This window comes from Grampus griseus (genome assembly GCF_964374135.1).
Source record: "Grampus griseus genome assembly, chromosome: 10".
Classification (NCBI taxonomy): Eukaryota; Metazoa; Chordata; class Mammalia; order Artiodactyla; family Delphinidae; genus Grampus; species Grampus griseus.
In genome coordinates this window covers 4,476,377-4,547,661 of record NC_139004.1, presented here as the reverse complement: position 1 = coordinate 4,547,661, position 71,285 = coordinate 4,476,377, and the positions used below count along the sequence as shown (strand labels likewise).

Here is a 71,285-nt window from a genome sequence, read left to right as displayed (position 1 = left end):
CCCCTGTGAGACATGCACCATAATTGTCCTTTTTTGCAGCTGAGTAACCTGGAACTCAGGGAGCATGGTCATGGGAGCGTCACTGGGCAAGTTAAAGGAGAAAACCACCATCCACTCCCCGCAGGGGCTGCCCCCAAGCCTGTGCTGTTCTGTCTGGTGAGTATCCCCCCGGCTTCCTAATGCACGAGGTCTAGCTTCCCGTATGTCTGAGTCACGCTGTGGACTAGCCTCGGATATTCTGGATGGTTGACAGCTGTGATCGTCTGAAACCATGAGTTTGTCGTGCATTTTTCAAATGTGGTCTTTCCTACTTTTTATCATGGATGCCAGGTTTTCCTCCTTCTCCCAAAGTTATCTTTAGGTATGCACATGTGCGCACACTCATGCACACACACACACACCCCTGTATCTGAGTGGGGGGAAGTGGAGATGGGAGACAGCAAAAGCGCATGTTAAATTCAAGTGATCGTGTGTCTTAGTTCCCGTTGCTATAACAATGTGCCACAGACTTCGTGACTTATAAACATCAGACATTTATTGCTCACGATTCTGGAGACTGAAACATGGCAGTCAAGGTGCCAGCAGGGTTGGGTGAGGGCCCTCTTCCAGGTCACAACTTCTCATTTTGTCCTTACAGGGCAGAAAGAGGAGGCAGCTCTCTGGGGTCCCTTTTACGAGGGCACTAATCCCATCCTGAGGGCTCCACCCTCATGACTCAATCACCCCCCCAAAGGCTCCACCTCTGAATACCGTCACATTGGAGATTAGCATTTCTACATATGAATTTTAGGGGGACATTCAGTCCATTGTACCCATTTCACTGATTTTAGGAGGAACACTTTCTCGTGCTCTAGCCATTCTGAGATCTCTTATTCTAGCTGTGAAGTAGGCAGCTGTGTGTCATAGTGTTGCTGGTACTGTATGGGCATCAAAGCTTAGAGAATGGGTGTCAGAGGTTTGGAGGAAAATCCTGAAGACAACTGTGGAGCACTTTTAGAAGAAATACGGCCTTACCAAAATTCTCCTGAAAGCCCTTGATGGCTCATAGGACAGTGGTGGATGGGAAACATGGATTCCAGAGGTCCTGCCTCAAATGTGATTCCAAAGAGGTAGATTCTGCATGGGGAAGAGTTTTAGGCATACCTTAACCAATGTATTTAGCCTCTATTTCCTTTTTGTGTATGCAGAAGAGTGATACGTGATATAATACATTCTGTGTTCGAACAGGTCTAAAAGAGTTCTTTTAACACGTTTAAAATAAAAATTCTAAGTGCTAAGAAAGCACTGTGACACATACAGTGAGATGGCAACAATTTCCCTTGCTTGGTGTTTCATTAAATAACACCGAAGGAGCCTCAGATTACATGAAATACAGTAGTATTTATGTTTTCTGTTTCAATAATCATCAATCTGTTTCTAATCTATTCATGGAGAAATATGTGAGCCATCTTGCCATGCAACTATTTTCGAAATCTCATGGAAGCCTACCAAGGTTTCACAAATTAGCTAAGAAACTTTCTTGCTTTCGAGAGGGGAGTTTCCGGTACTTTAAGCCTATGTTTCTGGGTGTATTTTTGGTTAACTTTTGTTAACCCTGGCTTTTGTCTAAAACAAACAAACAAACAAATGAAAAATATATAAATAGGTGAAATTTATAAGTAAAGGAAATACATATCAAGCAAAATTAAAATGCTTGTATTACAAAATGTGCAATTTGGAGAACGAGTGGTCATTTGTGCAACGTCGGTGTGGCTTTGATAAAAATGTTTCAGTTCAAAAGCCTGGCCAGTCTGCTCCTGCACTAACTGACCCGTGGTTAGGGATGTGTGTCCTTGAGTGCCCTTGGATTTATTTATTAATATATTTAAATAGAAAAAAATGTAACCTTGGGACTTCCCCGGTGGCACAGTGGTTAAAAATCCGCCTGCCAATACCGGGGACACGGGTTCAAGCCCTGGTCCAGGAAGATCCCTCATGCCGCAGAGCGACTAAGCCCGTGCGCCACAACTACTGAAGTCTGCGCGCCTAGAGCCTGTGCTCTGCAATAAAAGAAGCCACCGCAATGAAAAGCCCACGCACCACAATGAAGAGTAGCCCCCGCTCTCCTCAACTAGAGAAAGCCCGTGCACAGCAACGAAGACCCAACGCAGCGAAAAATAAATAAATTAATTAATTTAAAGAAAAAATGTAACCTTATCATTGGTGCTACAGGTTGTGTATTTATTTATACTATTTTTCCTTTTAGAAGAACACTATGATATCATAAAAATAGTTCAACTTTAAAGGACTTCCCACAAGCCTCAAGTTCCGTGCAGTCCCTGTGCACAGAGAGAAATCAGTCTATTCTATATTGAAGGGCAGTGGACTTTGGTTTTGTCCCACATTTAGAGATAACAAATGCCTCACAAACAATAGAAACTTCTTTCCGTTTTGCACCACTCTTTCAGTCCGGCACTGCCACGCAGTTGCTGTGTCTGGATTGATGGGAGCTTCCAGACTGGGAGGAGATGGCATTTCCAAGAAAGCAGAGTGCAGACATCCCCCAAGTTTATGCACACCTGCACCCCACCTAAAACTAGCCCTCTGATCTCCGATTTGGTGGCCTGTTGGCCATTTGAACAAACACCCCCTTGTCCCCCCTCTGTCTCCCAATACTAAAGCCGAGATCCTCAGGGTCCCCTTCCCTGCCCACGGTCGGGGGAGAGGCCAGGTCCTTCCTCACAAGCGCATGCTCTTCCCTGCTGAGCTCACACCCACCGTCCCAACCCCTGAGGGGAGAAGGGTTCCACACTTTGTGGTCCGGCGTCTCCCCTGTATAAAACCTTTAGATGGTGCCCCATTGCCCTCAAGGTAAATCCAAACTCCTAAGTGGCTTCCAAAATCCTTCATCATCTCCCTGGGTGTCTGTGTACCTTCCCCCGGGTCGCTTCTTGTCAATTCTCCTCCAACTCTGACCTTGGTCCAGTCCCCCAAAACTTGTCAGGCTTTCCCTGACTTCCCAGTCTCTGCATGAGGCCTGGAGTGGGTTTGACTGCCTTTAGGGAGTTCTACAAATGCACTCTCCAAGCCTCCTTGTTTGGATGGGAAAACATGCCAAACCAACCTTCAAAACCACGTTTGGGGCATAGGAAGCTGTAAGCTGGGCTGTAAGCTGGGCCTCACAGGTTTTGCTACACAACTTCAGTTACATTAGAAGAGTCTGGTCCCAGCAGCTGCCGCTGCCTCCTGGGGGACCCCTTTTCAGAGCTTTGGAAGCTTGGACATGGAAGGCTGACCCATTCGCTGCCCGCCCGTTTGGCATGGGAAGGCATTTGGAGTCGATCTGGGTGAAGGCTGAGCTGGTAAGCAGTGCAGGTTCTCACTGGATGCTGGGCGAGAGGAGCCGGCAGGCCCTGCGGCAGGGTAGGCAGCGCGCCGGGTTCGCTCCCCAGGCGCGGGCTCCGGCTCAGGGCCCGACAGGTGTGAACGTGGTGTTTCTAGGCGTGGCTTTTCCTCACGTGACTCCTGTGATTTCCCACCATCTTTCTAACCTCACAGGACACCTGCCCTTCCCTGCGGTTCAAACACGTGCAGAGCCTTGGTGTCGTCTCAAGGTGTCTGATGCTGTAGAGGCCGACATTTCTAGTTACTTATCAAAAGCAGCCGGTGACCTTTCTCTGGCTCCGGTAAGCCCTGGATGGTGGGCCAGAGTCAGGGCCATCCCAGGGGTACAGAATCCCAGAGGGCTGAACCCCAGGTGGGCCCTCTGGGTGCACTTTCATGCAGATGGAAAAGGGAACACCTCCAGGGCACCTTGGCAGAAGCAAAGAAGTGGGTGGCTCTAAGCAGACCCAGTGGGTGTGTGTAGGACGGGAGAAGCCCTTTATGCTTGTGTGTGTGTGTGTGTGTGTGTGTGTGTGTGCGCGCGCGCGCACGCGCGCAGGGTCTTTATAGAATCGTGGGTGTGATGAGCCCCAGGGCTCGCTCAGCATCTGCTGGTGGATTTGCCCGGCTTCATGAGCACTTCCCAGGTAGAGTTTCCGTCTATGGTAACCAGTTTTATCGAGCGTTTTCTCTAGTTCAAGCGCTGTCCTAAGGACTTCCCTTTCTGGCCTCACTCCACCCTCACCGCAGCCCCTGAGCTGCTGTACTTTCACCCCTACTTAACGCACAAGGAAATAAGGTTTGAGAGCTTATGTTACTGCTCCAAATTCTGAAGCTGGTTCCCTCCGACGCCACAGCCCACGAGCTGCTCTGCCATCATTTGTCTCACCCGGGACTCGCTGGAAATTGGGGGGGGGCTATTGCCCTGGCGAAGATGCAGTAGAGGAAGGGGCCTAAGGAACATTGTCACTCTTCACAACATGTTATGAGAAGTACGGTGAAAGTGGCTGGATGCTGAGACTCAGGGACAGGAAGAGAACGTCCTCTGTCTCCTTTCCTTTGCCACCTCTGCGTTCTGTTCCGTCCACCCTCTCACTGCCCTGCTTAAAATCTTTGACTGGCACCCACTGCCCTTGGGGTCAGGTCTGGACTCTTTAAGTGGCTTCCCCAACCCTCCAGAAGCCTTTACTCTCTGAGCAGCCATCCTAGTTCTGTAGCTTAAGAGGTGGCAATAATTCCATCTCAATGAACCGCCTCTCAGGAAAGCTCGCCAGACCCGTGTTGGCATGAGGAAGACACGTGGGCATTGCTGGTGGGAAAGCACTTGGTCTGAGTGACTCAGGGCTTGGGGACAGCACTGTGACCTCAACAGAACAGCTACCCCGCTTCTTTGTTATTTCCTGCAGAATCCTCCAGCTGTTCAGCCTTCCCGGAGCTGGACTCGGTCTAGCAGCCCAGCTGAGTCCTCCCCCTTCATACACCTTCCGCCCACCACGAAGGCCCATGTGATAAGATGTGGGGCTTCAGCGCGGGGCGTGTGCCCACTCTGCTTCCCGTGATGTGCAGCTGCCTCTTGTCTTGCTGCTGGGAAAATACCAAAGGTCTGGCTATAGCTAAGAGAGTCTGACAACATGTAAGGCACAAACATTCTTTATCTGCAGGATGAGGTTAGTTTCTGTTTGTGCCTGGTGTTTTTGTAAGAAGGAAATCGCGTTCATAAGAATGAGATTAGGTCCAGGAAGCATCCGCTGGGCAATGCAAAACTGCTAGAGGCAGAGGGTCAGGATTTTCTCATTGGTTATGACTGCCACCTCCTGGCTGAGCTTGTGAACTACACAATCTGGACTTCCTAGGCAAACAGTATTAAGAAAGATTACTAACCCCTTTCTCCAGCTTTTTATCAGCTCTGAGTGGTGCAAAAGGGGAATGAGAGGAATCTTCTGTAGATAGAGTATTTCTTTGCATATTTCATATTAGAAACGATGATAAAGCAGACACAGCAACGATGAATAAAAACATAGTGGACTGTTCTCATGTGAGGCAAAGAATGTGTCAGAGCAATTTATTATACCTTTTGACTCAGTGTTACCTTTTCCAAATTAAGTGTTCGGCCCTTATCTGAGTTTCTAAGACCTGCCCACTCTCTAAAGCTGAGTTCTTAGCAAATTTAGATGAATCTACTAACCACTTTTGGAAAATCGGTACAGAATTAAGGACTTAGGTGAAAATTGCAACTTAAAAATATTTGGGGGCCTAAGCTCTGTCTTTAAAATTATGCAATAAAAAATAAGATTTGGAATCATCATTTTTTCATATTGATTTTATTCTTAGACTCTTACTCTCTAGAAATTTAAATTCTAAGTCAGGTTAAGGATTACTGTAACACGTACAATACACATATATGGACCAAGGTAGAAATAGGTCTTTCCAGCTATTTAAATTTCTTGGGGGAAAAGTTGTATCTTACCTTTAATATCGAATGTGCTGAGACCCACAGGTGGGTGATTTCAGAATTATATTAGGGATATTGGCAAGACTTCTCAGAATCCTTTCTTCTCTTATTCCTCAGCAACAGAAACTGCACAATTTTAGCTGCCCATGGCCACTGTGTTAGTCCTGGTGTTCTGAGAAGCAGGTGCTAAGAAGGGATTAAACGTGCAAGGAGTTTGTTAGGGACAATGTCTGCTAGGAAAGATGGAAAGGCAGCTAGAGGAAGGCTGGAGGGGCCACCAGAACACAGAGCAGGTCTGACCTCAAGTGCAGGAGAAAAGGAGGGAAGGAAGGAAGGGAGGGAGGGAGGGAGGAAAGGAAGGAAAGAAGGAAGGGAGGGAGGGAGGGAAGGAAGAGAGGGAGGGAGGTTGGAAAGGAGGGAAGGAGGGAGGAAGGAAGGAGCTGGATGGGAACATCTTACACTACAGTGCAGTTCTAAAGAAAGTTTGGCAAGTTTTGGACCTTTGTGACAGGCAGATTTCAGAGATGAGCCCCAATGACCCCTACCTCCAGGTACCCGTGACTTTGTATAATCCCTTCACTTTGAGAATGAACTGGACCTAGTGACTAGCGCCTAATGAATAGAAGATGGCAAAGTGATGGGATGTCCATTCCCCGATGCTGTTACAAAAGCCTGTGACCCCCATCTTCCTGGACTCTCTCTCTCTCTCTCGTGCTGATTCTGATGGAGCAAGCTGCCAGGTTGGGACTGAAAGTGGCCTCCAGCCATGACCTAGGAAAGAGCTGAGGCTCCCGGTGCAGCAACCTGTGAGGAGACGCATCCTGACAACCACCACCGGGGTGCTTGGAAGCAGGTCCTTCCCCAGTCGGACCTCAGATGAGACCTCAGCTCTGGCTCACACTTTGACTTCAGCTCTGAGGGAGATCCTGAGGCAGGGGATCCAGCCAAACAGCACTGAATTCCTGACCCACAGAAACTGAGAGATAATAAATGTGTGTTGTTTTTAGCCACTAAAATGTGGTGTCATTTGTTACGCACCCGCAGATAATTCATACAGTCCTCTAGCCGATGTTGCCCATCACAGAAGTCATACGACTCTTAGCAAAGAGCTGCCTTAGAATTACTGATGCCCTCAGGCTGGGAGCAGCGTTTTGCAAGCTTGATCTCACTGCAAATGCAGTGATGGGTTTCAGAGCACAGCAGCTGGGCCCTCGCACGACTGCACTCCCTGCGGTCAGATGTCTGAGAGGCACGTTCACATGCTGCTGAAGACACCCAGGGAGAAGATTACATTTCTCATCCTCCCTTGAAGCTTAGATGGCCTTGTGTTACGTTCTGGTCAATATGGGATATACAGCTTTCAGGAAGAGTCCTTAAAAGAGGGGTTTTTCCTTCCCTGCCCTTTTGCCTCTCTTGCTGGCTGGAATATGATGAGATGACTGGATCTGGACAGCCATTTTGGACCATGAGGCAGAAGCCATTTGTGGAGGGTGATTAAAGCCACAAAATAAGACAAACTCAAGCCCCACTGATCATGGGCTGCCTAGGTTCATGGGAGAGAGAGCTCGTCTTCTAACTTGTATAAGTCACTGCTTGATTTTCTGTCCCTTGAAACAGAACTGAATCCTAATTGCAAAGAAGCTACATTTTATATGTAAAGTCTAAAGGTTAAAGGGGTAAATATTTCCCAGAGGATAAATCATGGCACAAAGAAAAGTTTAATTACCTAAGACTATTGCTGGGAGATGATCTTTATTCCATAGGTTGAGGATGGTGACAGGTCTCCCCTTCCTGTTGCTAGGAGGGCATCCCTCTCAGTTCACAAGGACAAGAGAAGGAAACCACTGATCCCCATCACAGAGAAGTCTTGGAAAACAGCACTTGAGAAAGCAGCTAACGCCCCTGCCACTGCATGTCGGGCTAAGAGCACTGGCCCCAGAGGCTGACAGAGTTTGCTGGATGAAGGGACCAAAGAAGGAAACCGGCTTGATTTTAATTGTCTGTCTAACCTGTTGAAAATGAACTTTCTCTAAACTAATTCTTTTCGAAGTTTTCAAAGCCTGAGAACCTAATAAATGTTACCCTTTGTCGGACTTTTCATCCACTTTTTGGCCATGGCACAGAGGGGTATTTTCTGGAAGGATATGGCTGTTCTCTCTGATGACTTTCAAAATGTGAATTTACTCATCAAAACTTTTTAGCTATGTTATCCAGAGCATTTTTTAGCCTTCACATGCACTTCCGATATGTGACTTCTAAGTGTTAGCAAATCCCATGTTTACTAAGTGTTCCATTGATCAGGAGGCAGTGTAGACCAGTGGTAAGTAAGTGTCTTAATCTCTGAGACTGTTTCCTCATTGGCACCATAAGTCCCTAGCTTATGGGATTGCTGTGAGAGGTAAGTTTGATAATGCATGAAAAGTCTTAGAGGCTCAGTAGAGCCCTGGGCAAGTGGTAAGGACACAGTATCCACTAGCTATTACCATTAATACTAACACGCCATCTCCTGTCCAGCATGGCAGTTGCTGGTCACCTGTAGCCGTTAGGCACCGAGATGAGGGTAGTCCAAATCGAGGTGTGCTGCAAGTAAAAAATACAGACTAGATTGTGAAGTCTTGGTATGAACACAAGAATGTCAAATATTTTTCTGATAATTTTTAAACTATTGATTACATATTGAAATGATAACAGTTTGGACATATTATGTTAAATAAAATATATTATTAAAATTAATTTCACCTGGGACTTCCCTGGTGGCCCAGTGGTTAAGACTCCATGCTTCCACTGCAGGGGGTGCAGGTTCGATCGCTGGTGGGGGAACTCAGATCACTTATACCAAGCCGTACAGAGAAAAAAAAAAAATCCATAAGCAATAAAGCTGCTGTTGGTGGAATGATTGCTTTAAAAATTAATTTCTCCTGTTTCTTTTTCCTTTTTTAAAATGTGGCTTCTAGAAAATTTTAAATGACATGGATGGCCTGCACATCAGATTTCTCCTGGATGGCTTGGGTGTAGGCAGATGGGTGTGGCAGGGTGGAAAAGTGAACCAGGAAACTGTGGTCCACTTGGTCAGTATTGGTGTTCAGTAGGGGCTCAGACAAAGGAGACAGAGGTTCAGAGAAGGAAATCTACTTCCCAGGGCACTGTGGATTCTGATACGGTTCAATTCCACAGAGGATGACTGGGGTCAAAGGGTGGTCCTCACTCAGCACTCAGCCACGTGAGTCTAAAGACAGGCTGAAAATCTGGGAGCTCAGACAAGGAGGTCTGGAGAGGGCACACCGGGATCCAGGGTGGAGTCTAGGGCCCAGGGTGGAGCATATTGTTGACAAGAGACCAAACAGTGGGTAGTAATCAGGGACGTTGACCAAGGGGGTGGCAGAGGAGCGGTAGGAAATCCACTTCTGGGGGCCCTGTTGGTTCTGACACAATTCAACTCCACAGGAATCGATCAGAGTTTACTAAGTGCCAGGCCCTCTATTAGAAACTGGAGAAAACGCAGTGCCTGCCTGCAAGGTGCTCCCAGTCCAGTGGGGAAGACAGAGAGATAAACAGGTGATCGTAGCCCAGTGAGTAGCCCTGTGATAGGATGCAACGGAGCTTGTTGGAAGCTAACCCATCGTGAATAAGGAACAGCTCCCCAGAGAGAGCAGAATCACAACAGAGACCTTGGGAGAGCAGCCAGGTAAGGGAGAAGCACGCTCTAGGCCCGGGAGCAGCCTGTGCAAAGCTGGAAGCTTAGGGGAACTTTGTGCTCCAGGAGACGCGAGCGGCCCCGTGTTGCTTCACTGTAAAGTGAACTGTGGGAATGCTGGCGAGAGGCGGAGGACCCAGGTTACAGAGGGCACGGTACCACAGACGGAGGGTGTTGCAGGCACGAGGCAGGGGGCTTTTAAGAACTTTATGCCGACGAGTGACATAACCAGATTCGTGCTTTAGAAAGGTCTCTCTGATGACCCTGTGGGGTTCCGGTGCCGGGGAAAATGGATTAAACAGAAACTTGTGTTGTTTTAAGGCACTCAGTCTGTGGTCTTTGCTACAGCAGCCCTAGCAAATTAGTGCAGTACACCACCAGCATGCTTTTTCTGTCCTAGACCATTTATTCAACAAATATTTTAAGCCCAGTGCTGGAATTTGTGCAGAGGTGAACAAGACCCGGCTTATCTCTCAGGTTGCTTATGTCCTAGTAGAAGAGACAAAAAGCAAAAAGCGATTATAGTCACACCATGGTCAAGGGGAGGTGCTGGGGAGCCCCAGGAGGGACCTTTCACCCAGCCTGGGCACCAGAGACAGACGGCTTCTTGGAGGGAGCGACGTTCCAAAGCTTTCAGGTCATGGAGCAAGGTTGTGAATGACTGTTGTTATAATGGAACAAAGTGAGTTCCGAGTCAACATGAGGAATGGCAGTGAACAAGCAAGATTAGAGAGAAGTCAATGTGTTTGTTCCACTTAGCAGTTTTGCCTCCAGAATAAATCTTAGCTAGGGTGTCACCTTATTAACTTTGGTTGGTTGGTAGAGGTGAGTGGGGACTGGGTAGGGTGGGTTGGAGGTGAGATCAGGGACCATCAATCAACAGGCAGAGACTGGTGCCTTCTTGAGGCAGAAGATTCCCTTTGTTTAGCGCTCTTTCCTCAACCTGTGCCATGTGGTGGGAGAAGATTCCAAAGCTTGGCCTGGGTCTCTGGGTAAGGTTGTGTAGGTTGTGGACTGCACAAGGGGAGACTGGGGACTGAAATCTGGAATGTGTCCACTTACCAAGCCATGTGTCTGAGCATGGGCCCCTGTCTGCCCAGAGGATGGGCACCCCTTTGCTTTGCACAAGGGTGTCATCTTCTTGTCAAGTCATACGCAACTGATTCTGGTTCCCCTGGGAGGGGGTACCCAAAGGTGCCGTCTATCCTAGTGGTAGTTTCCATCATGGCATTTGGTCTGGCTGCATGACAAGGCATTTGTTTCTTTGAAATAAAGTCTATTCTGCATGTTGGAAAGCTGCCCCAGGAGTCCTGGTCATACAGTTAGAGAGCGGATTGAGCTGAAACTCTAACTGTATACTCCTCTCATTGGTTAATTTACCTCCTCCTGGTTAGTTTGCTAGTCTGAACCTTTGCCGTATGGCGTTTGGCTCAGGACCCTGAGGATGAGATTATATCTGGTTTTTGTGGAGCCTAAAGAAGAAGGCACACGATAGAGCTCCAAGCAGTTGGCCATTAACTGTTACTTAAAAACATTGCCTGCGTAGCTAGGACGATGTTCCCTACGCACTGCATTCCGGTCATATACACGAAGGTCTAATTCTTTGTAAATTACCCTGAGTTTGGAGTTTCCTCTGTTATAAACCCTGCCACACATTTGCTTTGGGCATAAGGTAAAGGATAGGCTGTGGGGATTTGGGGTGTGCTCATCCAGGACACAGACAGACAGACATTCTAACGCTTGTCATCAGGAGGGTGGGGAGGAAGGGGCCCTTTTCCCAGCAGGAGCAGCACGTCCCGCCTGTCCTCAAGTGGACAGAAAAGCAGTAACACGGGGATGGCGCGGAGGTTACGAGGAGGTCCAAGTGGACCCCCAGATGTCAGTGAGGAACAGAAGGGGCTGGGGTGGAAGCACGTGGTAAGGAAATGGATTCCCCTCCTGGCGTGGCTCTGGAGGAGGGAAATCCTGCCCACCAGAAAAGCTGGAACGTTTTAGGTGTCAGTCTGTGGGTTCTTGTGAAGACATGCTAACGAGGAGAAAGGAATGAAATGTCACCGACTGGTCCCCCCACTTGTGTATCAGGGAATCTCTGCAGACTCTCGTCACATTCCACGCTGGTTATTTCTGGGGCCTCTGTCAGCAGAAGAGCAGTTCTTTCCTCTCTCATTCTTGTCTCCCCCGGGTTCTCATCCAAGCTCTCCAAGCTGCAGGAAGGCAGAGCCATTGTGTGTTCCGGGGGCAGCGTGGCACCTGCGCTCAGGCCTGGCTCTCCCCTCCCTGCTTTGGGCTGGCTCTCCCAGGTTCGTAGAACAAGCCGTGCTGTGTTCTCCCTTCCTGCCCCTGTACCCCAGTGCCATGGGGGTGCCACAAAGTACCACGGGTACCCTGGTGGCTCTGAACCCCTGATGAGTCAGCTGCTGGCCCAGATTCCTGCTGTCGATTCTCTCTCCTTGAGGCTCCGACGCATGTCTGCGGGGCTGGGACACCAGGCCCCCCTTCCTGTCCGCCTCTGCCCCCAGAAGCTCGCCCACAAGGCAGAGCCAACATCACCACTTCCAGCCCGAAACATCCAGAAGAGATGAAACCGTGTCTTTTGCTACAGGGAGGATTGGTTTCCTGCCATAGTTGTGCTCATTTTAAATTTCTAACTTTTAGGGATGTTTCTCCAGGGTCTGGGAATGAACCCTCTGAGTGGAACAGGCGCCACTCGGCTCTCAGGGGTGGACCTCAGTGGCTTGTTCCTGAGCCCAAGGTTCTGGAAGCCTGAATGTGGCCGTGAAATATTAAAGTGAGAACACATAAAATAGTGAACAATGAGATCCGATTAAAAAATTGAACAAAAACCAAACAACTGTAGACAGATAGGCCTCAGGGTGTGAAAGTGAAGGGAAAAAACTCAACTCAGACAAACGAATAGTCTGGTACCTTGGGAGGCAACAAAGGGAAAATCCGATACGATTAGGAAAAATGGTGGCCAGGGAGCGAGACAGGGGTGAAAAGCACCTTTCTCTTCTAAATGACTCCAGACATGACGTTTGTCTCCCAGGTTGGCAAGGGGGGTCATTACTAACAGCGGCAGACGTGGACAGGTAACCAATACAGGAGTTTATTCCTTCCGTTCTTTTTTTAAAAAAATCAAATATATTGACATATAACATCGTGTATGTTTAAGATGTACGAGGCATTACATTGATACGTTTATATATTGTAATCCGATCGCTTTCCAAGTGATATGTAGCACTTCTATCACATCACATAACTATTCTTTCTCTTTGGTGGTTGGGATCATTTTCATAGAGGAGTTTCTATGTTAAGCTTTCAATTTCTTCTGTTTCATTACCAAAAATGAAGTGGGGAAAGGAAAAACGTAAGGGAGCTGTGAGGTCTGAATGTTTGCGTCCCTCCAAAATTCTGATGTTGAAACTGACCCTCTGCGGTGATGGTGTTGCCTCCTGGGGGCTTTGGGAGGTGGTTAGGTCATGAGGGTGGATTCCCCACGGGTGGGGTTACGGTGCTTACCGAAGAGGCCCCAGAGAGCTCCCACCCCTTCGGCCACTGAGGGCACAGTGGGAAGACCGTCTGTCTGGCCATCTGTCTATGAACCAGGGACCAGGAAGGGACCCTCACCAGACTCGGAATCTGCCCACACCTAGGACTTGCAGCCTCCGGAACTGTGAGAGGTGAATTTCTGTGGTTCCTCAACTCCCTGCTCTGTGATGTCTTTGTCACAGCAGCAGAACGGACTAAGACAGGACGAGAGATCACAAACACGTGATCCTGCCATGGGGAAAGTCATGACTCGAGTGTTAGTGTGTCTGGCTGGGAGAAGTAAACCTGGGAAGAAGCCGATGGCCACTGAGTGCCCGGCGGCTCTCGGCTGCCCCGTCGCGAACTCCGGCTTCTGGTCCATAGAGAGGCTGCTGTGGCCCCGTGTGTGCCCCGATCTCCTTCCACCCTCAGAACGGCTGCTCCCTGCCCCTCCAGTTTCTGCTCCCGCCGTCAGCCTTTGGTTTCAATGCTGCCTCCTTGTCCGGATGCCCTTCTCAGGCTGGCATCCCCTCCCCTCCCCTCCCCTCCCCGTCCTTCCTTCATCCATCCCATCCCCATGGAACCCTGCACAGAGCCCTCATCCACCAGGTCAGCCCCACACCTGCTGCCACCGAAGGGAACTCAGGCAACATGAGTCACATGTGAAAAGGGGTGGAGAGGCCACGCTTGGTGAAGAGAATAACCTCTGTCCAGCGAGGGATGCTGACCAGCTGCTCAGGAGGGTGATGGGGGACTCCAGCAGGGGCACGGGCTAGGGTGAGATCTGGGTGCACAGTTGGCCCCAGTAAATACCTGCTGAGTGGTTGAGTTTCAGGGATCACAACTAAGTATTGAGAGAAAAGCCTGGGCTTGGGCGAACGCATCTTTCCTTATATACTTTATTTTGTCTGACACTGAGTTCCTTGCCCAATTATAGCAGAAATATAAAGTGTCCCAGTCCCCGGGAGTGAACCACCAGGGCTGACAGCTAGGCTGAACCTGCTCTTTCTTTTCTGTGCTCCCATCAGTGAATTAATCTAACACTTTTTTAGTCGCTACCTTTTGTTCTCAGCCTGTCTGCTGCTTGACTTGAAAGAAACTGCCAGGCTATAACACACAGTGCTGCTTCTTATATAGCCTCCAGCCAAACAGCTAAGGTAGCGTCAGCTGGTGAGAGCTAGGATGGGCTCGGACAGATTTGAGTCCCAGTCCCTGAGCTCACGAGCCTGAAGAAGCAGGGGTCTGTCTGTTTCCTCACTTTACTAACCACGGCTTCCTCCTCTATAAGGGGGGTCCTTGGATTATCCCCCATGGGCTGTTATTGAGATTAAGAACTGAAATACAGGTAAAATACCCAGCTCAATGCTGGAACATAGCAAATGCTCAACTAATTGTTCGCTTTTAAACAGTTGTTATTATTATTCTGCCTTCTCAGATGTTATTTTTCTATACTCACACACTTTAACCTTTTTAGTCTACCTCTGTGTGGAAACCTCGCTGTATCCCTTTGACCATTTCCATAACATTCTCTGGCCCCTTCTCCAGTTTTCTTCCACTATTTCTGAGTAGAAGAAAAGGAGGGAAAACCAAATAAAATGATACAGGCTTGCATGGCCTGGATGTTTTCTTTCTTTCCATCCTGGCTTGGGTTTCAGGGAGTCCATAAAAATATCAGCTGGAGGAAGAAATAACATCGATGCTTATACGCTTTTCCTCAGGAGTGAGGAGACCAAGATACTGCAGGAAGGAATTTGGTTTTGTCACGCATTTTAAAGGCAAGCTGGGTTAGAGGAGAAAGAAAATTCAGGCTCGTGCATTTGAAGGCAGCTGAAGGCTTCAGCTCCAATGGAACAACTGAAGTTATTTACACACTAGATGTGAAGTAGCTCTTTCCCAATTCCTCTGGAACCCCTGCCTGCCAGATAAAATGATCGGGAAACTAGACAGAAGAACGCGTCTGAGAAAGTTGACTGAGAAAATTGTAGCTGATTCCAATCTGAAATTGAACTGCTGGCGTGATAAACTTTCCCTCCCTAACAAGTCTGGGTCAAAATCAGGATGTGGCCTTTTCCGTTCTCTTCCTGGCTATTTTGGGTGATTTTTTTCAGAAGGCAGATGTAATTTGCTGTTGTTACATTTAGTTCTTCACATCCTGAATGTGTATCTTTTTTTTTTTTTTAACAGGAAACAAGTTTAATTAAAAATTACACACATTTTCTTTCCTAGGCCTTTTTTTTTTTTTTTGGCCTGGTTATAAAGTTTCTTTTTCAGGGGAAACTTGTACCTTAATGTTTCCCGTGAATTCTTTTCAGAGTTCATGTAGCTCAGTGAACATCCCAGGTCTACTTAAACCAGCTACGCTTTGAAGAAATCAAGGTGCCAAGGAACCATTTCAGGACTTAAAAAGGAATGTGGGCTTATGGGTGAGGTCAAGGCTCAAAGACAGTTTGGCCGCGATGATGTCGGAGGGATTGGAGAGGGAAATTAGGAAACAGGGCTTCAGCTCCAAGGTGAATACCCACCTGCTATAGACTGAATGTTTGTGTCCGCCGCCCCCCCCCCCCCCCGCCCCCGACCCAATTCATATGTTGAAATTCTTACCGCCAGTGTGATGGTATTGGTGGTAGGTCTTTGGGAGGTGATTAGGTGATTAGTGTCTTTATAAAAGGGACCGCGGAGAGCTTTTCCTCACCCCTCCCACCACGTGAAGACACAGCAGGAAGACAGCTGTCTGTGATCCAGGAAGCGGCCCCTCACCAGACACTGAACTTGCTGGCAACTTGGTCTTGGTCTTTCCAGCATCCAGAAATAACTGAGAAAAATGTGAGAAATAAATGTCCGTTGCTTGTAAGCCACCCAGCTTATGGTATTTTTATTATAGCATTCCGAACAGAGTAGTAACTCACATTTATGGAGTTACGTGCCTGGCACTGTTCTCTCATTTAATTCTCAGGGTATTTCTGTAAGGCAGGTGTTATTATTGTTGACACGTACGGATGAGGAAACAGAGGCTTAGAGAATCTGAGGCACTCGCCCAGTTAACAGCTGAAAAGCCGGCCTGTCTAATTCTAGACGCACCCTCCACTACCAGCGTCTCCCCCTTTCCTCCCTTTACCCTTTCCAACCTCCCTAGTGTCCACTTAAGGAATGGTGTGGTTCCAGTGGGACTAATGCCAATCCAGCTCTGGGGGTGGGTCATGTGATCTAGGCAAGCCAATCAGCACGGGGCCAAAGTGATTGGCCAGGAGTGGTCATGTGACCCAAGCCAGTTGAAATCAGGGTGAATGCAGGGCTCCGGGAGAAAGGTCTGTCTCCTTGGTACTTTGGACAAGGGTGAAACTATTTGACATTGCAGGAAAGACTGTCTGAGGGTGAAGCCAATATTCACGGAGGCCAGAGGTGAAGGAACTTCAGAAAAGTAGAGGTAAAGTGCTGATGACAGTGTGCACCTGTGTAGCAAACCACGGCTGACACTTGAACCAGCTGGGACTTAGCAGTCAGAGCTGAGCTGCGTGTGTAACCAGACAGAGCTGGTCTCCGTTCTTTACAGCCGAACGTTCCGAGTGGGGCGATCACAGTGGCCAAACGGATCTTCAGCTGTCTGCCTGGACCTTGCTTGGCAAAGCTTTCCTTGGGCATTGGCATTCCCTTAAAACACACACACACACACACATTCCCTTAAAATATAAGGAAGGGCCTACGGACACCAAAATGACTGGAGCTGGCTGATTTCCACGAGAGTTCTTCGGTTTGGAGGCATAGCATAATCTTGAATAAAACCGATTTTTTTTTTCAGGGAAGTTTATTCAGGAAAAGTTTTTAGAATACTTGATGTTGATTTTGAAACAGTGGCAAATCATTTATGAGAAGATGAGAAGTAATGAAGTTCTTTGGCAGGTCGCCCTCCCCCCTCCCCCGACCCAGGCACACGTGGGTGACCAGCTAAGAGGGCTTTTGCCCTGGGCTGCCCACTGCCCCTCAACACCTCCCTCTTCCTGGAATGACACTTCCAAACTTCATCTTCGTTATCCTGTTCTACTGGAGTTTTGATAATGATTCTGGCGTTTCTCCTACCAGGACTGTTTGTATTTTTTAATAGGAGAGTTATAAACAGTGAAAAGCTTTCTCAACTTGCAGGAGTGAAACTCAGTGAAATGTAAGGCCCACGCTAAGGACAGACAGATTTTGGAGGCAGAGAAACACTCTTTTCCCCCCTCAAATTACACCCTTAGTGCAGCGGCCGTGTGCTCCCGTGTGCTCCCGTGTGCTCAAGGCTAGGGTCAGCCTGTGCATGTGCAGAAATCTCTGTTTAACTAAACCTCTTTCTCCCTTCGTCTCTCCCTCTCTCCTCTCTTTCTCTCTCACTCTCTCTGTCTCCCTCTCTCTGTCTCTCTCTCTCTCTCTCTGTCTCTCTCTCTCTCTGTCTCTCACACACACACACACACTCTCAATGAATTTTAAGAAGAGAGTGAAGGACAGGAAAGGGAACGGCTCGGTCTGCTTGTTCCCTGTTCCCTGCCCCCGTCTATGCAAGGCTGTGACAGCCGTCCTGAGCCGTCGGAACATGTGAGCACTCGGGAGCCACCAGGGCCCTTAACTGGATGTAGGGATGTTTCTGGAAAGGGAGCAGGAAATGTCTCACCAGAGGGGATGGGGAAGGACCAGCAGTCCAGTTTGCCGTCTGGGTACACAACAGTGTCCGCTGTGTGTGCTCAGACGCTTGCCCCCAAGCCTGGCATGGCCACAGCAGGGCTCTTCTCTGGAGCATTTTGGGCGTAGGCGAGGACACTGCTATAATTTTCTCTCTCCACAACCCAGAAAACCTCAGATGCTGCTTTTAAGGTTTTGATTCACCAGGCATTTATGGCCTGCTATTCCGGGTAGTTCAACTGTGTACAGACAGTAATTAATAGCAACGAACATTTTTAAACTATGCATTTCTTTTCTCCTTTAATCTCTAACACAGTGGCACTTTTATCAACTGAGAAGGTCAACCCAGTCTCCCGACTTCGGCCCCTCTACAGGAGCAAGGGGGCCAGATGTAGAGCCCAGGGATGCTGGAAGGAGGGGGGGGGGAGCGCAGCATGTGGAAGGGGAGGTGGAGCCCCCCAGGGATGCTGGAAGGAGAGAGGTGGGGGGAGCACAGGGTGTCGAAGGGGAGGTGGAGCCCCCCAGGGATGCTGGAAGGAGAGAGGTGGGGGGAGCACAGGGTGTGGAAGGGGAGGTGGAGCCCCCCAGGGATGCTGGAAGGAGAGAGGTGGGGGGAGCACAGGGTGTTGAAGGGGAGGTGGAGCCCCCCAGGGATGCTGGAAGGAGAGAGGTGGGGGGAGCGCAGCATGTGGAAGGGGAGGTGGAGCCCCCCAGGGATGCTGCACATCTGGGGACAGGAGACACCAGGGACACCAAACGGCTCTGGTAACATACAGGCCACCTCGTCATTTACAGGGGGCGTCAAAGGAGGTGGCTCTGTACATGCGTGATGTGGCCCCTGGTGGACATGTGGCTTTTTAATATTCCAGGGGACTGCAGGCTCCATGAGGGCAGGGACAGTGTCTGTCTTACTCCCTGGAGTAGCCTAAGTGCTGAGCACAGGGCCCAGCATGTGAGTGACCGGCCGTGACTTGCTGAGTGAATTAACGAACACATTCACGAGGGCCATGGTGCGCCGGGGCCAGGACAGCCACGATTCAGGATAATGAGGTGTGTTCAGGGGAGACTGTGATGTATTGCTTGTGCGGTTTCGTCGGCTTCTGGGCTTCCCCAGGAGAAGGAACGGCTCACTCCCCAGTGCTGTCATTGCCACTGGGCCGCCACTGTCCTGAATCTCTCAGCATCACCGATGCCGTGGCAGCCCCGGCTCTGTGTGCAGAGGAACTTCCGTTAGAGCTACAGGACTGTACCAAGATTCTGTAACAGACCAGGAGGCACAATTGTGGTGCCGGTTTCTTTATTTTGCGCGACCAAGGAAGGGCCCCCAGGAGCTGAAAAAAGGGGAGTGATGTCAGGTGAGCACTTAGGGAAGAGGGACGGCCCCTCAAGACTGCTGGATGACCCCCAGGAGCTCCTGAGAAGCAGATGTTTCGGGGGGCCTCCTTACATCCGCGGAGCCTGGGGACCTGTGGTCCTGGGGCTGAAACCAGCACCTGCGCGTCCCCAGAGGCTTGCTCTGTCGTCACTGGTCCTTCCTCACGGCAGGGCGAGTGTGGGAAGCTGCGGTCCCCGCGGGACAGCTCGCCGCGCTCAGGAACAAAGGATGGTGGCGTTGGCGCAGGCCACGGTGGAGCGGTCCTGGGTGTACAGCTGCAGCAGAACTTGGTACTCTCCCTGAAGGGATACGGGGAAAGCAGGAGGCGTGTGAGCCCAGAACCATCAACTTTCAGCAAGCGTTGCGGAGCCCTTCTACGTGCAGCCTCTGCTCTGCGCACCGGGGATAAAGTCGAACCGCACAGACCGTCCCCACCCGCTGTGGCTCCCGGGCTGGCTGGGAGAGACAGGTGGTGCCCGTGATGAATGGCTAAGACGGAGGGCTCTCGTGTTCCCGACGGAGCTCCCCCGGGGGTGCTGGGCTGGCCAGGGGGTGCTGGGCTGGCGTGTGCTGGTGTGCAGCTTTAGAGAGGGTGGTGGTCGAGGCAGGTCCCCTGAGGAGGTGACGTTGGGGTGAGGACCTGAAGGTGGTACGGAAGCACGCCATGCCGGCTGCGGAAAGCGAGGGCCCGATGGGCTCGGGGGGAGAGGCCCACAGAAGGAGAGGGGAAGAGGCTGGCGATGGCTTCCACCTGAGGCGTGGCCTGTCCCGACGTGCCTGTCAGCGGGATCCCTCCGGCTGCCGTGGGGAGAAAAGCCGGGGAGGCGGGTAGGAAGCAGTAAGACCGGGTAGCAGGTGGCGAAGGTTTGGAGCAGGTGGTGGAGATGGGGAGAGGGGCGGGATTCTGGATGGATTCGGAAAGAAGAGCCGATAGGATTGGCTGAGGAAACCCACGTGGGTGGGAAAGAGAGGGGTCAGGGGTGACCCCGAGGACTCTGGCCGGAGCAACAGGAGGGATAAAGTGTTGTTTCCTGAGAAGGGGGAGGCAGCTGGGGGGCCAAATCCAACGGCATGAAACCCAAACGCTCTGCTAGAGAAAGTATTTCTGCCCTTTAGGGTTCCTTTCTGGCGACAGCGCACCGCAGAGGACCTCCTCTGTGGTCAGGGAATGCCAGCCAGGCAGTGTGGAGCTGCAGAAGGAACCCAGGCCTGAGCCACGTGTGCCGTGCTCGTGGCTGAAGCTCCACCGGCCCCGCAAGCCACGTGGTAGGGCCAACCTGCAGACTCCCTGTCACCCGAGGAAGGGAAGACATTTAATCTATATAAGCCGGAGGGAAGGAACAGATCAGAGCACTGGATAGTTGTTGCATGAAAGGTCTCGGGCTACGAGAGAGGCGCTTTCTAGCAATTAGCAGAGGCCCAGGAGTGAGTGAGTTCCCCAGCACTGATGGTGTCTCGGGCATGAGGGCTGCCGAGGGTGTCTTCCAGCACCCTTCACCTTGAAGCTTCTCTGACGGTCTGGGCTCCCTGAGTCTGCTCAGATATCAGCAGCTGTGATTTCAGAAGCAGTGTTGGGAGTTTACATCAGAGTGTGAAAGTTAGAGAATTCGTTCTGAGTAGAGACCAGCTCACGTTTGCGTCTGATGGTGTTTCATCATTGTATCACCACCAGCTACTTTTAACTGTCCCTGTGCCCTTGAGTACACACCACACAAAGTTATTGAAAACCAACTGGATTTCCCCCATCGCTTTCTAAGCCTAGTGAAAGCAGTAGAATGTGAATGAAGGCGTTCCAGATTACGAATTACAAGACACACGTACTCTGCTTTAAGGGGCGAGAGTATTTAGGAAACAGGGCCCACCTGTGGGCAGGAGGAGACGATGATGCCCAGAGAGCAGGGGTCTTTCTGCTGTTTGAAGAGCGCTGGATTGGTCAGGTAGGAGTCTGTAGTTGCACCCTTTGCACTTACACAGTCCAGGCCGTACCTGCCAGTTGGCGTCCAAGTTGGAAGCCCAAAGGGCCTCTAAATTCTAAGTCAGAAAGCGGCAGCCAGATGCCCGCTGCAGGCAGCGCTTCAGTCGGGGCCGAGGGGCTGGTTGCGTTAAAAAGAAAATAACACCAAGACACTGAAGACTGACTGCTGAGTGGAAAATTTTTCGGCCAAGCGGGAGTAGAATTAGCACAAAGCCCATCTCTGGGGGATTTGGCGGGAAGAGGCGGGATCTGGGGCAGGTCTTTTAAAACCAAACGTCTTCACACCATTTCTGTCCCATATTAGGAAGCAAAGTCTCTGAGCCTTGCAGGCTGGCTGTCAGCCAGGGGCGCCGGGCTGGTCTTGGGCCAGCGTGGGAGCTCAAGTTGGGGATTAAGGCCTCCAGCTGCCTCTGCCGCATACGTGACAGATCACATGTGTCCACTCTGCTTCTGTCCCCTGTCAGGCCTGGCTGGGGCGGGGTCAGGGCTGGCCGGGTTTCTGCTCCCCAGGCCCAGGCCCCAGAAGGGGAAGAGGTAGGAGGGCTGGGCAGAGGGCATCTGTAGATGCTTGAACAAGGAGGCCAGGGGCCAGGTGACCTGGCCTTGTCTCAGTCTCACGTCGGGCAGTGCCCCCGAGGAGTACCGTCTGTTGTTGAGGGACGCAGGTAATGCGCTCACTCACGCATCCCAGGTGGTTGCAATAAAGCTTTTTACATCTCTGCTACCTTTTCTTTCAAAGTGATCCTGTGACTTTAAGTTCTCTCGCCTCTATTTCATAGCAATTGCTAAGAGTAACTGGTTTTCTTTAAAAGTTAATAATGCAAGACTAAAGTTAATTGTTTGCAAATTTTAAGTCAATCTCCAGGGGAGGTGTGGGGAGGGTCCAAAGGAAAATGGAGGAAGAAAAAGAATTCAAATGGCAAAGATTTAAGGCAAAAAACTACGTGAGAGAAATTGTCTCACATCCTAGACGGGAAGAGAGTTTGCGCAACTCTCATATTATGCTGAAAGGCCTGAGGAGAAAACTCTGGAAGGCTGGACACTTCCCAACTGCCAGAGGAGTACTAGTGAAAGTCCAACATAGTCTGGAGGCTTGATGGCTTGAGACTGAGGAACCCAGAGGCTGGGACAGAAAGGAGACATACAGGGAAATGAAACAAGTTCAAGAGATTCTTTATGGAGAAGGAGATTCTTTTCTAGAGTCGTATCAGGTTTCGGAAGATGCAAAGGATGAAGTTGAAGACCAGAAAATGAAAATGATTACATTTTTGTGACTCTTTGGATGTATTTCTGAAGGATGCTCTCAGGAGTAGTGTGTGGCGAATGGATCGCTATGTCAGAGCTGCTGGAGTGCAGCTGTTTCATAAAGTCACAGTATATTGAATGAAAAGGAATTAGAGGAAAAATCTACTCGTAGCTGTGAACCTCAGTAGTGAATGTGCAGGACGTGGTCATTTTATTTGCTGGGTGGTAGCTCGTGAATCCTGTGCGAGAACAGTAACCGGGGAGCTTTACGCTTTCCGGGCTGTGTGTTTCTTACTTTCTCTGAACGAACAGCCCGTCTGTGGCTGCCGCCCTTGCCTCAACAGCTCTAGCAGTGTGGAGACTCCCCAGACAAGGCCAACCTGCGGGACAGGGCCCCAGGATCCCTCCCCACGGGAGCTGTCTACACAGGGGCTGCCCCACAGGACAAAAGTGTTAAATAACCAAAATGCCGAAACCTGTGCGTCAAGCATTAGTAAGTGCCCACGACGAGGTAGCCGCTTCACTGAGAAAGGGCTTTCTTCGTGACGGGCCAACAAAAGCTTTACGTTTTTAGTTTAATTCGCTCCTCCACCTCCTCTGCGTCTCCTTCTTTAAGAAACTGCTAGATACAGTCATTAAGGAACAAAACAAAACAGAAAACCAAAACCTTACCTCAGGAATTTCAAATGCAGGATTATAGACAGGGCCGGCATAGGATATCTGCTCTGGAGAAACAGAGAAAACACACGTAAGGTCATTCAATCATTGAAAACAAGAACGATTTGCTCTATTATTTGTGATTGCTGTGCTCTGGGGATCCATTGATGAAGACAAATGTCTCTGTGCAAACGTTGTTTATATGCTAATGAGGAGACTGACGGTACATAAATCCCTAAATGAGATAGCATCCAGACTGTAAAAAGCGCGAGAAGGAGACACGCAGGTCACGGGAGGGAGGCAGATGGAGGGACGGTTAGGAGGCCAGGCTGGCCCTGGGATGCTCCAGGTTACATCCTAAGACAACTTCTGACAACTGATTGACCTTAGACAGTTCTGATCTCTTTGGGCTCAGTTTCCTCATTTTTAACATGGGTATAATAATGACAATAACAGAGCTGAGAGGAATGAGGAGAGTTAATCAACATAAAGCCCTGATAACAATGTCTGGAAAGCCCTCAATAAATATTTACTAAAGTTACAAACTGGGAGATGCCATGTTTTGAGAAGGTGGCTGGTCCGGGAAGGCATCGCTAAGGAGACGACGTTGCATGATACGATCTCCCTGAGGGAGGAGAGTGAGGCAATTATTATTATTATTATTGAAAACTTTTATTTGATATTGGAGTACAGTTGAGTAACAACGTTGTGTGTCAGCTTCAGGTGTACAGCAAAGTGATTCAGTTACACATATACACGTGTCTCTTCTTTTTCAAATTCTTTTCCCGTTTAGGTTATTACAGAATATTGAGCTGAGTTCCCTGTTCTGTACAGTAGCTCCTTGTTGGTGGCTATCTATTTTAAATACAGCAGTTATTTAAAGAGCTGGATGAAGAGCACTGCAACGCCGCAGAATAGGGACAAAGGCCCTGATGTGGAAAAGAATTTGAGAATGTGGAAGGATGGAAGGCAGGTGGATTTACCAAAGCAGAGTGAACGCAGGGGTCCATGCTGGGAAGAGATTGGAAAGACTGAGGGGAGGCAGATGTTCCAGGACCTTGAGGGCGCAGTGAGGAGCCAGGTGGCAAAAAGTCAAGTGAAGATACCTGATCTATGCTTTGAAGAGATCGTTCCGCTGTGTGGAGAGGCCTAGAGTGGAGGCTGTTTAGGGGCCGAGGAGAGCGATGGGTTGGTGAAGCATGGTGGTAGGGGGGAGATGGAGAAAAACTAATGGAATCAGGATGGTATCGGGAGGGTTTGGGACTGAGCATCTGGGTAGATGGGGTACCATTCACTGAGATGGGGGAGGCTTGAGAAGAAGGAGTGTGTGTGTGTGTGTGTGTGTGTGTGTGTGTGTGTGTGAACTAAAGAGCCCTATTTCTGGGAGGTGGTTATTAAGGGTCCTTGAAAGCAGTTGGTCACATGACTTTGGAATATGGGGGAAGAGGTCAGGGATAGAGCCAGGACCTACTGGAGTCAGGATGAGGATGAGACCTCCCCTAAGAAGACAGACTTAACAGACAGAGAAGGGGGAAGGGCCAGGACCACTCCTGGGTCCCTCCAACATTCAGGAGTTAGGGAGAAGAGGGGAGGACAGCCAAGGAGACTAAGAAGGAATGGCCATGGAGTGGAGGGTAACCAGGGAATGGAGGGAGCAGAGAAGCCAGGAGGTGGATGGTTTTCAAAAAGGAGGGTACAGTCAACCATGTTGAATGCAGCTGAGAGTTTATGTAAGATAAGGACAGAAATGTGTGGTGGACTTGGCAACATGGAGGTCATTTGGTGACCTTGACAGAAATACTGGAGAACTGAGAACAAACGCCCAAATGGGGTGAGTTGAAGACCAATACGGAGGTGAGAGAAGCAGAAAAAATGAATGAAAACTGGAGGAGGGTGTGGGTTAAGAAGGTTGTTTCTCTAAGCTGGAGACACTGTACCATATTTGTCATTTGAAGTTAATGATCTTGAGAGAGATTGAAGACGCAGAAGAGAGGAAATAATGGAAAGGATGAGTGTTTCAGAAGGCGGGAGGGGAGGGATTTGACCCTGAGAGGAGCACAAGGGTTGTTCCCATGTTTATAGGAGAGAAAACAGAGCAGAACAGGTTCAGACGTAGGCAGATCTGTAGATTGGCCAGTGGATCGATGGCAGGCTCCTGTCTGATTACTTCTGTTTCTTAGTGAAGGTCATGGGCAAAGAGGTGGAGGAATGTGGACGGTGCGGAAGAAAGTTACTTGAAAAACGACAGGATTGCTAGGCAGTGTTGCATTTGTTTGTTTGTTTGTTGTTTTTTGGGTTTTGTTTTGAGATTTGTGGCATAAATTTCAAGAGACTGCAGTCAGCCCAGATGCGTATTTTCTCAGCAACATTCAGTAGCTCTGATCAAGGGTAGAGGGGGTAGATGGCTGAGTTGGGGTCTTGCTGGACAAATGTAAGGAGAGGAAGGCAAGGCTGTTGGGAAGAGATGCAGGGAAGTTGATGATAACAGACCACGGAATCTGAGGAGGGTACGGGAGACGATGAAGGCGGGAGCGGTTGATCGATAGTAAAATCTGCGGTGGAGTCGGCTGAATGGAGTTTCCGTCACTGCGATCCAGGACCTAGAGTACCTGAGCTGGAGGATGTGGTGAAGCCACAGGGAGGACGGCTTGACGGCGAGATTTCAGAAATGGCGCCCTTGCTGCAGTGACCACGTGCAGGGCTCACGTGGGAGACAGTGCTGAGGCGGAAAGGGGGGCTTGGGTGTTGGAGGTGAGGGGGTCCAGGGGCTGAGACATCGTGGTGCTGGGTGGGTTCGTGTCAGTGTTGAATACTGAAACCTCAGACGGTGGCCGTCTCCTCTGTGATCCCCCAGCACCGTGCACTTAGCATACGACGAGCAGGGTGGCACAGACTCTGGGGCCAGACTGTCCGGGCTGGGCTTGAATCTTGACTCTTTTTCTTGCCAAGTAAATGGATTACGTAACATCTCTGTGCCTCAGTTTCCTTATCAGGAAATGGGGTGATAATAACATCCACCCCATGTGTTGTGCACGTTGAGCACACGTAAGACTCTTGTAACAGAGTTCGAAGAGGGACGGGCGCATGGTAAACACTCAACTAGGACTTGCCTAGTTCGTCCGCCAACCCACACTGCTGGCGTCTATTTAAAAGAGGCCAGGCGCTATGCTAGGTGCTGATGCCACAGTAGACAAGAATGTTATGTGAACCACCTGAATCACTGAGCACCCAGAACTCTACCCAGTTGTTTACAGGGCTGTCTCCTTCTCCGGTCAGGACCTCTGTGTCTCCTGGTTTACACAGCTCCCTGTACACTGCACAGAGCCCAGCACACGGCTGGGGTGCAATATACGGTTAATGAATGAGGCCATCAAACGAGCAGACCCAGAGCCAGGGTGCGGTTTGCCAACCAACTTCATTCTTGCTCACGCTATTGTAATCCTCCTTCTGCTGGAAGGGTCCAGGCCTGGCACGTGCTGACAGAGAAGACAGGATTAGGGAAGGAGCCACTCAGAGCAGCCAATGCGGTGATGACGGTGGAGGGATGGTGGGGGAGGAGGCAGGAGAACAAACGCTTATCGGTTTATTGATGGCGTTGGGTGCCGGGCTCCTTAATGGCACGGTGTTTTCCTACTTCGCCCAGCACCTGCTGCTTAACAGCTGCTCAGTTAGTATTTGGAGACAGACCAAGCTCTCCCCAGTTAAGGGGCAGGGGCAGGGGCGGCGTGGCTGGTGCCAGAGCAGCTGCCCACATGGAACCATGTCAGGGGCATGAGGGCAACCCGAGACCTGAACTTCTACCACAAGACCTGTGCTTAGCATAGCCTTTGGCTTCTGTTCAATGCCCATGTCCTACCCTTCCTTCCCACGGTCACTTCCTGGTACCTTGCAGGGATGACACGCAAACCTGGTGGGGGGGAAGACATCCCTATTTCATTGCTCGAAATGTACTGCTCCATTCGTTGTTAAAAGGAAACATATTTGTTTGTGGATGTAAGCAAGAGGCTTATTGGAAACTGCTGCTCTGTACGATGTGGTATTAGAAATAGAAATGTTGAAGTCCTGAATCATATCCTCAGGAATCTTCCAGTGCGACTGGGGAAGAGACAATGACTAGCTATAGAGTTAACTGTGTGAGGGGTGAGCAGAGGGTGTGGGCGGTGAACCTAAGAGAGCAGAGAGCTCAGCGGGGCTGCCGGGTTTCATCTGTAGGGCTGGAGGTCTACGGCCCCAGGGCATACCGTTCCCGTTAGGATCCATGCTGCCCCTGGGGTTGTGCGGCACAGGGGCCCGGCTGCCAGTACGTGGTTTCTTTTTAGGACGTGATCTATTATCTCTTCCCTAGTGTACACTCTGACCCGAGTCAGGACGATCTGAGCAGAGGGTCGAAGAGACTGGGGACCCATCTACTCTGGCAAGAGATGCTTTGCTTCATTTCAGCCCAGAGCTGTCCACTTGCAGCCTTGTTGCTGATTCTGGGACTCCTAGGTAGCCTTCCAAGAAAATCCCTTTGCTTTTGTTGGCTGGACTAGGTTTTTGCTGCCTGCAGCTCAGGGACCGTGGTTGCTAGGGGCAGGAACCAGTTAAAATCCCTCATGCCGGCCCTTGGAGAATGGGACACAGCCGACGCAGGGGCAGGGTCCCAGGACGGGAGTGAGTGTGTCCATCCGTGTCAGGTCTGGTTGGATTCCCTCGGACACGTCTCGTACCCACTTCCTACTTCTTTCTATCTAGTGTTCTGAGGTGACACAGTGCAAACTGCTTGACCCTGGAGGCTGATAGACGGGCTCAGGGCCCAGCTTTCCTACTCACTAAGTGTCGATGGGTGATTTGCTTTCAACTATCCTGCGACTCAGCTTCTGCGCTTGCAAAATAGAAATAGGAATACCTCACCTGCAAGGCATTGAGAGGACTCGGAACTTGTGTGTCAGCTCACGGAGAAGATTGGGGTCCCCAGGAAGGGTAGAGACAGCAGTTGTTCGTTGTACAATTATTCACTGGATGTGAAGGAGAGTGAGGTGTGACGGCTCGCGTAGGGGATGCTGAGAAACGCACCAAGGCTGGGTTTGGGAACCTTCTTCCTGAGCCCATGTGCAGAACTGCTAAGTTCTGCTGGTATCTTTTTTGTTTTTCTTTTAACTTCTGTTTTAAAAAATGTATGAGTGCTGTTCTTGGAAGAACACCAGTCGAGTGATAGCTAGCATTTGTTTTGCTCATTGAATGCTCTAAGATTTGCTCATTTGTGCTTCACTATTAAGGTCCTTTACTGGGATGAAAGAGTGTCATGAACTAGATCCTCTTCACTTTACAGTTTCAGCTGGAGCTTTTCTGGGGACCCACGAAGTTCCTCAGAGTTGCTGCAAGTAACTCATGAAACTATCTTTTTTTTTTAACCGGATGAAACAACACCTTCCTTTTTCAGATCATCTCTGATTCGGAGATTCCTTTAATTAACATCCTCACACTCCAATACGATAAAAAAGAGCTCCAGTATGTCTGTACCCACTTCTTCCTTTCCTTCTTTAGGAATCTTGATCAGTTTTTTTTTTTTTTTTTTTTGTGTGGTACACGGGCCTCTCCCGTTGCGGAGCACAGGCTCCGGACGCGCAGGCTCAGCGGCCATGGCTCACGGGCCCAGCCGCTCCAGGGCATGTGGGATCCTCCCGGACCGGGGCACGAACCCGTGTCCCCCGCATCGGCAGGCGGACTCTCAACCACTGCGCCACCAGGGAAGCCCTTGATCAGTTTTTAATTGCAGTGAGTTAAAGAACTTCACCCTTCTGCCTCTGAATACTTGAAGTCATTTCTGCCGGTCAGCTTTTCCGGGGACCCAGGTCCTTGTGTGATTGGCACACAGTGTCTTTTTAGAGAGGAAATGGATTTTAAAATGTGGAAATTAAAGGTCCCAAAGAGTGTGGATCAGACTGATGTGAGGCCGGGAGCTGCTCAGCAACCGGGGCGGATCCTGGCCCGGAGGGAAGTGCTTGTTGATTGTGTGGATTTCGTTAGATGGAGTCTCACCATTTCCCAGCCCTTGCTAGTATCTTACGGGAATTCCCTGCGGTCTTTCAAACTTATTACAAAATGTCATCAATATTTAAGCATCATTAAGGTTCTTGACGGTGTAAAAATACTTCGAGTTACAATTTATCAAAAATAGGCCGATTGTATATTCAGAGCAAAGACTGTTTTACGTGGATCCTTTATTCATTTACTCCCGTTTGACCCCCAGGGACTGGGGGGCAGCGTTGAACTAGGAGGACACAGCCCACGTCCTGCCGTCCCGTGAGTGGGCGGCGTCATGGGGTCCAGGAAGCGTGAACAAGGGCTGCTGTGGGCAGTGGTCCCAGGGTGAAGAGGGAGGTTCCAGGCAGACCAAGAGCCTCGTCTCTGGAGTGAGAGGGAGTGAGCGCTTTACTCTGAGTAAACTCTACACTTGTCGTTCCTCTCTGCCTTCGGGCATTTCCTTAAAGGCACCAGATGCAGCCACTTGTGAACCACATCCTCAGCTCCCGAGCCCTGACCGGCCCTGCTTCCTTCGGTCTCCGACCCCAGAGGGTGTGTCAGCATCTCTGGTCCCACCGGGCAGTGCTGAGCTAGTTGCTGGGTAGGGCCCTCATTTAAATTAATAAAGAACCTGCCTGGGGTGGGGACACAGAGGAGTGTTCACTTCTTCTGGGGTGGATGTGGCTGTAGATTGAACCCCTGTGCGGCCCCAAAGCCTTGAGGTTCTATCAAGGTTTCAGTGGATTCCGGGCAGGGGTGGGCAGGTAGCCCCAGGCTAAGTCCAGGCCCAGATCTGATTTTTTTATTATATATTTTTGGTGTGTCCTGATTGGTCAGCTTCTCTGTCTCCTGGGCCATGCAGCCTGTTACCCTCTAGAGCCTCGGCAGGTCCCCCCTGAGGGGAGGTCAGAGGAGGACTTCCGTGCTGTGAGCATGCCTGCACCATCTCAAGAGCGATCCTGCAGCTACACCGGTGCAGTAGGGCAGACGGGGCCACAGGGGATGTGAGTGGGAGCGGAGACTCCCAGTGTCCCGGGCCACGTCCCTTAGCCCGCCGTGGAATCACGGCAGCCCGGGTGGCAGCCACCACGCTCTCCGACATCCTCCCAGGTCAAGGGCTTCCCACTTTCCTGCTGCTCAGCAGCCCGTGGAGGGCGACCGGGCGGTGCAGGACCATGTCCCCCGGAGGACGCCCTCAACCAGGGAGGATTGGAATCCAGGGATAAATGCCCGCAGCCTTCTGACCTTCAGAGGGATGATTCTGAGACACACATCGCGGTTCCCCAAGGGTCCAGTGGGCCGACCCTACTCCACGCTGGCAATCAGGTCCCTGACACATCGCTCCCTGGCTTTTCCTCCTGCCCCGAGTCCGTCTCATTCCTCTCTCACCCTGCTTCCTGACATCACTATCCAATAAACTACCCCACGAGTCCTTGTCTCTGGCTTTGCTGTGGGCGGGGAGGGACCCCAAACTGAGACGCTTCCTGGCAGAAGGTACACTTTTCCCAGTTTGTATGAAGGCCATGTAGGAGCTAGAGGTGGTCCTGGAAACCTGGCTGCCAGTATATTTGGACCTGTTTCTGGTGATGGAGCCACGCAGCCTAGAACGTAAATCGGAAGCCCCTGGAACCTGTTCTCTGACTTTAGCCCCAAAGAACAGGAAGGAGGATGGATGCCCTGGGTCGTCCCTGTGACGGCTCCAGCATCACCCTTCCAGAGAGGATACGGCGAAGAGAGGGGTGAGGACCGCACCTGTGCCCGGAAGAGGGTGAGCTGGATGTGGGTGCGGCTGGGAGGGCGCCGGCAAGTCTGAGGGAAGAGGGAGCAGAGAAAGGAGGGGAGAGGCGCATGGCCAGCCTCGCGGGCTTTTTCCCCTTCATTCAGCGGGATGGAGTTGTACTGTCACTGAGTAGTCCGCCCAGTGGTGTAGCCTGTAATATATAAAGTAAACTTGAAAAACCTGGAGTTGAGAGCTTTGGGATTCCTTGGCATGTCGGATGACCCTTTCATTGGGAGGATCATTTCTGCTGCTACTGGGGGCTCAGTGGTTAGAACATGATCAGTTTCATCCCCAGCATATCACGAGATGTCCAGCCCGTTGTTGGCCCCTTTGGCTGCATAGAGGGTCAGCCTGTTCCAGGAATCGTAGCTTGTCCTTGTCAGAATCACAGTGGTGCTTTGGAGCTCGTGACTATCTAATCAGAGTTTGGGCTCCTACACAAGCTACCTTAGTTTTGCCCATGCTGACTACTTTGATTTCTTTCCCTGTGCATTCAAACAGGCTTGTGAGATCTTCTGTATGACCCTTTTTTTTTTTTTTTTGCGGTACGCAGGCCTCTCACTGTTGTGGCCTCTCCCATTGCGGAGCACAGGCTCCAGACGCGCAGGCTCAGCGGCCATGGCTCACGGGCCCAGCCGCTCTGCGGCATGTGGGATCCTCCCGGCCCGGGGCACGAACCCGTGTCCCCTGCGTTGGCAGGTGGACTCTCAACCACTGCGCCACCAGGGAAGCCCTGTATGACCTTTTACTACTAGAGAAACCTACTGTTATTTATACTTGGAGACATTCACTGTGTACTTGCAATGGATCATGTATAAAACTATAAAATGAGCATCCTTCCAGGGCTTACTCATTCATGGTCCTGCCATTCCACCTCTCCAGCTTGTCACCCCACCCTTTTTACCCTAATATCACGCTCCCTCTTCTCAATGACAAACTCCTATCAGGGCTCATTGTCCATCTTACTCCCTTTAGAGAAATGTTCTCACACGTGGGTCTTGTCACTGACTTCTAGCCACATAGTTTTTTCTCTGGGCAGGTGACATGGCAGGTGGGAGCTTTATGGGGTCTGGGAAAGGGCGACAAGAACAGCCCAATAAGGCAAACCTTTTCTGAGCAGTGATAGGATCCCCTAACCAAGAAACCCGTATCTTGCCCCAGCTACACGAGCAGCTATATGATCTGTGAAGTTCTCAGAACTGTGACTTCTCGGAGGGCATGTTTCATTGAAAACATACAGAGTATGAGTTTTCCTTGGATTATGGACAATGATTTGGCCTCTTCACATGGTCACGGTATGCAGAGGTCGGACAAGCTGTACTGGTTTTCCATTTGGAGATTGTACAGGCTACTGATGCCCTCCCCCCGCCCCACCAAAGATGTCCATGTGCTAATTCCCAGCACCTGTAAATACTACCGTACAAGGCAAAAGGGACTTTGCAGATGCAATCATGTCAAGGATTTTGAGTTGGGACATTATCCTGGATGATCTGAGTGAGTCCAGTGCAACCATAAGGGGCCTCATAAGAGGGAGGAGCTCAGAGGGAGAAGGTGATGTGAGGATGAAGCAGAGAGGAGTGATGAGGCTACAAGCCAAGGAATGCCAGCTGCCACTAGAAACTAAAAACGTCGAGGAAATGGATTTGCCCCCGAAGCCGCCAGAAGGAACACAGTTCTGCTGACCCTGATTTCAGGCTTCTGATGTCCAGAACCGTAAAAGAATACGTTTGTGTTGCAAGTTACTGAGGTCGCGGTGATTTCACAGCAGCAGTAGGAAACTAACACACTGATCTTGGACTCAGAGAGGGGCCAAGGGTGGTGGCTTGTTTGGATTTGGGGTCCCAGCAAAGGGCCCTTTGGAACCAGGACACCAGCATAATCTAGGATTTCAGCAAAAGAGAAGGTACCCGGGCCTATGGCTGGACCAGAGAGTGAAATTTCTAGCATAAATTCATACAGCTGAACTCAGGACAGATGGTTAAAAAAATTTAGAGCCATATAGAAACTACCAGGTCAGTGATGTTCAATATAGCATTCTGCAAAGATGCGACTGTTCTATATCTGCAGCATTAAATGTGGCAGCCGCTATCCACATATGGCCATTAAGAGCTTGAAATGTGGCTAGCATGGCTAAATTTTTAACTTCATTTAAATGTAAATGATTTAAATAGCCATCTGTGACTAGTGGCTACCATATCGGACAGTGCAGTTTTAGGTCAGCACTGTCTAATAGAAATATAATGTGAGCCACATTTGTAATTCGTATTTGAACAAAGGAAACAGAAACAAGTGAAATTAATTTAATAATGCATGTATATTGACCTGAATATTAAAAATATTATAATTCAATATACAACCAATATAAAAGTATTGATGAGATATTTTAAATCCTTTTCTCATACTACTTTTTTGTACAAAGTCTTCAAAATGTGGTGTATACTCTACACTTAGAGCACATCTCTCTTTGGACGGGCCACATTTCTGATGCTCAGTAGCCACTCAGGGCTTCCCTGGTGGCGCAGTGGTTGAGAGTCCGCCTTTCGATGCAGGGGACGCGGGTTCGTGCCCCGGTCTGGGAAGATCCCACATGCCGCGGAGCGGCTGGGCCCGTGAGCCATGGCCGCTGAACCTGCGCGTCCGGAGCCTGTGCTCCGCAATGGGAGAGGCCACAACAGTGAGAGGCCCGCGTACCGCAAAAAAAAAAAAAGCCACATGAGACTAGTGGCTACTGTACTGGACAGGGCTAATGATTACATCACGGTGGCCCAGGAGGTGAAATGATTTTCCCCAACTTCATTTCTCCTACAAGGATTTTTTGTCTTTGCTGCCCAGGTTTCCTCTGTGAGACCTGTAACATCTGGCAGTAAGAAGGGAAGGAGGATTTGAACTTTTTTCCCTACCAAGCTAGTTTTGGATTTCTGTGGATAAGCATTTACTGTGACTCTCAAAGTACAAATTGTGCATCGGTGGGCTGATTAGATTCCCAGAAATGGAAATGAAGAAGATGGTGGTGGGAGGAAAGAGAAGAGAAGAAGTTGAGTTGATCTTCAGGCACCTGTGGCGGCCACAGGAAACGGCAGTGTGACTGGAAAGGATGAAATAGGCATCACGGAGTGTGGCCTTCCTCAGACTGGGGTTCTCAGAGCTCCCAGGCTCTTTGTTACCAGCAACCCATGGGGTCCAAGCTTTGGAGTGATACAGGGGAGCTGGAAGTTGGCTTCTCAACTAGCTTCTTAAATGATTATTACACGGAAGTGTAAGTCACTGAATCAGATTTATGAAATTCCACAGCAGGCCGAGAATTTGTAAAGGATCCCATGTTGTCTTGGAGAATTAAAAATTCTTTGGTCCTAAGTCATCATTAGCCTCAATATTCTGGGCTCAACAAAAACAAAGAATTGATGGATTTCAAAGGACAAGTTCGACACGTTCTTGGCTCATTTACAAAAAGGCATGAATTGGAAGAAGGAGGGAAAGCTCCCAGGGCTACAGGATTCCTTAACAGGCCATATGCTTAACAGGCAATATGTTTTCTTTCTTTTTTCTCACTTTCTTTCTTTGTTTCTTTCTTTTTCTTTCTTTCTTTCTTTCTTTCTTTCTTTCTTTCTTTCTTTCTTTCTTTCTTTCTTTCTTTCTTTCTTTCTTTCTTTCTTTCTCTTTCTTTCTTTCTTTCTTTCTTTCTTTCTTTCTTTCTTTCTTTCTTTCTTTCTTTCTTTCTTTCTTCTCTCAGTAAAAAAAGTCATTTTTTTTTTTTTTTGCTTGGTCATTGCGGGCACCCTCTCTAGGGTGACCATTGTTTCTATTGTTTGTTTTGTTTTGGGCAGTTCAAGGGTGGGCATTTTCTGCCAATGCAATAATAAACCACCGTTTTTGCTGATTCTCCATGAACTTGCAGCAGCAGCTGCTGCCTGGTTATCACAAGCAGGAAATCCACAGCTACCTGAAGTATGCAGACAAAGAATAAAACATGAAGAGAAGAAAGGCTGAAGGCTAAACTGCTGGTGAGTCAAATTTCCAATTCCATGAGAAATGCAGACAGGACTCTCTCCTCAGGCGAAAGGGGGCTGCGTAGGCTCTGCTTCGTCAGCCACCAGAGAATACACAGCTTGGACCAAAGTCAGGCTCCTGCTACCTCTGAGGAAGAAGGTCCTACACTTCTAAGCCTCCAAGGCTCTGCTGCCTCTCCAGGCCTTGTTCAAATGCAGACTTCCACGCTGAGAATGACGACTTCAGGGGCTCAGAGCCCTTGCTTGAGAAATCCCGCATCAGCTGCAGCACGTCGCTGCCATTCATCACTCGCTGAGGGCGTCCTGTACGCCAGACTCTGTTCTAAGGGCTTTGTATATATTGTCCGATTTTATCCTTACAACAATCCCGTGAAGCCACTTGTACCTCCTTGTTGTCAGATGCAGAAACCAAGGCTCAGGGTAATTTTGCCTGAAGTCATGTAACCATAAGGGACAGTAACGGTTCGTCACTGTGTAAGTGTGGCTTCCAACCCTGTGCTTATTCGTAACCAGGCTAGTGGTTCCCAAGGTGTGGTCCCTAGACCAGCATCATCAACCTCATCTGGGGACTTGGAAAATTCTCAGGCTCCTCCCCGGAGGTGCTGAAGGGGACACTGGGGGTGGGTCCAGCAAGTTGGGGTTGAAGAAATCCTCCAAGTGATGCTGAGGCAGGTTCGAGTTTGAGAACCACTGGACCGGGCTAAGCTGCCCGCTCTCCAGGGGTGAGGCAGGCAGCAGAAAATCCTTACAAAGTAATACTGGCTTTGGCGGCATGCTGCCTGCAGCTCTAACATGACAGTGAGGATGATGACGGCAGAGAACCTGTGTGATTCCCAGGTGGCAGAGAAGCGTCACCCCCTCGGGGGGTCTGTTGACTCATGCAGAGGAAACGCAACCAAGACACACGAGTTCCCACGTAGGCCACACTGTCATCTGGGCTCTGACCAGTGGTGGGTGAAGGACAGGCCCAGAAGCTGGGATGGGGAGAGACTGAGGAAAAATCCCAAGGACCAGCAGAGCAGAAAGCCTGAAGCAAAGCAACTTGGAGAAGCAAGAGGTCTACAACGGCCCAGAAATCGAAGACGAGCAAACAGGCAGGCGATGCTACCCCAGAGAAGATGTATTCTTAAACTGAGGCCTCAGGTGAAGCCACTTATTCCCCTTCTTGTAGAGCAGAAATCAGTGACTGAGTTCCTGGGGCCTGCATTTATTAGTAATGTGTGCCGGGAATGCAGAACATTTGAAAATTGAGGCCCGAGGTCAGGCTGCGGTGTGCTTGATAGAGGCTTTTGGGCCCCTGGCATGGATAAACGGTGGAGCTTCTTCAAGGTAGCACTTGCCTGGAAGGTGTTTTGTCCTGTTTTCTCCTATAGGTGCAAGGTATGAGGCATTTTGCAGAAGGCGTTTGTGGGAATTTTTCCAAATCGAGGCAATTTCCAAGTTTCTTCCATTTCTTAGACCCGAGAAAAAGAGCACTTAGAAACAGAGACAGCAAGGGCAATGGAACTCTAGCTGATGAAACGTGAATTGCTGATCTGGACAGAGCTGTTAGGACTGAACTCTACAGTTACTGTCAAATTGAGAAGCCTCTGCAACTGATGGTCTCGGGCGATGTCCAGGCTCACGTGCTCAGTGTGAACCAGGACAGACAAGAAATGCCCAGGTTTTTCAAGAGGGAGAGAAGACAGGTGGCTGGCATGAGCGCCCACTAAGATTTCACCTTCATCTATTCATAGGCGTGAAATCAGTGAGATGTGCAGGAGCCTCCCTTAGCTGCCGTCAGGAATAGTATCTGCCTTGCGGGCAATGTCAAGTCAGACCTGAAAAACTGTTCTCAGGGGATCTTCTCTGCCGTATATTGAAATTCATCTAATTATGATGTATTCCCCACTTTGGACAAACACTGAACGTAGGTAAGCTTGGATTTACACAAAAGATAAACTAGGGAGCAATTATTTCTCGACTCATCAGCTTGCAAAACGTGTCACTATCATACTTATTTTAATTCCAAGCTTTCCCGATGCATTTAACATTAAGTCCACAACTAATGTTTGCCTGTAGCCTATATATTGCACGAAGTGAGGTATGTCGATATCTGCTGTGTGTATCTCATAATAGATTTTTGCTCCTTCTGGAAAGCGGTTGTTGCACATGGTCAGGGATGGGTGCACCTGCGTCAGCAGTTCTCACGGGACTGCTGTCTTCTCTGCGATTCTGACACACGTATGACGTCAAGTCCTCTCATCATGTTTCCTCCATGTCAATCACAGCCGTCAAGTGTCAAAGGAGAGCCCTTACCCTGAAGGTCTCCTAGTTTATGATCTTATATATCCTGTGCGTACGTGTGCACACACATGCACATGTGCACACACGCAGGCACACGCTATCTAACCACATGGAGATTCTACCGGCGTTAGTCTTATAACTTGAGACACAGACCTACTAGAGAATGGACTTGAGGATACGGGGAGGGGGAAGGGGAAGCTGTGACAAAGCGAGAGAGTGGCGTGGACATATATGCACTACCAAATGTAAAATAGATAGCTAGTGGGAGGCAGCCGCATAGCACAGGGAGATCAGCTCGGTGCTTTGTGACCACCTAGAGGGGTGGGATAGGGAGAGTGGGAGGGAGGGAGACGCAAGAAGGAAGAGATATGGGGATATATGTATATGTATAGCTGATTCACTTTGTTATAAAGCAGAAACTAACACACCATCGTAAGGCAATTATACTCCAATAAAGATGTTAAAAAAAAAAAAAGTTTACTGCAGCTTCCCTCCTCAGGGTTAGTAATTAGGTGTGGTCTCTAGGGACATTCAGTTTAATCCCAATTCAGTCGTAAACATCAATGGAGCCAGTTTGAAAGCATCAAGACCAAGCAAAGCAAATGGATCTATATGACCTGATGCCAGGAGGAGAGAAAGGAGCAGGAAGTAGAGTAGGAAGTAAAACAGGGGCCGAGTTTGGTTCCTGCTAAATGAACCCACAGCCAGTAAAGGGGGCTGTGGGAACACAGGGAAAGAGTACAGAATGGATACGAGATGATCCAACACTTTGATTCAGATTCTGTGTAACTCCAAATATCATTGAGTGTTAAGTAGATTATGATTCTTTTTTGAAGACTCTTATTTACTATCCGGAGGGGAGAGAATTCATCCTCTCTAGTCTTTCCTACAAAGATCAACTAATATTTAAAAGAGCAACCTTGTAAATTTATTATATTAACGAAAGAGATTTCCAAAAAGATGAAAATAAGGTTCTGCAGTGCCACCGTTTAGAGGTAATCATGATTAACACCCAAGTGTATACTGTTGCAGAGTGTTTCGGTGTATACACTTACATACATTTTAATAAAAACAAAATCCAATAGTGGGTACTCTTTATGGCAGCTTCTTTGTCACTTAACAATATTTTTATGAGTATCCTTTTATGTACCTTCATAATCTCTTACAGCATCATTTAAAAGCACAGCAGATTGTACCTTTGTTTGGCTGAAAAATTGGCTGAATTCTGCCAATTCCCTATAATTGGACCTATAGGCTGTTTCCCCCAAATTATCCATCACACCCTAAATGGGAAGGTCAAAAGAGCATCATTGGCTCTTCGAATCCCATGTGCTTTTGCCTTAGAGCTAGCTGAGGAGGATGCAGAAGAAAAGGCAACATTTTATTCACACAGTCTTATTAAGCCTGACCCATTCTGCAGTGTTGTCTGGCTTGGGGAGCAGCCGGCTGGGTGCAGAGGAATGCCTCGTAATGCCGTGGAAACATAACTCAACTGTGGCTGATACCGTACGTACTGTGTGGCCTGTGGTGGGGACACAAGTCTTGTCACCGCTCTGCTGAGAAGGACCTGCAACCCCGGAGGCACTCAGCTTTCTCCTTAATACATCACCAGCCATCACTGGTGTTTGAGCTGGAATTGACCTCACTGCTCATTGGTGCCGTTTTGTCCCCTTTTCTAATCACTTCTTTTCAATAGAATCATTCCTGCAGTAGGCTTGTGGGTGGGTTAAAAAAATTTAATAACTCTGAATGTAAGATTTTACTCTTTCTTGGCTTATGTAATTTACATAAGCATTTGTTTATGCCGCATTTGTGTATCGCTTTTCTGATCAAATTTCCTGGCGATTCCGCAAGTTTGGCTTCTCAGCCCCCCGGTGCAATTATTAACCCCACAGCAAGAAAGCCAATAAATGGCTGCAGGGCTGCCCAGTGTTCAGATAAGATAAACACCAGCCTTTCAAGCTGCTGAACTGAATTGGACGACCTCAGTTTTGGGGAATAATATCTCTTCCGTTTTGTTAAACTTATTAAAACCATTCACGGAGGAAAAACTAGCTCAGTGTTTTTAAACTTGGAGGACCAAGATATTTACTAGGGTTTGATGTGCTTTTTGCCTGTGGCATGCATAAACATCATCAGATGGTCACTTCTGAAGTGGGCTGGTAAACTTGCATTTAGTCCATCATATGCAAATTCAATTATTTATTATTCGGTGCCACGCTCTCTTTGTCAGGTCTGCAGAGATAGAAAGGAGCAAGAAAGATTCCCCCTTCCTTCAGGGAGATCACAGTTTGAAGTGTCTTCCTTCAAGGAAGACTCACACGCACACACACTATATAGTATAACTTCAACTGAGATAAGTAAGAATGTGATACTCCAGGAGGATCCAGAGGGAGCATTTCACCAGGCTGGGGGCTGGAGGAAGGTTTCCCAGAGGAGGTGATCCTTGAGTTAGGTCTGGGCAGAAGACAAAGGGGGAACAGATATTCGAGGCCAAGGGGACCATCAGAGCAACGTCATGTGAGTGAAAACACAGGGTGTGGTCGGACAGTGGCAAATGACTTATGATAAAGCTGGCGCTAAGGGTGCATCCTCGTGGGGCAGCATGTGTCTAGAAACAGGCTAGAGTCAAATGTGTGATGAACTTTGGTCACTAAAGAACTTAGACTTTGTTCTGTAGAGATGGGGACTCTTGGAGTCTTTTGGGAAGAGGGGAGACGTGATCAGATCGGTATCTGAGAAAACCATGCTGGTGGCAGTAGGGAGGGAGGGAAACCAATTAGAAGCCATTTCTGTCATCCAGGAGGGAGATGGGGAGACTTTATCCAGGGAGTAGAAGGAAGGAGGAGTGAAGGACAGCCCAGTATGTGTCCTTTCTTACTAAGCTGGCGGTACTTCCAAGCATACCACTATGCCAGTATGCTTGGAAGAATGCATACCATACATTTGGGTTCAAGAATACTTATTTGGGAAGAACACTGGAAAGATAAGCCAAAGACAGGAGATAGGACAGTAGACGCTGGCTAGAGGTATCAGCTTATGAAGACGTCAATCTTTCTCAGGGGGGTTATTATTTAGTTATCAGTTCAAGATGCTTTGAGGTCCTCCAAAACATTCTGTAAAATCAGGAATGCTGGCAGACCATCAGCATTTTATGCTATATTAATATAGCCTCTAACTGGCTTTCAAAGAACCTAAGGCAATCAGGAAAGTAATTCTGTATTAAATTTCCCAGATTGCCCTGTTCCAACAGGTTGAATCCATTGGGAATGACCTCTACCCATCCAGTTTCCTTGGCATTTTATACCTCTTTAATGCAACTTGGAAGAGTTGTCTTGTGACTCTCCAATCCCTTCAGACCGTCATGAATGGCTTTGAAGGCAGAAACTATTTTTGGTTCATCTTCAGGCTCCCCAAAGTGCTTGGCATGGAGTAGGACTTAGTGTGGAAGGAAGGAAGGAAGGAAGGAAGGAAGGAAGGAAGGAAGGTAGGAAGGATGGATGACTGTAGGGTGAGGAGTTTGGTACAGGCATGGCCGAGGGCAGGTAGAAAAAGTTAAATAGGGGCCAACTCATGAAGAGTTCACTGTGCTGGGGAAATACATCAATGCACCCGATTAATCAGAAATATTTCCAGTAAGTTGAAAAAGGAAAACTGACTAATCATTCTTTGGTAGGTTAGTTAAGAATTTTAAAATGTCCTGATTCGAAACAAAGTCAGACCACTGGCCAGAAAGAGTTCTTAAATAATAAATTTTAAATAAACTCCTGGTCAAAAGCACATTCATACATTTCATTGTTTGTTCTTTTGCTCATTCATTCCTTAGAAGCCAAGATCATGGCTCTGGAGCCAGCCTGTCCAGGTTGAAGCCATGGGTCCCTCACCAGCTCTGTGACGGCACAAGGTCCTAAAACTCTGTGCCTTGTTTTCTGCATCTGTAGAGTATTAATAATACTAACTCTTGAGGGTGGGGTAGGAAGCAAATGACTCACTGGATGAAAAGCTCTCAGAACAGTGTGTGGTACCAGTGCTTAATATTGCATTAGCTGTTTCACTCTGTCTATGTGCTGTTCTTAGCACTCCCTATGTATCAGTGCATTCAATATCCTGGGAATAAGAAGGTGGAGATGGTAGCACCCCATCCACAGGAAGTCTATGGGGGATGACAAATGAGAGTGAGCGATTGGAGGCCAACATGGCAGGTGCTAGAACTGAGTTATGAGTCCCGCACTTCGGGGAGCAGAGAGGAGGGTCGCGAGGGAGGACTGAGCTGAGGCTTGTCGCCTGCACGTCACAGCCAAGTCCAGCCTGCTCCTTCCAGCCTGCACGCCCTAAATTCCCCCATTTTCCTGCACAAACCTCCCTTGTCTGCGTCCCTTAGGATGGGAAGGGGACCCCAATTCTTCTCGATTGTTTGTTCAGAAAGCATAACTGGCTGATTTCTCTCTAGTTTGCGTGAATGTGGAAATAGAGAAGCAGGTGTTTGTGGGCTGTGGGATTAAGGGTCTGCTCCCCCTTGGCCGACGGGGACGGGAAGGAGGCCCTGGGAAGGGGGACGAGAGCAGCTTCCGGGGAAGGTCAGTCACAGGTCAGACCCAAGTTTTAGTTAAATACACAGAGGCATCTCAGGGCCTCAGTGAAGACGGTGGTGAGGACAAAGGAGGACGTGGCGGGGGACAGGCCAGAGTGGGGTACGACTAGCAGAGGGTTGGGGGTTGGTGATTTGGAGAAAGAGGAGATAATACAGCGGGTTTCACGCTTCTATTCAATATATTTTGAATCAAGATACCTAATGTCCCTATTGGACATTGGCTCAAAGGGAATGACCACAGTTCAACAGTGACATTTGGAAAGCTTCATTTTATCCCGCCAGCGTATATCGAGGAGACCCTGCCACTAAAGGGATCGCTGACGAGAAGCCTGGAAACACTGAATCTCAGTGGATTTGGGGAAGCTACTGGTTCTTTCTGTCGCTAGTCATTTTTCATAAGGTGCCACCACTAACAGTAACAAGTTTCTCTTTGTAAACACCCGATAGGCACATTTCATTTGCTGTTCACACTCCCTGTAAGGCAGGCCCTGTGGGATGGGCCGTGTGGTCGTTTTTATACAACACGTGATGATACGTGAGGTTAAGCTCATCCACAGGTGAGGGGGGAGACCCAGACGCCGGCCTGGGTGTCCTGACCTCCAACGTGAGCTCCTGTCCACCTCCCTCTGGGCCTCAGCCAGCCATCAGCCAGCCAGACACCTACCTCCTTTCCTTCTTCCGCAGAAAGAAAACTTGGGTTGATCCACTTCACAGATGGGGTAGGAGAAGTTCAGAATGGACAGGCCTTTACTGAAGAGAGCAATGTCCAGAAACAGCTCCTTGATGTCCTCCCCTGAAGGGAAAGGGAAGACCAGCTTTCCTGTTAGTGTGGGGTTTGCTGTGCGTCACAGTGTTCCAACTTCATAAAAGCATGAGCCAAAGGACCTTTCTTTTCCAGAAATCTGCACTGTATGGGGAACAGTTTTCTTTTTTGGTAAAACAGCATTGGGGCAACGCTACTGGGACAGCCCTGGGGATGAAATGTGGCCCTTTCACGAACTTCATCTGCTTGGAGCAGGTAGCTGACCTGCTCCCCTGGCCTGATGCCATGGCCCCTGAATGTGGCGGCCGGGGGCCTGGCTTCCACAGCTTCTCAGCTACGTAGTCCCAGGTGCCTCCCCTGAGAGCAGTGGGCTGTGGTCCAGCCTGCCTACCCTCACCGCTGATGGCAGGCAGACATTGTCCCGTTGTCACATGGGAAGCTTCCGGCTGCTCTGCAGAGCTGGCTCCCGACTTTCTGCCTTTTCTCCATCCCTCCCTTTTATGTTTCACTCACTCCTCCTTCTATTCCTCTTTCCTCTCTGTCTCTCCCTAAAGCATCCATGGAGCTGCTGGTATAGAGCCCAGAGGCTGTGCAGGGTCTGGACATATGAAGATGCATGAGAGTTCTTGGCCTCCGGAATGTTCCCTCCGTTTCTCTGGAGCGATCCCACATGCTCAGTTTATTAACTCCTTCTGCCCTGGTTTTGATGAATCTGTGTTAGAAAGGAGATACACTAGCAGCTATAGCAATGTAATGACCAACCACATGTAATGACACGACCACGTAAAAATAAACAATCAGAAAGCATTCTGGCTCACGGATTGGGGTGCAGGGAGAAGATATTCCATGTCTTTGCCTGTGTCAAGGTTTAAGAACTTATAAGAGCTATTTGGGGAATGAAATAATGCAAAGATAAACCATGCTGCTGGTTGTGGCTTGTTTGGGGCTGAGATAACTAAGCAAAAAAGGTCTCTCAAGCAGACACCAATATTTAGGCTCAAAATATTTTCTTTATTTTGCTGCATATACTGATTCCAGGTGCTTGTAATACCCAAATGAGTGCCTGGGGTCTTTTTGGTACAAAAGCACAGCATTAAGTGAGAGTTCTGCTCTATCTGGATATTACCCAGAGAGAGAAATGAAGACGAAAATGGCACTAGAGTTAATTCCAGAGAGTGATGGGGGCAGTGGTGTCGCCACAGCCGCCACAGTAAACACGGGCAACTGGGCGTCTGGGCCGCGAAGAGGTTGTGTAATGTTTTATATTATGTCAATAATTTTTACTTACTCAGAATGATTCCAAATCTGATGTTGATATTTGGTTTTACTTGTTTGAGACACTGGTCAACAGAGAAGCCAAAATCTTGTAATGCGTCTGCCAAGAAGAAGACAGCAGATTAGGCGTGAGGACACTGCACATGCTGCAAGCTCGTATTCAAAATGCACAGCAATTCTTTTTTCTTTTTTTAATTATTATTATTTATTTTAACATCTTTATTGGAGTATAATTGCTTTACAATGGTGTGTTAGTTTCTGCTGTATAACAAAGTGAATCAGCTATACATATACATATATCCCCATATCCCTTCCCTCTTGCGTCTCCCTCCCCCCGCATCCCACCCCTCTAGGTGGTCACAGAGCACCGAGCTGATCTCCCTGTGCTATGCGGCTGCTTCCCACTAGCTATCTATTTTACGTTTGGTAGTATAGATACGTCCATGCCACTCTCTCACTTCGTCCCAGCTTTCCCTTCCCCCTCCCCATGTCCTCAATACCTGTTTTATTCCTCCCTTCCTCCCTTCCTTCCTTCCTGTATACGAAATACTTTTTTTTTTTTTTTTTTTTTTTTTTTGCGGTACGCGGGCCTCTCACGGTTGTGGCCTCTCCCGTTGCGGAGCACAGGCTCTGGACGCGCAGGCTCAGTGGCCATGGCTCACGGGCCCAGCCGCTCCGCGGCATGTGGGATCTTCCCAGACCGGGGCACGAACCCGTGTCCCCTGCATCGGCAGGCGGACTCTCAACCACTGCGCCACCAGGGAAGCCCCAATTTTTTTTTTTTTCGAAATACTTTTTAAAGTATACAAGCACGTATGACTTTGTACTTTGCTCTTTGACTTGTCCCACAACAATTAACCTAAACACAGAGCTCCTAGAGGCAAGAGCCAGTGTTTGTTTTGTTTGTATTGTTTTGCTTTCCATGTCCTTTTCCTTCATGTTTCCCACTGGGCCCCAGAGAGGACGACTGATTTTAACTGAGAGTCTGTGTTATGTGAGTCACTGAACTGTGCACTTTGTGAGCTATCGACTTAATTCTTCCGACTCCCCAGTGCCTAGCACAGAGCCCTGCAGTCGGACACTCCATAAATGCACACATGAGCGGATGAATGGGCTACGTATGAAGCTGCCTCAGCTTCAAATCCACCCTTCAGGGCTCTGCTGTGTGAAGCTGGGGGCGCTCTTCAACCACGTTTCTCCTTTGCCACCTGCCAGAGATGTGCCGGAGGTCAGACTGGGGCTGAGCGGGCGAAGGACTTGCTTCTTCTTCCCTGCTTGCTGATGCTTGAGCGTGTTGCCCGGCGATGGCCTGTCACCCTGGCAGTGGCTGTTGGTTCCAGTGTCCAGCTCTCCCTCTCTCTCTCTCTTTTTTTTTTTTACTTTATACTACACTTTATTTATTTTGCCTTATTTTTTTATTATTGGAGTTTTGCACCGTCTTGGCATCAGCTGAGGCTCAGCTCTACTGGCTCCAAGCTTCTGTGATGACGGTACCTCGGAGGCCATCACCCCTTCCCCAGCTGGCAGCGTCTCAGCACCTCAGGCCCTTCTTTCAAGCTTCCAGCTTCTAACAACCCTAACCTCTGTCCTCTGCTCATAGCCCTCTGGGAGCAGCTGCTTCCTCACTGCTTCCTTCTGCTTTTCTGGTTCTCTAACAACTGCTTAACCAACACTCTGTATTAAATTTTCTCCGTGGAGATGACTGACAGGGTCTCTGAATTCCTGACCGGACCTAGACTGATAGAATGAATGACAATCTTGAGAGATAGGCGTGACTGTCCTTATTTCACAGGTGGGAAAATAAAGACTCAGAGAGGTGGTGCTGACTTACCTAGGTTCAAGAACTAGAACGTGGCAGAGTCAAGGTTCAAACCCAGACTTAAAAACAAATAAATAAGAAGTTGCCACCCAGTACTGCACAGAGGCACTCACAAGTAGAGCCTTGAAGACGTATGCTAAGTTTCTGATTAGTAAGATCGCCTGGAACATTTGCATGCAGACATATGGCATTTGCATGCAGACATATGGCATCTGGCGGTTCTGTTTCATAACTGGCTTCAATTTCGGCTTAGCTATGAGCTCACATTGTCGATGGGAGTGTTCCAGACCGTTTAATCACCCACATCGCCGACCTGGAGGGCATATAACTGTCTGTGATATCTGCCGTGGAAATGAGCACTAGGCAATTCAGCCTTGCGAATCAATCTAGGTGCACTTTCGTTTGATGAACCCCCCTACGATCTGGTCACTAATTTTCTGGGGGGATAAAAGCCATTTTCTCTTATGCTTAGTTTACTTCTTCACTGGCATCTTCGTGTCATCCCAGGGTTTCTTTCGTCTTGGAAAATGGGACCAGGGGGTAAGGAGACAATTGTTTCTGCCACACATTTGGCCCTCGGGATCGAAAGAGACCAACGAACAGACGTTTGGGAACGAGCATCCTCAAAATTGTGAGCGAATTGAAGTTGCGATCTGCGGAAAGGTAAAAGAGGCTAACCGTGTGTCGCTTAGCTAATTAGCAGGTGCAAAATGACACTGTGCTTATCAATATTTTAAATGTATAGATGGAGAGAATAAACCAAGGGCAGGAGAAGGAAATAAACATCTCCCTGGCACTGGAAAAATATTCTTGTTAGGAAAATAATCTTAATAAGAAACAAAGTTAAAAAGGAAGCAGCAGATTGCTCCTCTCTGAGGATGTGAGTATAAAAACAGAAAGATTGCTTAAAAAGTGCTTAGGGCTTTGGTGCTCTTTTCTAGCAGTTATTTCAATTTTATATTTGAGAGCAAATTTTATATTTAAGAGTGAATTTTATATTTGGGAGTGAGTATGCACTTTGCAGTTGTCTTGGGGAAAATGACATCCGTTCCTCCCATCCCCCCAATCCCAGCCTCGCACACTTATAGCCTTTCCTCTTTTGACTTGTATTTTCACACTGGCGCTTGGCATGCTCTATACCAGGGGTCCCCAACCCATGCGCTCTGGACCGATAGCGTCCAAGGTCTGTTAAGAACCGGGGCCACGCGGCACGAGGTGAGCGGCGGGCAAGTAAGTGAAGCTTCATCTGGTGCTCCCCATGGCTCCCATTACCGCGTGCACCACCCCCACACCCCCAAACCCCCCACCCCCTGTCTGTGGAAAAACCGTCTTCCACGAAACCAGTCCCTGGTGCCAAAAACACTGGGGACCGCTGCTTTACACGACATTATATTTTCCTGTAAACCTCTACTAGATGCTTCAAGGCAGGCTCCCCTGCTTCAGGGCCCAGCATAATATCTTAAGATTATACTAGGTTCCAAGTAGTGGTTTGTTGAATGAATAATAGAGGTTATCTGTAATCAACTTGTGCAGAACTTTAAAGCCAGATTTCTCAACCTTGTCACTATTGACATTTTGGGTCAGAAATCTTTTTTGGGGGGTGGCTGTCCTGTGCAGCAACACCTCTACCCACCAGAAACCAGTAACATCCCAGCCCCAATTCCAGCCCAAATAGGTTACAGACATTGCCAAATATCCCCTGGGGGACAAACTCGCCTGGTGGAGAACCATTGCTTTAAAGAATTGCTTTCTCAATTGCCAGACAAATGCCTCAGAATCACCTACCAAAATTCAAGACAGTGGGTTGCATTTTTAAAGGAGTTCTCCTTATACAGTGTAAGAATTGACTGGGGGCAAGGGTGGGGGGATTTTTCCTTGGACACTTGCCTCAGGTAATTTTGAGCACATATACGCTGGATTATCCGAATGTGGATTCTCTGAAAGAATAAAATGGGAAAGTTACTGAGAGCTGGCGTTCCTGGGCTTCGAGCGCAGAGATAAATGTTTCTTCCAGACACTTCAATGTATAGCAGTGAATGGACTGAGGAAGGAGGCAAAGCTTCATAGGAAAATATATGACCTGTTCATGGAAAATATGTTTTCCTTTGCCTCTAAGCTATACCCCCTTTCTGTCTGTTCTGTCCTCATGTGTGACTTCTGCCTAAGAGAGGCCCGCAGTTACAGTGGGCGAGGCCGATGCGCCGCGACCTGCCCTGCTGTCCACACACACCAGGGACAGGTGTGCCTGGAAGGCAGACTCCTCCAAACGGCTGACAGGAAATCCCTCGGTGGGTGGGGAGAGAGGCTGGGGAAGCAGCCAGCGGCATCTGCATTCCTGCTAAGGGCAGTCAAATGCGTCCTGGAACTGTTTCATGCGCCTTCATGGAGTAGCATAGACTTGGATAAACGGGTAAGGTTTAGCATGTGCAGGTTCTTTACACATCTCAGCTTCAGAGCCATTCTTGGGCCTTGAGTTCTGTTCGTTGCCTGTGCTCTCCCTGGCAGGGCTGGCCCTGGGCAGTTGTCCAGGAGAGGATGAGCTGGCCTGGGGTATTTCTGGCCAGCGTTGGGCTCTCAGCTGGAATCAGGGAGAAGAAGACAAAACTCAGCCTCTGGAAGTGCAGTTCCTCCCCGAGGATGGCGGGGCCGAGGGCCTGGTGGGGCCAGGAGCCGGTGTGTCTCGGGCGAGCCACGCATCCCTAGGTCCTCGAGTCCGTGGTTGTTGCTCTGTGCCCTGTGTCCATCCTCTGTGCTGCTGGTTTCATGGTTTGAAGGACAGAGGACGGGGGGCTGTCTCTCATGCTGCGAGTCTCATTTTCCAATTTCATAGCTCTGCTTGAGGCTTTTACAAAATTTTTGTATTTCGAAATCATTATATTCTCACAGGAAGTTGCAAAAAGATAGAAGTTTCAGGTACCCTTCACCCAGCTTCCCCGCCACGGTGACATCTTACGCATAGTACAGTATCAAAACAAAGAGACCAATGCTGGTACAACCCACAGGGCTCTTTCAGATTTGACTAGTGTTACTCACACTTGTTCACGTGTGCGCACGTGTGCTTGGAGTTCTATTGCTTAGGTTTTAAATATTGTTGCAAAGTGGGTGAAGAATTGGCTTTCCTGCTCCCGTGGTGGGGAGGGTGGAATTCCGACAGCAGTGTCACCCTGAAAAAGAGCTGACACCCCTCCGGCCTCCCCTCCACTAGCCTTCCCCACATTCACGTCCAAGTCCATCCAAGGCTGTCCACGACCTTCCTGCTGTGTGAAGGTAGCCTCTCTCTCTTTCTCCTTCTTTCTCTCTTTCTCCCTCCCACTCCTTCCCTCTTTCTCTGTGCTCCCCTCCAGCACTTAGGTGGGCTACATCCTGAGATCCAGAGCACTGACTTTCTTCTAACATCCCTTAACCCACCCATCCCTTAACCCATGACTTTAGGAGCTGATATCGCTTCCTCCGTGTGCTGTTGGCAGAAAACAGGCTGCTCCAGGGGAGTTCGATATTCCACGGCATGTTTTATGGCACGTTTCCAATAGAGGCATGGCTTGGGGAGGGTAGAGAAGGACAACAGAGACAGCGGAGGGACTTACTGTCAGCACATCGCTCGGATGCACTGGTGAAATCGACTCTAATGGTTTATGGAGAGAAGAAAAACTTGGGCAAACAGAATGTGAGCAAAGCTGATCTGCTTCTGGTTGGTTAATAAAATAGCACTGGATAGCTTCTTGCTCTTTAATAAAACCCGATATATTACAGTTTTTCAGAGAAGCAGAAGCAATAGGATATATAGAGATGATATCTAGCTAGCTAGCTAGACATAGACACAGATACAACACATAGAGGGTATTTATCATGTACATATATAGAAATATAATATATATAATATCTATCGAGAGATTTATCTTAAGAAACTGGCTCATATAAAAGGGGCTGAGGGTGAGAAAAAGCCAACTTAGTTTTTAGAAGTATTATAGATAGGGCTGTCCTCGTCCCAGGGAAGCATAGAGAGTGAGCCAGAAACGGTGCCTGGGGAGCCATCGATGGTTCTAGAGGAAGGGCGTGACAGGATCTGACCTGTGCTTTCGTTGCCTGCGATCAGTTCTCTCCTTTCTGTCCAAATCCTGGCCTCTCTGGGAAATGTTGCCTTGTTCCCCCAGCTTCTTTCTCTCTGCCCCTACGAACTTAGATCTATGCCAGTTACTTAGCGTAGACTACCTAGTATTCATACTACATACACACTATCTTATATGATACTGTCCTTCCTCCTCAACCAAGGTCAGGCCCAAGAGGGTGGAACTTTTCCCTTATGTATCATTCTGTTTTATCCTCTTATATTTTTGATTACTCTCCCCTTCTCACTGCGTCTGACCTCATGTATCTCCAGCGCAGGTGCTAACTCAGAGTTGCAGGATAAATGGCTCTCGCTTTATTCTCTACCTTTTGAAACTGTTTACCTCTATCTGCAGCATGAAAATTTGGGCAATTTCCAGTAAATGAGAGACGGCTGGATCTCACATAGGAAAACCTTGTTCGTCTCTCTCCTGCCTTTTGTATCTTCACAATCCGGCTCAACCACTCTCCTCCCAGGATGCCCTGGAGTTTCCAGATCTGTCCTTCCTAAGGTCTCTCATGCACGGCTCGCTCTGTACGTCTTCATCATACCTTTATCATCATGAAGTGCGGGAACTCTTGCTGATTTGTATCTCGCATAGGTCGACGACACTAGGGTATAAGCTGTGGAGGTTAGGAATTCGGTCTTATTTATCCATCCTTACATAACCAGCATCTAGTACTGGACATGCCCACGAATCTCAGCTGGTTGGACAAATAAATGAAAAGGAGAGAAGGTTGGGCAGTTTGATGACACCAGGAGGGAAGCTGGGCTTTCACGTCCATCTGTGATGGGTGCCAGGGATCACTTGGGAAGCCTGAGTTTTGAAGCCAGTGATTGATTTTCCCCACACTTGGAAGGCTCTTTGGAAAGGTGTTAGTACATATTAATTCATCATCATCATAACCAGGGTATTTGCCTTGGCACTTAGGATGGAGTTTCTGAGTGTGGTTGAAAATCTAGTCCCAGGCCAAATATTAGCAGATGTACCTCTACTATCTTTCAGAATTCTTTTGCAAATAAAACAAAACAAACAGACCTTGCTTTTGACTTCTTCTTTTAGGTTGGGTGAGCTTGTACTGCAAGCTTGTACTGTTTACAGTACAGACCTGGTTGTGCACGGATCTGAAAGCTTCCTTTCTTACATGGCAGTATTTTCATGGGGGGGGGTTTAATTTTCTTGTGTGATTCCTAGGATAACATTCAAGGGTCATTATGGATCCCTAAAAAATATGGATGGGGGGGGAAGTCTTCGGTGAGAAGCCATTGCTGGAAATCCATTACCATGGCAACAGAAAATTAATATCCTCTTTTTTGTCCTGGATGCGTTGTGGTGTGTTTCTTCCCCGTTCCCTCATCCTCCTTCCCTGCCACTGAAGAGAAAGAAATGACTAACAAGGTGGTAAATGTATTCTAGCTAGTTGTTCTGTTATTTCCTGATCTCTCCTTTTTTCTCCACCTGTCAAATCTTATTACTATAGAATAGCACCGCAAAGCTCCCCGATGGGCTATTATATTTCAAATAATAGTAGCTCTGCCCCCATTCCAGTCTCTTTGGTCAGCATTTCATTGGGAACTGACTCACCTGGCCAAAGTTGGGTATACAATCTGGCTTTCTGTTTCTTCAACTTGAACGTGTAGAGTGGGTGTTTGAAAATGCTTAAACATGGTCCCTGATACCCAACACGACCAAAATGCATGAACACCATCACAGTGGAACAGCTCCTGTTTGTAGCTGTACAGAGGGCAAGAATTCCTACAGCCCGCAGGCTGCCTGGTAAGCCTGGTGCATGCGTTTTTGCGTGTGAAGGTAGGTTTGGGCGGCCAAGTTCAAAATTCTGGATCCCTCACCTTGTCTGCTTCTAACTGCAAAGGAAATCGGCTTCGTTGGAACTCAGTATTGATGGAGAAGGGGTGTGAACCTGCATCCTCTTTTGGCCTCTGAATTCCACTCCCCAGGAATAACCTGTGTTTGGCTTCCACGAGCTTAGGGGGAGATGGTTTTTGTGCGATAGTATACGCATTAGAGACCAAAAGGAGAGACATGGCAATGAGGATGAGGGTCCATCCAAAACACCTCGCCAAATGTCTCAAGGAAAATAACGACCCATTTGAAGCTATTAAGCTTGATCTTTTGCATCTCAAGTGTAGATGGACAATAAACACTAAATGCAGTTTTATTGTGTGTTACCAAGGGGGTGTCACGGCGCCACAAAACATCTTAACATGAGCGTACGAGCAGACTTGAACCTGTCTTACGGGTGACAGTGCATCTTAGCGGCTGGAGAATGGGAACTGCAACTTAGCCTCTCATTCATTTACTGAGCACCCGACACATGGCAGGAAGAACACTAGGCCTTGGGGATACAAAGACAAACCAGAAGAGGCTGCTGCTTTCACCTGGAGCATAACACTTCCATCACCCAATTACGATACTATGTGGCCCAAACACAAACTCAAGAAAAGATACACGTCCACTCTAAATCTTTCATTTTATAGTCAACATAGAGTCAAACTGTCTTCTGCATGCAAGACGTATCTCCCATGCTCTCACTCCACACTACCTGGCCTGGCCCCTTTGCAGGTTAAACACAATCTTAGTAACGCTGTTGTTATTCACTCCTTCAGCTGCTACCACCGCAATGTCGGTACCCAATGAGAGTTTCCACCAGGATGTCTTGTACTGAAATCCGGGAAGCAGGAGTCCGAATTCCCAGAACTGGTTCACCACTTATTCTTGCATGTCTCACATTAGGAGATGGAACCAGAATGAATCTGCTGGATGTCCCAGCTTTGCAGTAGAGCTCTCCCTGATGGGAAGGAGAAGGATGTTTCTCATTGTGTGGCATGGACCACCCAGGAACAGAATCCCGTGACAGGAATGACATAGGTCTACAAGCACTCACTGGTCGATACTGGAGGAGAAAAGAACCAGCTGCCTTTAGTTTGGATCCTCTGCCAGCAAAATAAATTACTAATTAAGAAAAGGACTCATTTCTCTGCTTCCTGAATCAACACAATCCTATTAGTTTCCTCCTGTTTAGAGGATTAAAAATACTTTTGCTAAAAATATAAAAATAATTCTGTTGGAAGATTGCAAACTGACATGAAAAATAACATGGAAACCTGACTTCAGATTAATAAATGAGTCACGCACTTACTGAATAACCACAGACTACCTGCCCCAATGACCTGCACACAAGTTCAGTGCAGCATGTGAGCTGATCACTGCAAAGTTTCAAGCGGACCTGACTCAACACCTCACCCATCTCCTTCACGCCATCATTGGAACCATTTGGATATCGTTCAGCCTTTTTTGTTTTTTTTTTGCCATCTGTTCATGTGTTTTCAGAACAGAGCATTTAAAAGCCGTTGTTGTGTGGAAACATTACAGACAAAACTGGTTAAACTAGAGAAATTCTTCTGCATACCTCTGCCTAGGCCGAATTAAGCCTCAGAGACATGGAAAGAAAAGTCCTGGGTTAGGAAGCATTTTCTGACATAAGGAGACATAAATAATAGATGCTCACAACCGTTTGTAATTGTGAAAAATTGGAGGCAACCTAAATATTTATTAAAAGGAGAATGTATAGGGGCTTCCCTGGTGGTGCAGTGGTTAAGAATCTGCCTGCCAATGCAGGGGGCACGGGTTCAATCCCTGCTCCGGGAAGATCCGAAATGCCGCAGAGCAGTTAAGCCTGTGCACCACAACTACTGAGCCTGGCTCTAGAGCCCGCAAGCCACAACTGCTGAGCCTGCGTGCTGCAACTACTGAAGCCCGTGCACCTAGAGCCCGTGCTTCACAACAAGAGAAGCCACCGCAATGAGGAGCCCGTGCACCACAACAAAGAGTAGCCCCTGCTCGCCTCAGCTAGAGAAAGCCCATGCTCAGCAACGAAGACCCAACAGATCCAAAAATAAATAACTAAAATAAATAAGTTTAAAAAAAAGATTAAAAAAAAGGAGAATGTATATAATTTTAGTCTATGCAAATAATGATATATTCTACATCTGTGAAAGTGAATTAACCAAAGCTACGTATGCTAGCTATCTTTTGGAATAATATAATACACTGATTTCAAAATAAATTGTTAGTTCAACTCCCATTAATTCCAATAAATTTTAATTAGGTTTTTCTATGTTGACAGTCATATTGTATGCATATAATAATATTTTGTATCCTCTTTTCAAATCCTTAAACATTTTATTTACTGTGCTGGTGAGGGCCTTCAGTGTCATGCTCAATATAACTGGTCATGGTGGGTGCTCTTGTCTGGTTCTTGGTTTTAAAGGGAATGTTTCCAATGTTTCACCATTAAGTGTGATGTTCACTGTAGATTTGTATTTTAGGTACATTTCTTTAAAGAGCAGAGAGCTTATTTTTAAAATTCAATCTGGTAGATCCTCAAAAAATTAAAAATAGAACTACCATATGATTTAGCAATTCCACTTCTGGGAATAGATCCAAAGGAAACACAAACATTAACTCGGAAAGATATCTGCACCCCCATGTTCACAGCAGTATTATTTACAATAGTCAAGACACGGAAACAATCTAAATGTCCATTGATGGATGAATGGATAAACATTTTATTATAGTTATATATATGTAAGTTATTCAGCCATTAAAAACTGTGGGATAATAATGGTTGTTGTTTTAAACTGCTAAATTTTAGGGTAATTCATTATGCAACAATAGGAAACAACTACATTCCTGTTTCAAATTAGATATTATTATCATTCATTGTTTCTTTTAATGTATTAATTCTTTTCTCCCATTCCATCTTGCATTTCAGAACTTATTTCTGGGAACATTTTATTTCTTTCTGAAGTATCCCTTAGAACAGTGGCCCCCAACCTTTTTGGCACCAGGGACCGGTTTTGTGGAAGACAATTTTTCCACAGATGGGGTGCGGGGGTGGGGGGAGTGGGGGTGGGAGGGTGATGGTTCAGGCGGTAATGCTAGTGATGGGGAGCAGCAGATGAAGCTTCGCTTGCTCACCCGCCACTCACCTCCTGCTTTGTGGGCCGGTTCCTAAGAGGCTATGGACTAGTAGTGGTCCACGGCCTGGGGGCTTGGGGACCCCTGCCTTAGAAAGTTCCATTACTGTAAGTCTTTTGGTGGCAAACTCCAGATTTTGTTTGTCAAAAAAAGTCTTTAATTTCCTCTTATTTTTGAGTGGTAATTAGTTAAATAGAGAAGTTGAAGTCGATTGCTGTTTTCTCTTTTCTCTGAGTATATTGCTGTTGCTATATTAAAATCTGCTATCAGTCTAAATATAATTTTTTGCTACATGATTTCTCTTGCTATATATTTATACCAGTTATTTTTTTTTCCTTTGTTAATTTGTGGTTTTACTCCGATGGGTCTAGTTGTGGAATTCTTTTTATGAATCCCACATGGGAATTGTTGTGTTTACTGAATTTGAAGATTCATGTCTTTCATTAATTCCAGGAAATCCCAGTACTTTTCTTCAGAAATTGCCTTTTCCCTATTATCTCTGTTTTGTTTTATAGCTGTAGCTCATATCTCTCGATTTCTCCATGACGCATTTTGAGTCATATCTCCAGACCTTTCATCCAGTTCATTAGTTCTCTCTAAGCTATTTTAAAATCTGTGTTTTAACCTAGCCATGATTTTTTTATTTCAACAATTAAATATTTTATTTTAAGGGCTTCTCTGATTCTTTCTCAAATCTTTCAGATGTGTTTTTTTACATTGTATTTTTCCTGGCTCATGTTTTAGATTCCCTCTTTTATTTCTTTAAACAAATAACATGTTCTCAGTTTTATATTCGGTATCTTATATTTTCCAAATCTAATACATATAGGGCTATAATTTTGCTTTTTGTTTTTCTGCTGACTTTCCCTCATGGTGGCTTATTTCCTTGTGCTTTTAAATTTTGGATCTTGAGCTCAATCTTCAGAAATCATGTGAAACCTGAATTGAGAGTATGTATTCCTCCAGAGAAAGTTTGCATTTTCTTCTGTCAGTATGTACCAGGTATTCCCAGTCAAGACCCACTTTAATTTCATTTCTAGGCTTGGATCATGAAGGGAATATACATTTTTGTATATAGAGGTTTGAGCCCCAAACCAGTGGTGATATCAGGTCTGGAGTTACTGCTCCTCAGGGAAGAGTTACTTTTTCCAGAGGCCAAGCAGAGTCAGATAAGTTTCTTTGTCTTCCATTTTGCTGAAGAATGTGTTTTTGTTTTTTTTTTTTGGTCCACTTTTAATTGTGGCTATAACCCTTTGACGGTCCTTGTTTCATGATGGGATTGATTTCCATCTTGCACAGCACAGGGCATGGTTGCCAGGCTCTCACAGAGCCATTGAAGCCACATTCTGGCCCACGGAGTCAAACACCTGTTCTGAGGACAGACATAGCTTTGGTGCTGGCTTTCCACTCTGCTTTTGTGCTTTCTTTTAGCTCTGGCTCTTGGAAACATCCTGTTCTTTCATGCAAGCTTACCTATGCATTTAAAAAGATTTGTGTCACATTGTACCCAGATGTTTTATAGCAAGACAGTTTTTCATGATGTGGAGACCAGAAGCTTGCCCGTTCCATCTGCAATGGCCACTTTTTGTGGGTTGTCTTTGTCTCTCTTTTGTCAGCGTCTTCTTCATGAATGCTTTTGTGTATATGAGAAGTTCCAATGCACAAAGGGGATTTATTCTCTCCAAAGCCTTCCTGGAGATACCTATGACTGCCTGAGGGCTTTCTCTGGGTGTGGGAGTGAGCTTGTTCTATACACTGTCAAGCCAGTAGTGCTGGGGAGTCAATGTACCCAGGAACAACCATGACAGATAGAAGTTCCTAGACCAATGCCCCAATTTCTTCTCCCTTCAGACCTGACCACCATAAGGCATGTTTCACGGGTCTCCCAGGGGTCCCCAGAAGGACCAGGCTTCAGTTGCCCACAGTGGTTACCTGGATTGGCTTCCTTTTCTTCCCTGCCTCACTTTTTCACTCTCTTCTGGTTCTTCCCAGAGTCATTTCTTAAATAAATTTGCACTCAATTCCTGTGTCACTGATCATTTCTCGGGAAACTCTAAACTTAACACTTAAACTTATTCCTCTACTTTATAATGAATATTGACGATGTATATGGAACTAATTGTGGTTTCAAAGACAAATGCAAAGAAATAGTTTCATCTTTAGAGTAGTTTATATTCTAGGCCTCCTGCTTTCTAGCGTTTTTTTCAGAAATACACATTTTAGTGAAGTTTGTAGGTGGCAAGAAGCATTTCAACAGATCTGGGTCAAAATCTAACTAGCAGTTCCAGGTGTTTGGATGATGATGGAAATAGCACGGACTGGACATACTTGAATACTTGATTCTTAGGCCAGCAAGAATATTCCAAATTGAGTAACTGGTTACCTAACTTTTACATATTTGGCAATCTTGGGGATCCATGTGGTGACGTCACTTTGATACAGAGGATAGTGCTGTTAAAACTGAACTGTAAGATGGTTTTTTAGAGATACTCTGAGTCCAGGAAGGGAAGCCATTCGGGTCTAGGTAGCAAAAAAAAAAGGCATAACCAGACTAAAGTCTCCCCTCTCTACAGCAGAGGCCATAAATGGCTAGAGCTTGATTTGCTCCTAGCTTTCAGATGTGTTTTTTGGCCTGCACAATGTTTAAAAGCACTTAGGCTATAAGTGTCCATCGACAGATGAATGGATAAAGAAGATGTGGCACATATATACAATGGAATATTACTCAGCCATAAAAAGAAACGAAATTGAGTTATTTGTAGTGAGGTGGATGGACCTAGAGTCTGTCATACAGAGTGAAGTAAGTCAGAAAGAGAAAAACAAATACTGTATGCTAACACATATATATGGAATCTAAAAAAAAAACAAAAACAAACAAAAAAAACGGTTCTGAAGAACCTAGGGGCAGGACAGGAATATAGACGCAGACATAGAGAGTGGACCTGAGGACACGGGGAGGGGGCAGGGTAAGCTGGGACGAAGTGAGAGAGTAGCATGGACATATATACACTACCAAATGTAAAATAGATAGCTAGTGGGAAGCAGCCGCATAGCACAGGGATACCAACTCGGTGCTTTGTGACCACCTAGAGGGGTGGGATAGGAAGGGTGGGAGGGAGATACAAGAGGGAGGAGATATAGGGATGTATGTATATGTATAGCTGATTCATTTTGTTATATAGCAGAAACTAACACACCATTGTAAAGCAATTATACTCCAGTAAAGATGTTAAAAAAAAAAACACTTAGGCTAATTGCTGTATTCATAAATTAGGAGGTTGTCCTTCTAGATTAGGAACTTTTCTTCTGAAAAAGTATAACAGAAGGTTAGATGTCCCAGGTCCCACAATCCCACACAGCAATCGGATGGAGCTGAATAGTAGTTTCCTCCTCGAGATGAGAGGAGAGCTATAGTCCCTGTAACTTCCTATTGTAAATTACAACTGACCCACTTCCTTCATAATTTGCCTTTTCCATGAGTGTATTTGAGCGTTTGAGCCGAGCTCTATAGCTTCTGGAATGGGTGAGATGTAAGGAAATGATGAGTTTTGCAGGAAGGGAACCATGGTCTTCTCTCTGTCACCGCTTTCCAGAATTCTGAAGGTCCGCTCCCGCAGGAAGCCAGCACCGCTGAGACTACGAGAGCAGGCAGTGTTTACACACTCCTAGCTCATTATTTTGGCTCCCAGCTCTAAAACCTCAGACATAATTGGACACTTGATACTTGCTGTTCAACCACTGCTTCAAGTAAACCGAGAGCCATTGGCAATTTTCTTCATCTCCTCTAAATGACCCCTCTCACTGTATTTCTGACATTAGGGTGGTAGGTGTACGTTTCCAGCAATGCTGACAGGCTGGGTTAATGCATAATTATGCCAGGATGGCATCACAATGACCCAGCAAAACACTCATCAACTGATGAAAGAGCAGCAGGATACAGGGAACCCTGTGAAAGCAAGGGGCTGAAAAGCTCTTCAGGATGTATAGGTCAAGTTTAAGTACAGAGACCTCAACTTGCTGACCCGGTGCCGCCAGGCCTAGGATCAACTGATTGGTAACTCAAAACCTGCGTCCTGGCTGGTCTGAGTGATAGTATTCATCTTTTGTCTGGAACATACTAGACAGCTAGGAAAATACTGCACTAAGTATTTTTATAACTCCAAGAAAAATAAGAATACAGGGAAGAATAAACATCAATGTAAAGATGATAAAGAAATAAAGTTAAGTGCCTAGTACCGATATTTTGACACTAGTTTAAGGAAAGGGTCATAGTAAATGGAACAATCACCGCGATAATTTGTGCTTGCCTTGCCTCTGCCTTTAAAGATTTTAAAGCATTTAAGGAAATCCGCTGTATTTGTTTCCATGCTTAAGAGAATTCTATTAAAAAATTTCTGACCCATGGATATATGCCTGCAATAAAAGTAATTTGTTAAATTTACAAAGTTTTGATTTATTAATTATGCAAGTAGAGTTTAACTGTTTAAAGGGCTATTTTTAATTCAGTACGGGAAGCATGAAATTGAGCACTGAAACGTACAGAGAAGCCCTCCGAATAAGAAAGTTCCCAGCTACGGGAAAGGATTCTAACGGTGAACAGGCAGAGGGAACCCTGATCATTCTCGTCTGGATTTGTCCCCGGGGCTGGCGCAGTTCCCACCTGGCCAGAGGGGAGATGCCAGGCTTCAAATAAGGGAGCCCACTGACCTCACTCTAGGTCCCCAGACAGCCTGTGTGAATCTCCCACTGTTAAGTTGTGCTTGGAAGCAGCGCTTTCTGGGCTAAGGGTCTTTTTCATTTTCCTCCTGGCCATTACCTCCCGGCCTGGTTACTACTTCCTTCTGTTCCGGAAGCGGAGAGGCACCGCAGGGGAAACGGGCGCAGAATTTCAAAAAGGCACGGAGGCACAACTCGGCCTTCTTGGATCCCTCACAAGGAGGCCAGCAGACACAGGCTTGCCCATTGCCCACTGCGCAGGAATCACCCCGGGCGCACCCAGACGCATGCGCGAATTCTATAGCGCTTGTTTCCCGGGAGACCCCAGAGTACTTCCAGGGATGCCCACCTGGCTACTCTAGGACCCCAGAATGAAATACTAGATCAGGAGCCTGGGCTGTCACTTCACAAGGCATCCCAGAGAAGGAACGCACGCTAAGCCAGATGGCACAGAGTTCCTGGGTGGGTGGCCCTTTTCTTTCAATTATCCTTTTCCCTGAACTGTTGTATAGGGTTGAGGTTTGGAGGGTGCCCCCGCCGCCACTCCCCACCTGTATGCTTGACCAGTACGCCCCTGCTTTGTGCCTTCCGACTGCTCTCACCAGTGATGCTGAGGGCGCTGCCAGCCTGGGGCTCCTGGGTGACGGGAGCCCGGTACCTGCCGGGCTCTGCCAGGTGCTCCAGCGAGAAGAGCTGGAGCTGGGAAGGGGGCTCTCTCCTTCGCTTTCCTCGGCCTCTAAGAAAAAAGCTGCTTTGGACCCGCGCTGCCCCTTCTGCCGGCCTAAGTCTGCAGCCCGGCCCAGGACCTCACACTGGCGGCTGCTTTTGCAGTGTGTCCTCTGCGTTGTAGTCTTTACCAAAATAGCTGCAGAGCTGGAGGACGGTCCCCCCCCTCCCCCCCCCCACCCATCGGAACTCTCCAAAGAGGCTCCTCCCCAAACTCGAGCTAAGCTGCCCCTCCGATTTTGCCTGAGGATGGAAAGAGCCTCTTACACTCACAGACTCTTGGGTCTTTTGTCTCCATAGGTCCCTATTCAGTAAGTTACTCAGCATCTCTTAAAAAGCTCTTAGGAGAAGTAACACCACCTTGGAGACTTGGCCATAAATGGTAACAACCAGAGGGAAACAGGGAGGAACACAGGGTCTCTGGCAGAAGCACATCTGTGGGCTGGGCTGTTTCCCCTCCAGCTCCTGTCCAGTTTTGACTTTTTCCTGTTCCCATTTTTCAAAATCTGCATCTCAATGTTGACATTCTTTTTTTTTTTTAATCAACTTCCTGTCTTTAAGTTTGGTAGAAAGGCCCCACTCTGCTCAAGGCCACTAGCTGTTGAATCCTGCAGGCCCTAAGTTTTCCCTTTGAAGTTGCATCTTTGTTTCTCTGACTGTTTACTTTTCTTTAATTGCCCAGTATTTATATCCCTATTAATCTAGGAAAATAAACAGAGAAATTGCTTTCTGCGTGTAATTTTTTAAAGTATTTTTAAATGACTACGTGGCGTGTGATGTTTTCCATTCATATTATTATTTTTTGATGTCATTGCTTCTTTTGTTTGTTTTATGCTCCGTTTACTGAAGAATTATTAGGCTTTGAGGAAAGGAGGTTTTCCCCCTCCCTTTCCTTCCAGGCTGTTTAAAACAATTTTTTTCCTAGGATATTTTATCAAAGTCCTTCCGCTCTGCAGCCAGGCCATTGCGGTTCACCCTCTGCTCGGAAGGAAATGTGGCCAGCGTCGCTTCGCATTCTTAGAGTCTGATGCATTGTCCTGTGTGACTCTCCTTATGGCTTATTCAAGCGCATGTGACCTGATTTTGACTTTGTCATTAAGGACTTTTTGGAGGTCAGATAAAGTGAAACTGAGTTGGGCAGAAGTGGACCAAGCTGATCCCTTCAAGGGGCGAGAGCCGGTGTTGGCTGCAAGTTTGAATCACAGCGATCAGATGCCATGGTCCCCTGACCCTAGGACATCCCAAGTGGCTGGTCTGTCCCACAGGTACCACCCACAGCCCTCAACTTACTGCCGGAGATGGGGCTTCCCCCAGCTTCTTCACAGAGGAAACTGCTCTCGGGTGTGAGGGAAATAGGGTTTCCCTATGAGGTGAGCATGACATCTGCGCAGGAGGGCTCTGCCGTCAAATATGTTGTTCTCACCCATAGGAGAATGGCCTTTCATTTGCTTCTTTTAATTTGGGAGGTGTCATTTCCAGACACCTTGCCGCAAAAGAGGACTTGGTACCCAAGGCTGATAAACACAGATGTGAGTTTCCTTGTCTTCTGTGGCTGCTACAGGTCCTGGTGGACACCTGGGAAGAGCCATACTGGCCCAGCTCGGAACTTGTGCGGAGAGGGGAGACTGGTGGGGAGGGGTGGGAGGGGGAAACCACCCTTGACTCAGAAGACAACTCTCTCTCCTGCCCAGCCCCCTTTCTCCCTGTGTCTTCCTTCCCTCTCCCTCTCCCCCCTCCTCTTTTTCCTCCTCCTTTTGCTAGTACTTAGGGTTTTCACCTCTTCACCCAAAGCCTTTGTTTTTCAGCTGTGCCTTCTCCCTGTCCCCACGCTATGTTTCTGGGGTCAGCTGGCATGGCTTTTACTCCATATTAGAGTTCCGCGATAACAGCTTTAGGTCACCGGGCATGGAGTCACTTAGGTTGGTTTGTATCAAGGGCTCAGGTATGTTACTTTGTTAAGATATTTAATATATATGTGCTTCTGTTTTTATATCTGGAAAATGGAAATACACACCCTTCATACCTCCTAGGGCTATTCATGAGGACTGAATGAGACCTTACAAGTGGAAGAACTTTATAAATTGTAAAACGTTATTCAGAAGCAGGAGATTGTTATGGCAACCACGATTCTCTCAGCGGGATCCTACAAGTCCTTTGCAGTCGTGGTGGTTTTGCTGCCAAGTTCACTTGGCCATGGAGTTTCTTTATGGCTAGAATCATCCAGAAGACCCAGGACTTGAGGCTCTGATCTGGTGAAGAGCTTGAGAGGTTCTTTCTGACCTTGACTAGGGAGCAGCAAACTTTTTCGATGAAGGGCCAAATACTTAATATTTTCGGCTGTGTGGGCCCTCAGTCACTGTCACACTCCTCACTGTGCCATTGTGGCACAGTTCCAAAACACTTTATTTGTGGACACAGAAATGTGAATTTCATATAATTTTCACATGTCACAAATATTATTCTTCTTTTGATTTTTTTTTTTTTTAGCCATTTAAAAATGTAAAAACCATTCTTAGCTCGTGGGCTGTTCAAAAACAGGCAGCAGGTGGGATTTGGCCTGTGGGCTTCCTTTGCTGACCTTTGCCCTAGACGACCCCCAGGAGCCAAGTGAACGGCCAGGTTGACTGTGAGCATCAGAGAAACCAAAAAGGGGACATGAAGTGATTTGGGCATGTGTCACAGGTCCTTTACTATTTTTTTTTTTTTTTTTTTTTTTTGTGGTACGCGGGTCTCTCACTGTTGTGGCCCCTCCACTTGCGGAGCACAGGCTCCGGACGCGCAGGCCCAGCGGCCATGGCTCACGGGCCCAGCCGCTCCGCGGCATGTGGGATCTTCCCGGACCGGGGCACGAACCCGTGTCCCCTGCATTGGCAGGCAGACTCCCAACCACTGCGCCACCAGGGAAGCCCAGGTCCTTTACTTTTTATGACTCTCCTCTCTGCCTGGTTGACGTCAAGGCAGGTTAACTGACAACACTGAGGTGTACACTCAAGGCTCTTGCCAGAAAACACAACTTAGATCTCTGCTCTCCAACCCTTATCAAAAACCCCATAACAGCAGGAATGGCCACAAGAATGGTATTTACGGATGGGTCCTGGAGCACCTGCGGCTCACCCGTTCATATGGGTGTCCAAATTCCCCTTGAGCAACCCAGACCTGCAAGTGCTGTATTCAAGGACGGTTCTACTGTGGCCTTTTGCAAAATCGATCCTGAGTTTCATTTTGGTAATGAGCCCCTGGTCTACACTGAGGGGCACCACAAAAAGCCATGGATGTGAGTCACTGTGGCATCTCTTGTAGAGATGTTCTCCAGATGCCACTTGCTCCAGGGAGAAATGCTTCTCACAGCTTATTCCAGGGTCAGGAAAAGCTGGACATCTCCTTGAAAACTGGTTTGACTTTGTAAACAGTGTAATTTCCTTGTTTGATCTGGCTTCAGGGGAGCTCAGAGTCAAATATACCTCTTGTGACGGTGAAATATCTTACAAGTCAGCAGCAGCAAAGATTTACTGAGCATATAGTATGTGCTCAGCACTGTTCACACAGTCCTTTTCACTCAATCCTCACACAGCCCTGAGATGCCGATAAAATGATTAGCCCTATTGTAGTGTGCTGGATAATTGTTCCCAAAGATATCCATGCCCCGATCCCCAGAACCTGTGAATGGTACCTTAAGTGGCAAAAAGGACTTTGCAGAAGTGATTAAGCTATAAGGATCCTGAGGTCGTGAGATTATCCTAATCACAAGCGTCCTCACAGGAGGGAGGCTGAGGGAGACTTGACACAGAAGAAGGAAGGAATGTGACAGCTGAGGCCAGGTGCAATGCTACCGGCTTTGAAGATGCAGGAGGGGGCAGTGGGCCAAAGGATGCAGGGAAGCAGCTGCAGAAGCTGGACAAAGCAAGGAGAGGATCCTCCCCTGGAGAGTCCAAGTGAGGGTGCCCTTTGACCAAGTGAAACTGACTTTGGACTCCTGGCCTCCAAAACTCTAAAAGAATCAATGCACTTCCTTTAAAGCCACCAAACACCAAGGAAACCCACTTTACAATCAAAGACAGGAAACAGAGAGTATTGCCTAGGGGTTGGAATGATTCCAGACCCCAAGCTCCTATCCCTCAGGCCGCTGCCCCCTCTGTTGTAACTGTCCTGACCTCCCCAACCCCCCCGGCTTTATTATTCCCCTCCCCCTCCCCACCCCACCGCTTCCCCTACCGTCTAGTTCATCTTCCGACCACGTGCACTTTGGTGATCCACGTCACATCTTTGTGTGGTAGAAGCAGCACCTCAGTAAACACATTGGTGGACATTTGGGGCATGTATGTGGGGTGGGGCCCCTGGGCTTTTTCTAGCCCTGGAAATTGTCTTATGATTTAACAAAAGAAAGGCCCCTGACTGCGTTTGTTCCCCCTTTGGCTTTTATGAAGACTGTCCCTCTCTCTGCTGCAGCACTAACGGTTGCACAGAGCAGAACTTCTGCTTTTTCAGACACTTTTGCTCACTTCCTGGTCTGCGTTCAGAGCCCCATAACTGATTATGAAATGCTTTCATTCACCTCGAGGATTGTTGTCTTATTCAGAACAGTTTCTAGCTGAAAATCCCCCCTCCCACTAAAATGATAAAACAAAAAGAGAAAGGAAAAATGAAGGATTTTCCGCGCTAAACCCAGAAGACAGTAGATCCTTTATCTTTGTCAGCTGATCCTCCCACATCTGTGCACATGTCGGGACCCCTGATGTGCCCAGGGATGTCTAAACCCCAGGCCTGGATGAAGCATCACAACTGAAGGACATGCTATGTCTGTGTCATCAGTGCGAAGGCCTCGAGGGGCTGCCCCGCTGTGAATCCAGCTGCGGAGGCGGCACCTCCATCTGCGGAGGGGTATGCAGCCATTCAGTCCCCGCTAGCTCAAAGGCTCTCAAGAGAGGAGGGAGGCCCATCCCTAGAGGAGCTCCCAGGACACTGCTTTCCTCTCTGCTGATCTCAATGTACACCAAAGATTCCTTCTGACATGAAGCCTGCTGAAATTCTGCTATTTATCTCCCATGATTTCTTTCCTGGATGATTGATTCTCTAGGCTACAAATCCTGCCTGAAGCCTCAAACAGTTTTCAGTCTCATATCCACGCTCCTACCCTTACCCGAGGAATCTTGCCAAAACGCAATCCTTTCCTCATTGCCAAAAGGACACAGCCCAACCTTGTCTGGGTCTCTTGGTGTATTAGTCAGGGCTCTCCAGAGAAACAGAACCAATGGAATTACATATAGGCCTCTATTCTAGAAAGAGAGTTATTACAAGGTGCCGGCTCACATGAGGATGGAGGCTGAGAAGTCTCACGATCTGCCCCCCGCAGATGGGGCAGGAAGGCTGGTGGTGTCGTTTGAAGCCTGACAACCAGGAGGGCTGCAAGTGGGAGATCAGGGCCCCAGGTCTGCAGCTGGGCAGAGAGTGAACTCAACCTTCCTCTGCCTTTGTGTTCTACTCAGGCCCTCGCAGGTTGGCTGAGGCCCCCTCACATCGCCGGACCATGTGCATTACTCAGTCCCCTGATTCCAGTGTTAACCTCGTCAGGAAACACCCTCACAGACACACGCAGACATGAAGTTTAAGCAGCTATCTGGGCATCCCGTGGCCCAGTCACACGGACACTAAAATTACCCATCACACCCGGGCTCTGCCCACATCTCCCACCTCATCTCTCCCCCTCCCCCACGTCCCAGCCCTACTGCAGCTCCGTGAACTCTAATCCTGGGCACGTTTCCCGAACTTCACACACGCTGTTCTCTGCCGCAATGCTCCTTCCCGCTGCCCACCTCCACTCCATTGGCCTTCTGACAAAATTCTAGACGGCAGGTGATTCAGAGTAGGCTCTGGAGTCAGACAGGCCTGGGATCCATTTATTTTAATTCCACAAATATTTACCTAACGCCTCTTCTATGCCACTGGGGATGCAATTCTGCTACTATTACCTTTGTGGCCTCGGAAAAGTTACCTGACGTCTCTAATCCTCAGTTTACACATCTGTAAATGAGAATAACTCTTAGAAAGCCCTTAGCGCGGTGCCCGGCACCTGTAAGCGTTCTATGAACATGAGATGCTATAATTACTGTTTGTATCATCCTTTAAGGTTGAACTCAAGCTTGATGACCTTTCCCCAATGGATTTAGGTCCCAATCTCACCCTCTCCGACCATCATGTCCCCTGGTGCCGGACCTGTGCCTCTGTTGCAGCCCTTCACACACAGCCTGTACCCTGGTGCCTGTCTCATCCTCCCACCACTCTTGGACTAGGACTGCGTCTCCGCCATTCCTTTTGCTGAGTGCCCGGAGCAGCGTTTGTGCTCAGCATTCATTGACCCCACGGCGCCACCACCCCTTCAGAGGGAGGAGTCTTCCCTGGGCAGGTGGGTGAGAAGCTCTCACTCTTTCCCTTATACATCTGCTCCTCTCGTCTCTCATGGCAGGGGCTTGCCAGGCTTGGACGAATGCTGCAGGCGTCAGGCTGGTCTGAGGGATCGACCAGCCATGGCAACCCTTCACGGGAGGGCGAATTGGAAAAACAAATCCTGAGCAGGGCATTCATCTCGAGTCTTGCTTCGGGTCCTGCATCTGAAATGAACAGACAGAAAGCATCCCATCCCCGCAGGCAGAGCAGGAGTCCGGGGATCAACACTTCCAGCATCCAGCCATTCCTTCTCTTTTACGCTAAAAAAATGTGTGTGTGCATTTCAATGTTCGATGTTCCTTCTTTTTAAAAGAGTAAAGTGTGGACCTCTGTGAGGCAGCTCCCTGGGTGGCAGCCGTAGGGATCAGCTTCTGCTCAGTGTAACATCTACCCTGCTCCTCAGCTTATCATGCAGCCGACTTGGGTGCTTAAAGAGCATCTCCGTTCCACCTCCTACAGTGCAACAGCATTCTGACTCCTGTCTACCTCCAAAGTGGCCTATTTCACAATGTCATGAGCCAGTCCCCCTAATCTTCATTCAAGCTGTGATCCTGAGACTGGGCTGCTTTCTGGCCACTCAGGCCCCTTTTATGGACTGAATTCCCCAACCCCATCCATATGTGGAAGTCCTACCCCTCAGTACCTTAAAATATGGCAGTATATGGAGTAAGGGTCTTCAAAGGGTGATTAAGGTTAAACGAGGTCATACTTGTGGGCCCTGATCCAATATGACTGATGTCCTTATAAGAAGAGACACAGACATAGTAGGAACATGTGGGCACAGAGCAAAGACCAAGCAAAGACAGGAGAAGAAGACGGCCGTCTGCAAGCCAAGGAGAGAGGCCTAAGGAGAAACCAACCCTTCCGACACTTGATCTTGGACTTGCAGCTTCCAGAACTGTGAGACGATACACTTCTGCTGTTTAAGCCTCCCAGTCTGTGGTGTTCTAACAGCTCCAGTAGATAAATATACACTCCAAAGCCTCGGTTCCGACACTGATTACGGCAGTTCCCAGCATTCTGTTCATTAGATTGCGATTTTGGCTGGTATCTACGTTTGCCCCATAGGGTAACGTAGCTCATTCCCTTTTGTTATGTCCAGCCCTAGAGAAAATCCTGGCATCGGCAGCTGCCAGATAAGTGTTTGTTGAATGAATGAATGATGTTGCTGCTCTGATAGAAGCTCTGGGAGTGTCATCAGGAGGACAGGAGTGTTCTCCTTTGGCGTAAATGACCTTTTCACTCAACTTGCAAATGAAATAACTTGGCAAGGTGTCCCGGGCGTACAATCGAGGGAGGCGACAGAAGCGTCTCTTCCTGATCTTGAACTGGCGATGTTTCACTGTTTGGTAGACTCCCCGGTCAGTCTGTCCTTTTTCGGGCTCTGTGATGTTAATGAATTGCTGTATCTAGACTCTCACTGTCTTTTTCTGTTCCTCTTGCCATACTCCTAAGCTCTCTCCCGGCCGATCGCTGCTTCTGCCCAGGGCTCCCAGGGGTCCTCGCAGACCTGTTTGGCCACTGTCCCCCTCACCCTTCCCCCACCCCAACAGAACACTCCAGCAGCTCACATCTGTGGGCCTTAATTTCCCCATGAACAGAAATGGACATTCAGAAAGCGCTTACCGCAGCTCTGGTAGAGGACTTGCAAGCTCTCATCCCTGCAGGCCGTGTGTGTGGGCCAGGCTTCCCCGCCACGGCCCTGGGGAGACAGCAGAGTCCAGACAAGAAAGGCGGCCATGAGCACCTGCATGGCGAGGTCCTGTGTGTGACCAACAGAAGAATAACTGGCCCAAGAGAAAGAGCCCTCAGGGTGCTCCCCCTCCTCTCATAAAGGGGTGACATGTTCAGTTTCACTTCTCAAATTTGATGCTCCTTGGGGAACCACTCTGAGAAGCAAAAGGCAGTTAGCTGAGGCCTCTGAATGCTGTTCCCCAGAACCTTTGGCGCTTGAATCAACGGGTCAGGCTCGTCTGGGTCCGGGGTGGCTAATGTTTGACTTTCTGCTTTCAAAGAGAGGGGCTAGCAAGTGATGCAGGACCTTACAACTGGGCCCCCAAAGAGCCCTCCTTCCTGCCCCACCCTCCTTACAGCCCTGCCCCCCGGGTGGGGCAGAGAACTCAGGAAAGCGAAACCACAGGCCTCCACAGGCTTTCCATCACTGGGTCCCCTGTTCCCAGGGGCCTCTGATGTGGGCTGTGGCCCAGGGGCCTGGCTGGGGCCGGCCAGCAGCCTTTGGCATTTGGGGGGCTGCAGAAGGACATGTGGGATCTGGAATTAGGCTTTTGCCTTGTTGGCGCTTTTCTCTGGCTTCAGCTCCAGGATTAAGATTTCAGAAGCGACTGTGCAGCCGGGAGGACAGGGCAGTGCTCTGGGGGCAGTAGCTGTGGTCTCTGGAGACGAGGTGGAGAGAAGAGCCCTGAGAAGCGAGCTGGGTTCTATTTCTGGGCTCAGCTTGGTGGGAAGGGTGGGGAAGGACGGGGAAGTGAGGGCCTCCCTTTGAAGACCTGTTTTGGTCAGTGGCAGGATTATTAATGTCATGTCCCACTTCCTTTTCAAAGCCAAGAATCTGTCTCTCTATCCCCCTTCCTCTGCGGTCCTGCATCGTGACGGCAAAGTTTCTCAACCCTGATTCCCCACCCCCAGCCCCAGCTCCACCGTAGTTTAAGAGAACCAGAGTCAGGACCAGGGCCGGCAGATTTTAGAAGCAACAGAAAACACTATTTCCCTCGGGAGGAAAAGCGTTTCTCTGAGCGCCCTGGGTAAGTTCACGATTTCTGCCCATGGCTTAAATAAGAATTAAAGGCCTTTCCAAACTTGTTTTTGTAATAAGCGGAATTTAATTATCCGTGAAGACAAACAAATAAGTTGACTTACTTGATGGACACTTTGGATTTCTAGGGAGAGAGCAGGGCATAGTCACCTGGGGATTGATTTTTTTAAGTTCAGTGACATTGGCTTTTAATAGCGATTCTCAAAGTGCGGTTCCTGGACCACAAGTATCAATTCCACCAAGAGTTTGTTAGAAATGCAAGTTCTTGGGCTCCACTCAAGACCCACTGGAGCACGAACTCTGGGGTGGAGCTGCAGATGTGCTTTAATGAGCCCATCACGTGGGTCTGACACACGCTCCAGCTGAAGGACCCCTGGCTTTTGTGAGACTCAAGGGGAAATTAGAGCCCCGCCCGAGAGGCGGGTAAGTTGCTGTAAGAAGAGACAAGGTAGCCCCATCTAGTCTGTGTGGGTGGGAGGGCGGATGGGCTGAGAACAGGAGCTCAGGGGGTGAGAACTTATGGGGAGGGCCGTGGGCTCCAGAGGAAGCCTGAGAGCGCCGCTGATTCCAGGACAGCAAGGTGGAGCCTGGCTTTCCCGAGGGACTTCTGAGAGCGCCTTGTTGAGACAGCTGTGAACAGTCAGCCAGGGGGGCAGTTGAGGCCACGCCCCTCGACCCCGCAGAGCCGCACCGCCCACCAGTTGAAGGACCCCGGAGCGCGGGGCAGAGAGCAGAAACCCAGGCAGAGACCACGAGCGGCCCCAAGAGGGAAACGAGATCCTCCTTTTAGGGCCGGGCGACAGATTTTTGTAAATCAAAGGACCTAGCCATGAAAAGAATCATAATTCAGGGGTTGCACTGACGTCTAGAAATATGGACTCTGGTGACGCGGTAGCTCTGGAGGAGTGGTTCTCAGACTTGAAAGGGCATCACCATCGCCTGGAAGGCTCATTCACACAGATTACACAGTCTAAGAAGTCTGGGGTCTGGCCTGAGAACCTGATTTCTAACAAGTTCCCAGGTGAGGCCACTGCTGCTGGGCTGGGGGCCCAGGTTTGAGAACCTCTGCTCTAGATGATGGGATTTGGTCTGCTGCAGAGTGTACAATTTTTAAAAAATCATCTAAGTTCTTTTTTTTTTTTTTTTTTTTGCGGTACGCGGGGCCTCTCACTGCTGTGGCCTCTCCCGTTGCGGAGCACAGGCTCCGGACGCGCAGGCTCAGCGGCCATGGCTCACGGGCCCAGCCGCTCCGCGGCATGTGGGATCCTCCCGGACCGGGGCACGAACCCGCGTCCCCTGCATCGGCAGGCGGACTCTCAACCACTGCGCCACCAGGGAAGCCCCGGAATAGGCCCCTCATCTAAGTTCTTAATAAAATGTTCTTCTGCTAAACGACAGGCAACATTTTGTAGAACATGTAGCACATCTGTATAGGAATAGGAATAAGCCACTTTCTCTAAGGAGTTCTGCTACTGAGAGCCGCGATTGACCTGAAATCATCAGATACGGCTCGCCTAGCTCAATCAGCACATAGTGTCTTGAGGAGTTCTTTAATTAGGAGCTTCATGAAGACAGTAAAAGAGTTAGCTGAGAAGGTCTTGTTCCCTAACTCTAAAATAAAATTAGGATCAGTTTATGATGGTTATTTAAAATATGGTTACATCTGTGTAAATGGAACTGAATATACCATCAGGCTCTGGTGTTGACTTCCAGCCCCTGAGCATGTCCTGCTGAAGAAGCTGTGCTGTTCTGTCCCGTTCAGATTTCTCTTCTACTCTTTTAAATAATCCTCTTCCTCTGTGTCTCAAGCTGCTTTCTTTCCACAGAGGTTCGCTTGGGGATGCCGCCTTTCTTTTCTTGCCAGGTGGAAACGTTCTCGTCAGGCTGGCTGTCACTGACAGTGTTCTTAAGAAAACTCTGATGTTTAAGGAGAGGCTTTAAGAATAAAAGGGAGGCTGAGGGTAAGAGTCCAGCGACATGAGGAAGTGAGGGTGAAGCTCCTCCACAGGAGAAGATAAGATTACACGTATATATGGAATCTAAGAAAGAAAAAAAA

General features: G+C 48.3%; 1 protein-coding gene across 1 annotated transcript; it reads right to left on the bottom strand.

The window, feature by feature from the left end:
* Nucleotides 1-18,981: 18,981 nt before the first annotated feature.
* LY86 (lymphocyte antigen 86) lies at nt 18,982-68,232 on the bottom strand. Its single transcript, XM_082663166.1, has 5 exons — nt 68,083-68,232; nt 43,661-43,747; nt 42,274-42,402; nt 22,955-23,007; nt 18,982-19,361 (listed from the first exon to the last, which is right to left on the bottom strand). Exons 1-5 carry the CDS (start codon nt 68,207-68,209, stop codon nt 19,278-19,280), a joined length of 480 nt encoding a protein of 159 aa, XP_082519292.1. The 5' UTR covers nt 68,210-68,232; the 3' UTR covers nt 18,982-19,277.
* Between the last annotated feature and the right edge of the window lie 3,053 nt (nt 68,233-71,285).

Bases quoted from the DNA above. Each gene is read 5' to 3' on its own strand.
- LY86 (XM_082663166.1), bottom strand. From the start codon at position 68,209: ATGCAGGTGCTCATGGCCGCCTTTCTTGTCTGGACTCTGCTGTCTCCC. The intron at 42,403-43,660 runs GTAAGTAAAAAT...CTTTCCCTTCAG, and splicing joins CAGATTTGGAATCATTCTGA to GGGAGGACATCAAGGAGCTG. The intron at 19,362-22,954 runs GTAAGGTTTTGG...GTATCCCTTCAG, and splicing joins CTGCATTTGAAATTCCTGAG to GGAGAGTACCAAGTTCTGCT.